We start from the raw sequence: 53875 nt of genomic DNA on the forward strand, positions 1-53875 counted from the left end.
AAATTATGTTACCAATAACGTTTTGGTGTCTGGGAATTCTGTTTCATAGCTTAATATCAAACAGAGCTTTTTGCAGAATACGATTTTAAAAAAATCCAAATGGTGACTGGAATAATGTGCTTGGATCTTTCTTTTGTTCTCGGACCAGGTGAAGGGCAGTACTTCAATTGCACTGTCGCAGAAGCTATCTTGACTTTTTTTAACCATACCCTGAAGACAGTCCTGGCATCAGCAGTTATGAGGTTGGGGGTGTCCAAAATTGACTGGAGAAGGTTTACTAACAAAACTGACGAGAGCTTCCCAACCTGTGATTTAGTCACTGCCTTCAGCATAATTCACAGTAATGGAATTCATTCATTCATTCATTCATTTTAACAGATTTACATGGCTGTTCATTTTAAGTAACTCCAAGCAGCTCACAAAACAATAAAACCAATAAATAAATAAAAATCATATATCCATAAAAACTGCGAAGTGATAAAACACAGAAAATAAAACAGAATGCTGATTCTGTGGAGACTTCCCTATCTTCTTCTCCTCTTTCATACATCACAGATGATTAGACCACCTACACAATATCAGAGAGTTGGTGATGAATCAAACCACTTGATAGGCTTGGCTAGCAATTCCAATTAGATTGGAGAAATAACTACAGTAGGTACAGCATATTGAAATCAAGGAATATGACCCACTAGATCTAAATGAACTTCAACATCCAGCAGGGTCCAACTGTGTCACGGACATGCCAGCTGGGGTGGCAAGACATTGTAACAATATTTAGAGAAGCACTATTCCACATTATTCTAGAGTATATAAGTTTTTTTTTATGCCCAATAAGATTAATTTACATAAAGTGAGCATAGGTTCCTTATGATAAAATACCTTCATTTTAGAAAGCTGCTCTTTAGGTTTATTTTTGAAAATAAATGGATAGACATGGATATTTGAACATAGATCTTTTTAACATTTATATTATATTGTGTTTTACTAATCTAGCTGAAATGTTAATATATATTGCTAGTCCATGTATGATATGCCATATGTCAAATATAGTTTTGAAAAACACACTTTTGCCCTTCATTCATACAAAGGACACCAGTTAGTGTGCAGTCACTCACGTTCATGTGGGAAAAAAACGGAGATGGGATTTTCTTTTTAAAATAAAATTACATATACTGATTGATTTCATACATTTTATTACAATATGCAGTTCTGTAAAGCTCTTCCAAGTTTTCCTCCTGAATTGTCCTTTATAAAGCAAAGTTGTAAGCATAAACATTTTTTAACCTTATGAACCTCTTTCAGCTTTACCCCTTTTTCAGGTCACTGTAATTATATCCAATGAATTCAGTGAAGTAGGAAAAATAGCTTGCTTAAAGTAGCACAATATAAACAAAAGGCTGAGGTGAGGATTTAGTTACAGACTACTGATATCCAAAATCTCTGCATCTTTTTTTCTTTTCTTGAATTACTGAAATGAAGAAAAACAGGAAAGAAAATAGGGTGGTAGGTTTGATTAGTTCATAATTCAGTGCATGATGTGGATCCAGAAAATGAATTCATTCAGTAAGCAAATTATGTTTGATGCAAATTAAGTTAATAATCATTCTGAACTCAAACTGAGAAGTAATTTCAATTCCTCTAGATACACTATTCTTAATTTATTAAAACACAGCATAATCCCTGTAAGGGCAGCATTTAGCTGATTTTAGCTGACCTTAGAAAGCTAAGCAGAATCAGATCTATCTAAAAGTAAATTCCAACTTGAAAGAACTATGGGGCACTATCTAACAAAATGAAACTCGGCGGTGAAAAATGTAAGGTTCTACATTTAGGCAAGAAAAACCAAATGCACAGATGTAGTACAGGAGGCAACTTGCTCAAGAATAGTAACTGTGATCCTGGAATCCCAGTGGACAATCAGTTAAATATGAGCCAGCAGTATGCTGCAGCTGCCAAAAACACCGATACAGTTCTAGACTGCATTAACAGAGGGATGGAATCCAGATCACACGAAATGTTAATACCACTTTTTGCTTTCTGGACTTTGAAAAAACAAAGCTGCGCTCCAAAATATGGAGGGTATTCAATCTGGTTATAGGCAAAAAGAATGATGAAACATAACCTGCAGCCCTAGATCCAAGTGGGTTGCACCAAACCCTTGACGCTCAAGAGACGAAAAGTATCATCAGGTTGTATTTTTAACGCAAAACAATAGGAAAATGAGACATTTTTGCAGTACTTAATCCCTTTAAATTGCAATTAGGTTTGTTTTTAAATGTAATGTAATCTTTGTTCATATTCCACCACTTTTTTGGCTTAACATTTCCACTTCTTAGAGCACATTGTACTGCATTATCCACTCACGGTGTCTGCAGTGAGATCAAAGTAATCAAAATGGAAGCCCCACCACACAAAAAACTTACCTCTTTTTCACATCTTGACTATTTGACCTGCCTGATGCCAAAAGCCAAGTCCAGTGGTGTGTCCCAGGTCTACAGAAACTCTATTGAAAAAGTTATTGTACTGATAAAGGAAAATATTTGTAGCTCAGGGTTGAAATGAGGGATCCTTGATGCTCTCTGAGCTTGGTTGTTTTCTTTCAGATGTTTGGTTGATGGATGTTTAGATAACACCATCAGTGCTCCCATGTCACACGTTATTGTTCCCCCCATAAACTTGAAAGAGATGGTGCTGTGTTTATTAGTGATGTATATTTGGTTGCCAGGGGCTACAAGAGGCTTCTGGCCATTGAAATTCCAAGCAGGAGAATGGGCCAATGCACAAGTCACTCCATGAAGAAAGGAGAGTTGGAAGAATACCAGGTAAGAGGCATTCATTGGTTTTCACCATTATTCATGCCTTGTCAAAGGCAGGCATGTAGAACAGTTACCTTCCAAATGTTTGGGTACCAAGGACTAGTTCTGTAGGGGGGGGAAACATCCATGGATCAGGAAGGCATGGTTTCATGCACTACTTAGATCCCGCATATGCGCAGATGAAGCTTTGTTAGCTTGTGCCACCCAGTTCGTGACAGGCCATTGACTGGTACCAGTCTGAGGCCCAGGAGTTGGTCACCCTTGATGTAGAATACAAAATCATATTCAGGTAAGTGGTGTCATGTCATCTTGACAAAAACCGAGAACCTATTTCATATCCAACCAGTAAGAAGCCACATGTTGATGTGGTTGAAATGGCTGCCTCCCTTGTATGTCCAACTATAGTATATAGGTAGGTTGATTGAAGATTTCTCCAGAATAAACAAAAATGAGGCCCAGACAAGTTAAGGCAGAGATGGATAACCGGTTGGTCCAGTTTTGGGAAGCAGAAGGCCAAAGAGCCAATGATTCAGTAGATTCATCAAGCCAGACAGGTCACAGAGTATCATGTTTTGGGCCTTATCAAATCCTTTATTTTCAACCACAAGGAAAATATATCTTTGTTTTTACTGGTTTGCCCCATAAGTTCAGCAGTCCAGTTTCTGGAAAGACTGGGGAATGAAGGAACATACACAATCCATTGTTTGCAAGTTGCCCATCCTTCCATTGTTGTTAGTTGCAAAGGCGTGCCTGACCCATCGCGACCCCATGGACAACATTCCTCCAGGCCTTTTTGTCCTCTTCTATTACCTGGAGTCCATTTAGACCAGTGACGTGCAGTCAGGTGAGGCAAGTGAGGCACAGCCTAACCTCTCATCATCAGGGCAGCGAGTCATTAGATGGGAAACTTGCCTTTTGGGAGGAATGACCCAGCTTGGCTCCCGCTTTCGATCTGCCACCCAACGACCGAACGGAGAAGCGAAGAGGCAGGAGAGACAAAGCAGGAGCCAAGCCGAGTCATTCCTTCCAAGAGGCAAGTTTCCTATCGAATGACTCGCTGCCCTAGACTCGAGGGGGGGGAGAGGCTTCCTCTGCTCCGTCCGCTCCCCATCTGCACTGCCCTCGCCCGACAAGCGTGCCCCGGATTCCGCACAGCTCTGGCAGGCGGTGCCGTGGCCGAATCCCAGGGCGGAGGGTGGCAGGTCGCAACTGAGCATGCCTGACTGTGGAATTCTGGGAGTTGAAGTCCACAAGTCTAAAAAAATTGCTGCCTCACCAGGTATAAACCTCACCGTATGTCACTGATTTAGACTCACTGATTAAGTGACTGCTTCAGTGACTCCATCCAGCCATCTTATTCTCTGCCATTCCCTTCTTCTTTTGCCCTCAGTCTTTCCCAGCATTAGGCTCTTCTCCAGTGACTCCTTCAGTTAGGAATACACAAATCTTTCATGCAGCCTGCTGAAGAGGATCCTATACCTCCCTTTCAGGAGATCACATGACTCTGAATATGAATAGCTGAGGAGCAACAGGATAAGAAGAATATTGCTCTAATGCTATGCTCCTGGGCTTCCCAGATATTCCCAGATAATGAAACTGGATGCTGCAATAGGTAGGCTTTTTATTAACCCATCTTAAATCTACTGAGATGGCTCTATCCAGAACAGAGAGCTCATGTTCAGGCCCTGCATCTTCATAGCAGGATGCTTGTTTTGTTTCTCTTGACCTACAGGTAAGAGTCTCCTAAAGCCACATGACTGTTCTCTTACCTCTCTGATAAATTCCACACATTTTATGAAAACATTATTTTAACTTTCTTAGGATATCACAAATAAAGGCAAAGGGAGGCGTCTCACATTTATCTTATGTATTCCTATGTTGAAAACCAGGTGATTTGTGCCAACGCTGGCTGATAGGCCAAATGTATGGTTGCATTTACATTTATTTTTTGTGTCTGTGCATGTTTAAAATAAGCAGATAAGTTATCTCTATCCTTCTATCCCATCACACTGGAAATAGAAATAAGGATGGCTCATTTTGTAGTATGACATCTTTGTCATTTCCTGCAGGTGTTGACATTTCTCACCAAAGGAGAAATACTTCGGTAAGTTGATATTTAATTTTATTTCACATAGTCTGAGTTTTGCTATAAGTAAAAAGGCCAAACCAGATCAGAGCAGTTGTGGGCGAAAGAAGCTGACATTAGTATTCTAATCTAAACTGGATGCCCAGTTTTTGTTCTAGAGTTTTAAAAAAGTGGGGAAGTCAGGGATGTTAAGGACATCTTTAAAGTCAAAGCAATTTTGCCCCAGGTTAGTGATTTGAGTCATCAATGAATAAAGTTATATGGTTTAATGAGAAATAAGAAACTCTTGTTCTCACAGTAGGAGCTGGAATCATGTTTTGCTTTTCTGGTTTGCCAGGGGATGGCAAAAATTGCAGCCAATTAGCAATGATGCTACTAGAGGACTATGTGTGTGAAATGTTTGGTCTTTTGTTGTTTGTTTTGAGGTGGGCTTTCAAAGTGTAAAATCAATCCCTTAAACCATTGTAAGACTAGTCATTAATTTTGACCTTCAAGAGCTGAAAACACACAATATTGATATTTTGGCTACATCCCGAGGGAGTGAGGAGGTAGGCAAATACATCTATCATACTTCTTGCATGGTGTAAGTTGCTTGAATTTTAGGAGCTATAATTGCCTTTCATAGTTAGCTGTGAAGAACTAATCCATTAGCCATCTAAGCGTTATTTACATTCTTAAAGGGCTCTATTGATGAAAGCAGGTAGCTCAATTTGAAGCCATATACTAGTTAGCACATAAATTTAGTTTTCAGGCAGAGGATTCACCCAGCTTGAACTAATCTGTGATATACTTTAGGGTTCTGGTGCAGTGGTGGGCTTCCATTTTTTTTTACTACCAGTTCGCTCATGCATGCACGCACATGATGCTTCTGCGCATGTGCAAAAGCATCCGGGCGGGTGGGCAGAGCCTCACACTGCTGCCCGATCCGGGCCAATCCCGGAGCAACCTACCTCTGTTATGGTGTCAGCAGAGAGCTTTCTAACAAGTAGACTGATCCAGTAAATTAGGACCTTGGCGAATTTTTCTTAGTTCAGAATGAAGTCTATCAAAAACAAAAAAGCACTTGATGGAATTTCAGCAAATGAAATCAGGACAGGCTTATTCCAGAGTAAAAACAGTGCTATTAGAAGACACTGTTTCTTAGTAGTATGAAAGCAGAGTTTCTTATTTTATTGGGAGCCTAATTGGTATTTATTTGCCTTTGAATTAATTTGGATTCTTGGTGACAATATATACAAATCTATTAAGTTTTCCAAGCAATGTTCTTGCTTACTACTTTCAAAGTATTCACCATTGCCTTCTTCCTAAAACTGAGAGAACACGTGGCCCAAAATACATTAATTTGATGGCATGTGTTGAGTTTTATGGTTGCAGTGAAATTATTCAGTTAATAAAGTGGAAGTTTGCAAGAACCAGCTTTTCTGATTACCGGTTACTTCCTATTTTCCCTTCTAAAAATACAAAAGAGAAAATATTTTTGAATATGGTTTGAAATATTCATGAGTTAGCGTTAGTAAATGCTCGAGCAAACTGTGAGAGAAACTTATTTGAGTTCAGAGGATTTGGTACTTTTCATGTCTTGCTTCGGGTATTGGATGTACTTCTTCATGTTTCACCAAGACACTTAGATCTTTTTCACAAATGCTGTTGTCCCACATTGGTCTCCTTCATTTCATGCTTTTAATTAGTCCTACCCAAATATGGTACTTGTATTTGTCCTTCTGAAATCCCTGTTGTTGGCCTTTGTCCATTCTTTTAAGTGTTCAAGATCAGTGGTGGGTTGCAGGCGGTACGCCCTGGTACGTGCTCACCGGTGCCTGCCGGAAGCAGCAGCCACCGTACCGGAATGGTGCTTTGGAGGGCCCGCCCATCCCTCGTTTCTTACCTGTATTTGAAGGAAACAGGCCATCTGTGCATGCATGCGCAGCATAAGGCGCCCACGTGACGCTCCACCGAGCAGCTGGAGCATCACAAGCGGTGGGTACGCATGCACACCCGTGGTGCACACCCAGCTCCCGTTGCAGTGCACCGGTTGCAACAGGAGCCGAGACCCATTACTGTTCAAGATTATCCTAACTTTTGATATTGTTCTTTAAGAGGTTTGATAAATTAATAATCAGTTTTTGTAACACTTTATCCAAGTGGCTGATAAATAAGGTGAACATTATAAGTGCTAAAATGGAGTCCCACAGTATGTCACTTGCCACTTCCTTTTATCTTGATGCTGAGTCCTTGATAAAGATGATTAGGGGACTGGAGACTAAAACATATGAAGAACGGTTGCAGGAACTGGGTATGTTTAGCTTAAGAGAAAGAAGGACTAGGGGAGACATGATAGCAGTGTTCCAATATCTCAGGGGTTGCCACAAAGAAGAGGGAGTCAAACTATTCTCCAAGGCACCTGAGGGTAGAACAAGAAGCAATGGGTGGAAACTAATCAAGGAGAGAAGCAACTTAGAACTGAGGAGAAATTCCCTGACAGTTAGAACAATTAATCAGTGGAACAGCTTGCCTCCAGAAGTTGTGAATGCCCCAACACTGGAAGTCTTTAAGAAGATGTTGGATAGCTATTTGTCTGAAACGGTATAGGGTTTCCTGCCTAGGCAGGGGGTTGGACTAGAAGACGTCCAAGGTCCCTTCCAACTCTACTATTGTATTGTATTGTATTATAAACACTCACTGGGTATATATTTGTTAAACCAATTCTGTATCCATTCAGTGGTAGAATAATCCAGCTCACATTATCTGATCCTCTTTACAAGGATCTTAAAAGAGACTTCATTCAATTCTTTGCTGAAGTTAAGGTTATTACAGAATCGAAGCAGTACTTGTAAGAACTATCTTTGCAATAAGTTGTTTGCTTTCGATAGTCTTCCTTCTTTTCCCAGATCCTTCACTAGAAAGAAGTGAATAAAACACTAATTATTCTCCCAACTCCTTCAACTTCCTGGCTTGTTCTTTACAGTATCTTGCAGCATCTTTGGATCTGTGACCATTTATGTTATTTGTTCCCAGGTGGAGGTGTAGATATTTGTCAAAGGGCTTAAATAATCTTTGAGCTTTTCTATTACATCTTGAGTGTGTCCCCAGGAAGGGAACACACTTCTCTAGATCTGAAGGTAATCAATGGACTACACAAAATTGTGTAGCAGCAGTCAAAATTTAGTTGCTACACTATCAATAAAAACAGTATACCAATGCTCTTATTAGCAGAAGCAGTATAAAAAGTATTCTTCATTAGTGACAGAACCAGCAACACACAGCTAGCAGAATTTATTTATTTTTGTGCATGTGTGTGTGTATCAACAACCTATCCCATCCAGAATTAATGTTATGGGGTGGGGTAACAGAAAGGGAGAAAACCTTCCTTAAAAAAAAAAAACAAGAGTAGAGCTCTTTCAAAAGGAGCATTAAGCCCACATATATAAAAATGGCCACATGAATCCAATAAGTACTTTGGTTAAGCATCACAAGGCAAAGTATTACATGGCCAGTAGACACAAACACATTAACAGAAGGCAAGCAGATAACAAGACCTGGCAATGGTTAAGAGCAGGAAAGTTGAAGAAAGAGACAGAGGGTCTAACTGTGGTTGCACAAGACCAAACCTCAAGAACAAATGCACACAAAGATAGCATTTAGAAGACAGCGACAGACAGTAAATGTCCTCTCCACAAAGAAGCTGAAGAAACAGTGGCCTACCTAGTTAGTTGTTGTAAGAAGATCGCACACACTGGTTACAAACAACAGCATGACAAAGTAGTAAGAATAGTGCATTGGAATAGCTACAAGAAATACCACTTGCCTATAAAGAAGGATTGGTGGGAATACAAAATATACAGAGTAATAAAAAATGAAGTGCTTTGGGACAAGCCTTTGCCACATAACTCCCCAGACTTAACAATTGTCAATAAGAGAGACAAAAATGCCTGTATAATGGACATGGCAGTATGTGGAGACAACAGAATGGAATCGAAATCACTAGGGGGGAGGGGGAGGGAATCACAAAATGCAAAGATCTGCAAATAGGACATAAAAATAATACCAATAGTGATAGGCGTCTTGGGTGCAATCCCCAAAGTATTGGAACTTCCCTTTATTAACACTAATAGCATAGATAAAATCATCACCAGTCAATTATAAAAGGCAGCTTTACTGGGAACAACTTATATCCTGCAATGATTCCTTTAACACCATCAAACCTCCCTATTCCAGTTCCTTAGAAAAGACTGTAATTGGATAAAAAGGCCAAATCTGGTATAAATATTTGGACAGGTAAAGGTAAAGGTTCCCCTCGCACATATATGCTAGTCATTCCCAACTCTAGGGGGTGGTGCTCATCTCCGTTTCAAAGCCGAAGAGCCAGCTCTGTCCGAAGACATATCTGTGGTCATGATTAAACACCCAAGGTGTTTCCCATCAGAGGTGGGTTGTTCCCGGTTGGGCCCGGATCGGGTGAACTGGTAGTAGCGGTGGCGGTAGGCTCTGCCCATCCGAATGGACGCTTCTGCACATGCGCAGAACTGCCACGAGTGTGCGAGCACATGCAGAAGTGAAATGATAGATAAAAAAGTTAGAAACCCACCACTGCTTCCCACCAAAGGTGGTTCCTATTTTTCTACTTGCATTTTTTACATGCTTTCGAACTGCTAGGTTGGCAGAAGCTGGGACAAGTAACAGGAGCTCACTCCATTATGCTGCGCTAGGGATTCGAACCACTGAACTGCTGACCTTTCTGATCGACAAGCTGAAGTCTTAGCCACTGCGTCCCTGGATGACTGTACAGTAATTAAACAATAGATCCCCAGTGAGGCACTACCTTGATGTGGTGGAGGACTTGTGTGCTTCAGGATGAGAGCTATGCCAAGGTTCAATCATACTGGACAGGTCCTATCAGAGGATCATAATATAGTAGTGGATTGGAAACCCTAGATAGTGTGGCCAGAAAATGAGTGACAATGAATCATACCCTTCATCCGGCCAGCTATGCCGACCGTTTCTCTTTACCAAGGAGCATAATAGGTATGGAATGTTGCAAGTATCCCAACCAGTTAAAGAAGAAAAAAGGGCATTGGAAGAATATCTGAAGAACAGCGAAGAAGATGCACTGAGGGTAGCAATCCAGGAAGGCTTACTGAATACCATTGAGACCAAACTAGCCTAATGAGAAAGATCAGATGAAAAACAGAAAAGAAACACAACGAGGCAAAGCATTACATGGCACATACACACAAACACAACTAGAAGGCAAAGGTAGGGATTTGAAAAATATTTTCTTTTCTGAAGTCATACCTTCAATTTCTTTGATTCCCAGTTTCTTCTTCTTCTTCTTTTCGTCCTGTGTGTAACTGCTTACTGTCAAAAGTATTACATAATGGGCACGTATGAATGTCTGGATGGTTGACTCTGATTTAGTCCTGTTGCTTTGTGGAGTTTGGATGGCTTCAAATGGTTAGGTAATGTGGTGAATTTTAATATGTTAAATATTCATGTAATTGCTGTTTTAGTGTGATGTTTTCATAAGTAGTGGGGGAGTGGGCTTTGTAAAGCCTTGTGAAAGGAGTCGAGAATTTAAAATCAACATGCAAAATAGGGTTTATGGCAGCCTTGACAGCTAAGGACTGTATCAGCCCACCCATTGCTTTTTTCCATTTGCAGGATCCATGAAACTTTTTGTAGTTCATGCCCCCAAGGAAAAGATTACAGGAAAGAAAAACTCACAGCGGAGCAGGTGTGTAGCTGGCCACAGCTGAAGGTAAGCCTGAACACTTGCTAGCAAAAAAAGAAGAGTTTATGGACAGTATTCTCTGAATGAGAAGTTTAATTGTTTCTCAGTATAGATCGAAGGAGGGACTCGGTGGCTAGGATGCTGAGCTTGTCGATAGAAAGGTTGGCAGTTCAGTGGTTCGAATCCCTAGCGCAGCATAACGGAGTGAGCTCCCGTTACTTGTTCCAGCTTCTGCCAACTTAGCAGTGCAAAAGCATGTAAAAATGCAAGTAGAAAAATAGGAACCACCTTTGGTGGGAAGGTAACAGCACTCCGTGTGCCTTCGGCATTTAGTCTTGCTGGCTATGTGACCAAGAAGACATCTTCAGACAGTGCTGGCTCTTCGGCTTTGAAATGGAAATGAGCACCGCCCCCCAGAGTCGGGAACAACTAGCACATATGTGCAAGGGAACCGTTACCTATAGGGTGAAGGAGAGATATAATAGGGAACTTTTCCTGCTGCCCAGAAAGGCAGAGTCATACCAACCAGATGTTTTGCTAAATTGTTCTTTTCCTTCTGTTGCCTAGATCACTTCTGCCAGTCAGCCCCCTTTTTCTAACAGAAGTATTTCCTTTCCCCACCAAGCCGTGGTGGCGCAATGGTTAGAATGCAGAATTGCAGACAAATTATACCCACAACCAGAAGTTCAATTCTGACCAGCAAAAGATTGACTCAACCTTCCATCATTCTGAAATCAGTAAAATGAGGACCCAGATTGTTGGGGGAGCAATATGCTGATTCTGTAAACCTCTCAGGATATGTTGTAAATCACCATGAAGCAGTATAATGCCATTGCTATTGCTATTTACTGAACTGTACAGTTCATGGAATCAATTTATGAAAGAGGAACATTGTTGTATATTCTTCCTTCATAGCCATGAATGCCGTTCCTGCATGCTAGCATTTGTTACGGTACATGCTATTCTTGGATACCTTTTCACTGTAAAATGAAAAGAAGCCCAGTTTAGCATTATGGAGGCATATACTATATACTGCACAATAATCCAGAACGACACTGTACATAGTCATCTTGATGACACTGTACATAGTCATCTTGATCTATTAACTGTAATAAGCCTGGGCTGTGTGATGACAGATAATAGGACTTGCAGTCCAAAATTAACCTATCAAAATTAACCCATCAGATTTATAGTACAAGAAGAACGAAGACACTCTATTCAGCAATCCAGTTTATGCTACTGGTAACTAATGACCACAACTGAATCCAGAATTTTGGTTGGAAGTTTTGTTCATCAAGTGAGAAGCTAGCCTTGAAGAAGATTGCCTATGCTAGTTTCCTGCCCAGGAAGGCAATTTTCCTCAAGCCTAGAGAAACAATCTTTCTCAAAGCTATTCAGGAATAAGGAAGTCATCCAGCAGAGTTCCAGTTCTGTCAAACTATTCACTAAGTCTGCATTACTATTACTATTAATCTTCTCATAATTCGTATCACCCATTTACTCCCACTTATGACTGTAACTTTGTTGTTTGTATCCTTACAATTTATATCGATTGTTTCCTAGTATGATTTGATAGCTTATTTGTACCCTATGACTTAAGTGTTGTACCTTATTATTCGTGACAAGTGTATCTTTTCTTTTATGTACACTGAGAGCATATGCACCAAAGACAAATTCCTTATGTGTCCAATCACACTTGGCCAATAAAGAATTCTATTCTATTCTATCCTATCCTATCTTATCCTATCTCATATGGGGCCAGTGTGCTGTTAGCAACTGCAGGGAAAGAGAAGAGTAAATGGACTTAGATGCAGTGGGGCAGGGAGGAGGCTCAGACCACTTGGAATTGGTGGGGAGGCAATAGAGGGACAAGGCCATGTTAGGATTGGGGAAGAATTGCAACTGCTTCTACAGTTATTAAGGTAGGTGTGCAGCTAAAAACCCAAATTTTGATCACATGACCACAGAAATATTGCAAAGGTCAGAACTTCTGGCAGGGGTCATAAGCGCCTTTTGTTCAGCAATTGCTGAGTTAACAGTTGTTAAGTCAAGGGCTAGCTGTATTCACAGATTGGGAAGGGATTCTTCTTTCTCTCTTCTTCTTTTTATTATTTTATGAATTCCTTAGATCAGGCAACTTTAAGACTTGTGGACTTCAACTCCCAGAATTCCTCAGCCAGCAAAGCAGAATGAGTATTGAAAGCATGATTGAGATGGCCAAGTAAGGAGAATGTAAAACCGGAGGAGGAGACTATCTATTATACTCTGTATAATTTATATTACATCTGAAGAGTTGACTAACCTCTTGAACAGGGGTCTCCGACCTTGGCAACTTTAAAAACTTTGGACCAGTAAAGCTGGCTGAGGAACTCTGGGAGTTGAAGTCCACAAGTCTTAAAGCTGCCAAGGTTGGAGACCTCTGCCTTAGATGATAGATAACTTCATCTGAAATACAGCTGTAGGAATGAATTGGCCATAGTGGTTCAATACTGAACTTAGTTCTCCAGGGGCAAAGCATGTGCATATTAATTCCATTTACAAAACTACATTCAACTCTACTTCATTTCTATCAGAACATCTGGTCCTTTCCCTTCAACACAACTGCAGAAATTAAAATGGTGCTTCCCCAAGTTCCAAACTACATACAGTATATTATTCCATCCCCACAAACCTATGTCCAGGAAGAATATCTTGTCCCATGTTTCAGATAAAAGACCCATTAATACAACACTTCCTCCACCATTATTGGTTGAACTGAAGTCCAAACCTAGATGTTTTTGTCATTTGATGCATTGTTCTCCTGACAACATTGCAGCCTCAACCTTTGCAGCTTACGCTCCAATTTTAGCAGGAAGAGTCCTGGGTTAATTTATTTTTAAAATGAAAAGTTGTTTGGGGTGCTTTTGGAAATACATTTCTGATTACTTTGTGACGGCGTTGTGTCACCAGTGCACACATACAGCTTAATGAGTCCACGTGAACACCAAAAAGTTCTATGCATTGTTCACACCTTTGCCATTTCACACATCACAGATGCTGAGGGATATTTTGAACTTGATAACACATTGTAGAACGTTTATATTTTTGCAGCAGATTTTTTTTTTTACCAAAGAGCATTAATTTTGTGGGCTTTTAAAAGCACGGATAGAAAGCTTGTATAGCAAAGGAATACAGCAGCAGCTAACGCAACTTTAATATACAGATTCGGATCATACCTCCTATTTAATGCAGGAAAGCTAAAGCTTGATAATCTTAACAAATGGCTGTCTAATCCCTGATAAAAACCTTCAGCAGTGCAAATGGAGATGTCTATATTGGAGATAGACTGGATATGAGACTATAAGCTTGTCATACTTTCATTGGTGAAGTGTTAGAGAGAGATGGCTCATTCCTCAGATACTTGTATCTTTAACAGCCCATAAGCTCTACTGGCCTTAAAAACAGCTTCAAAAAAGTAGGCTGTAATGCAGGGGTGGGTTCCTGCCAGTTCTAACCTCTTCTATAGAAGAGGTTCCACAAATCTGCAGTGCTGTTTAGAACCGGTTCCAGCTCCCTCCCCCCGCCCGTCTGGACATCATCAAGATGAAGAGCGAGAGGAGGAATTCTGGAAGTCCACAAGTCTTAAAGCTATCGAGTTTGAACACCCCTGGGGTTTTTTTCTAAAGGGTTAGGGGTGAAAGGATCTGGTAACTTGACAGCTTTAAGACTTGCACACTTCAATGCCAGAGTTCCTGGAGGAGGAATTCTGGGAGTTGAAGTCCACATGTCTTAAAGCTATCAAGTTTGAACACCCCTGGGGGTTTTTTCTAAGGGGTTAAGGGCGCAAGGATCTTGTAACTTGACAGCTTTAAGACTTCCGTGCTTCAAATGCCAGAGTTTCTGAGCCAACATTTTGGTTGCTAAGCAAGAGCGTTGTTAAGTGAGTTTCACCACATTTGACAAGTTGGCCACGCCCACCCAGTCACATGACTGCCAAGCCATTCCCACTCGGTAACATGGCTGGCAAGCCACTCCCATAAAGCAGGCCACACCTACAGAAGAGGTTCTAATTTTTTTTGAAACCCATCACTGCTGTAATGGAACATTGATTGATTGACTGACTGACTGATTGATTGATTGTCATATAATTGTTGTTGATTCTTAGCAACCACATAGATTTTCTCCATGACGATCTGTTTCTAATCTGGTCTTGTAGTTCTCTTTGCCACCGTAAATGACTCCATCCGCTTTGCCTTTGGATGTCCTCTTTTTCTCTCTACTTTTCCCAGTGTTAGAACTTTCTCCAGAGAGTTAGATCTTCTCACATCATGTTCTAAATAGGATAGTTTGACCTAGGCAATTTGTGCTTGTGTAAGTGAGACTGCTGAATTGACTGATGGAACAATTCAGCAGTTAGACTAAGTTGTAATATTATTTGCTTGACCACAGCTTCATTTGATGTGGGAATTCAATCATTGTGGTTAGTTAACTAGGGTGTAGAGCTTAGAGCAGGGGTGTCCAAACTTGGGAACTTTAAGACTTGTGGACTTCAACTCCCAGAATTCCCCAGCCAGCCATGCTGGCTGGGGAATTCTGGGAGTTGAAGTCCACAAGTCTTAAAGTTCCCAAGTTTGGACACCCCTGGCTTAGAGTCATGTGTGACCCTATATGTGGAGGTGTGCATTGTGCTATATGTGGAGGTGTGCATTGTGCTCTCTTCATCCCCATCTTTCTCCATTTTAAACTCATTTCATGTTTACTTATTGTTTTTATGTTTTAATGTTTTTATTGGCTTTTAATGATGGTGAGCCATTTAGAGTTGCCTCCAGGCATAAGATGAATGAATGAATGAATGAATGAATGAATGAATGAATGAATGAATGAATGAATGAATGAAAGAAAATGAAAATGAAAAACCTACCCATTCTGGATATCATTCCACTACCACTGCCACATTTGGCTGTAAAATCTGGTCCCAATGCTAAATCAGAGGGAACAGAAATCTAATCATAGTCCCAGCTGTCCCGATGAGTTGTTATAGTTTCCTAATATCATCAATAAACAAAACTATTGTGGTCTAATGTATCTAGGAAAGTTGGAGAGGGCAATGTACGGTAGGCAACCACATAAATTCCATTATAGTTTATTACCCTTTTATTTGCTACAGATCTTCTGATGTACATTCAAAAAGAAAATAGTGAGTGGATTACCTATTTTCCTATATCTAAAGGAAAACTAAGATTGTGCAACAATCAAATCCTGATGTCTGCTCAAATCTTGGCAAATATTTCAAAATGTGGATTGGGAATAATTTATATTGGAAACTCTAAAAATGAAAAGAGGAAAGAATAAATTTGGGGTTTTAACCTAATAACCCTCTGTGAAAATACAATAGTTCTTCAAACATCTTTTTTTAAATTGCCTCCTATTCAAGTTTTATTCATGCCATCCTCTACTGAAAACTCATCACTTTCAATTAACTCAAAGCAACCATCCATCTAGGAGCAAGCACAAAAATAAGTTTTTAAAAAAAGTACTGCAGTTTAATGTTTATTTAATTACCTTCTTCATATACAGAACACTGCCAGAGGACAGTTTGGATGGTGGGGAGAGAATTTGTTCTTTATGAGTGTTCCAATTTCTCCATAAATTGGGATCTAAATTAGACTGCATAAGAAGTGCTACCCCAAATCCTAATGGGAGTGGATATGAATTTGCACCTCATGTTGAGATCATTCCTATAGTGTACAAGAGATAGTTGGATTTTATTTATAAGAGGTCATTGGGTTTTATTTATTACAAGCTGATAACCCAGTGTTGCCTGGGTATTTATTTACAGGGGGAACATGTCCAGAGGAAACATAATTTCTAATGTTGGATTTTACCAGATCTTATCAGAGGGAGCCCCCTTGTGAAGTACTGTAAAACCGTTACCATGGCAACTCCACTGCACTGTACAGTAGAAGCCATTTTATGGCAGTACAGTAGAAACCATTTAAGGCACAACAGGCTGTATCTTAACAGAACACACACCCCAAGGGGTGTTAGGGGTGTCTTACCGCACAATATTTTTTTTCCAGAGAGTACGTCATCTGTGTACCAAGTTTGGTTGAAATGGCTCAAGGCGTTCCAAAGTTATGCTGGAACATACACACATATACACACACAGCCATATATATATATACATGTGTGTGTGTGTGTGTGTGTGTGTGTGTGTGTGTGTGTGTGTTACAACCCCTGGTATGCCCAAATATCTAGTCTCCCTTTATTCATTTATCAGCACAAATACAACATATATATATATATATATATATATATATATATATATATATATATATATATATATATATATATATATATATATATATATATATATATATATATATATATATATATATATATATATATATATATATATATATATATATATATATATATATATATATATATATATATATATATATATATATATATATATATAGGCATACCAGGGGTTGTAACACAAACACATACTTATTTCCCTGGCTCAGCTGATAAAGGAGGAGAAGCCTATGGCATAGTGCTAAGACTCCTGCCTAATATGTAATACAGCCCAGGTTCAAATCCCAGTAAGGGTATGGCTAGCTGATGAGAGCTAAATAGCTCGAAATGGATCTATACTAGTCTCCCTTTATTTATTTATCAGCACAAATACAACACAAATATAAAAAGGCAACATTAAAAATAAAAATATGGGTTTCTGCCTGGATGGTTTTCTGTGATGAGCCGAAGGAGAGAAAGAGGGAGGAGTGAGCTCCCTCCCATATTTGGGCATACCAGGGGTTGTAACACAAACACATACTTATTTCCCTGGCTCAGCTGATAAAGGAGGAGAAGCCTGTTGCATAGTGGCTAAGACTCCTGCCTAATATGTAATACAGCCCAGGTTCAAATCCCAGTAAGGGTATGGCTAGCTGATGAGAGCTAAATAGCTCGAAATGGATCTATACTAGTCTCCCTTTATTTATTTATCAGCACAAATACAACATGTGTGTGTGTGTGTGCGCGTGTGTGTGTGTGTGTGTGTGTGTGCGTGTGTGCGTGTGTGCGTTGCATTTGTGCTGATAAATAAATAAAGGGAGACTAGTATAGATCTATTTCAAGCTATTTAGCTCTCACAGTTAGCCATACCCTTACTGGGAATTGAACCTGGGAACCTTATATATATAAGTTAGATTTTATTTATTAAGAAGTTATCTTGTTATCTTGATGCAATGGTTAGAATGCAATGTTGCAGGCTAACTCACTGCTCACTGCCAGGAATTCGATTCTAAACAGCTCAAGGTTGACTCAGCCTTCCACCCTTCCAAGGTTGATAAAATGAGGACTGAGATTGTTGGGAGCAATATGCTGACTCTGTAAACCACTTAGAGTGGGCTGTAGAGCACTATTAAGTGGTATCTAAGTCTAAGTGCTACTGCTATTTATTTAATGTATACTCTGGTTTTCTGGTTATACAATTCCTAAGACAGCTGAATGGAAGATGTTTTGGCCTAGTGGTGATCTCCATGAGATGGAAGTTCCCAGCAGGATCCAGACAAGGGTCTGGGAAGCACAGCAAACTCAGATCTAGTTTCTGGCAGGGGAAGATTCAAATTCTTCCCAAGCAAATTCACCCCAAGGAGCATTTATAGTGCTATGATCCCTGCAAGTTCTGCCCTTGATTAGACATTGGAAAATTTTCTTTCCCTGAAGAATTCATTTGCAGAAAATTGCACACAAACTTGGTGGAGAAAAGGCCTCTTGTGTATAGCCCTTAGCAGCAGAATTTCTTCAAGTGGTAATAGATCCTTTTAGATCATGGTGTGATGGCCTAGTTCATAAAACATGCTAAAGCAATGGTTGGGTTTTTCATAACACATAATACAATCCTGGAGGGATGAGGTGGCTCAGTGGCTAAGACTCTGAGCTTGTGGATCAGAAAGGTCAGCAGTTCGGCAGTCTGAATCCCTAGTGCCGTGTAATGGAGTGAGCTCCTGTTACTTGTCCCAGCTTCTGCCAACCTAGCAGTTCGAAAGCATATAACAATGCAAGTAGAAAAATAGGAGCCATCTTTGGTGGGAAGGTAACAGTGTTCCATGCACCATCGGCGTTTAATCATGCAGGCCACATGACCACAGAGACGTCTTCGGACAGCACTGGCTCTTCAGCTTTGGAACAGAGTTAAACACCACCCCCTAGAGTTGGGAACAACTAGCCCATATGTGCGGGGGGAATCTTTACCTTTACCTAACACAATCCTGTTGTTGTCTTATCCACTATGTTATGCAAACCCAGCCATAGCATTGAATAAAAATCCAGGATTAAACTCAGAAATAGGTACAGGTGGTCCTTGATTTATACCACAGTCCACTTAGTGACTGTGCAAAGTTACAATGGCACTGAAGAAAGTGAACATTTTTCACAGTTATGACCTTTGCAGCATCCCCAGGATCATGTGATCAAAAGTCAGAAGTTTGACAACTGGTTCATACGGATGACCGTTGCTGTGTCCCAAGGTCATTTGATCACCTTTTACGAACTTCTGACAAGCAACGTTAATGGGGAAAACAGATTCACTTAACAACTGGGTTACTAACGTATCAACTGCAGGGACTCACTTAACAACTGAGGCAAGAAAGGTCACAAAATGGAGCAAAACTCAATTAACAAATGTCTCACTTAACAACAGAAATTTACGGCTCAATTGTGATCGTAAATTGAGGGCTACCTGTAATCTAATCTAATCTAATCCAATCTAATCTAAATATATTCACAATCTAGTTCCATCAAGACTCAATATCAGTCCGTGGTCTTTTTGAACCTGCTACTACATCAATATTCCACTTTTTTCTTTTTAATGCTTTCCAGAGCAGTAGCCAAGAATGAGAAAAGTGTGGAGAGCGGGTGATGATTTCCATCTAGCTTGTCTTCTCCTGCAGAAGTTATTCTGGTCAGCCTAAAGGAAGAAAAGCATCAGCAAAAGGGGGCAATAGGTATGGGGATATGGGGCCCTGAAAAGATTTTGCCAAAGACTTCACCAAAGAATTTATGAACCAAGAATGGTTGTTTTGAATTAGTATGATGCATTTATTAGAAGAGTTGCACTAGCTTGTGGGAAGAAGCTGAGAGAAGGACACTGGAAGCATGGAGGCTGATTGGAATGATGGTTTATTGATGAAGCAGAACCATAAGGGTTTGTGGTTCTGAACAGCTGACAAGATGGAGTTGAGGGTGGGGGTGGGTGTTATACCTTCTTTGAGCTTTGCATCTGAGCTTCCTGTTCCTGTGCAAGAACAGGTATTCTATTGGCTGTTGTCAGAATCCTATTGGGTCATGTAGCGGTTATGTAGGGGTCATAATTGGCTCTACAGGCAAAAAAGGAAGTGCAAATCCTAGATCCTTGTCTGAGCTAATCTGGTTTACCTCTGGTTTATTGTTTTTCTGAGGTCCCAGGTGAAATTTGGACAGCTCTGGGATGATGCAATGAAGGGGCTTGTGTTCTGAAACGGTGTTGCACAATTCCTATTGTGGCTTAATGGCTTTCATTCTGTTTTGGATCTTGAGTGAGGGGGGCTGCTTCTGCTTCAAAAAAAATGTTTCTCCATTTCTCCCTTTGGGGAAATATACCATATTTTGGGGGAGTATAAGTCTCCCCTTTTCCTCCCCCCTAAAAGACCATGGAAATGTTGGTGCGTCTTATACATCGAATACAGCCATTTTTTGCCTCCCAAAGCCCCACCCCCACATCCCATTCTTGCAAAAAATGGACTGTTTTTTTCCGCAAAAACAGAGGCTTTTTTTGCCTTCCCTGAGCCTCGAGCAGCCCCCTGCAGGCTTCAGCAGGGCTGGGGCAAGGCAAAAATGCCCCTGTTTATGTGAAAAATGGGCTGTTTTTCAAAAAAACAGAGTCTTTTTTTAATATATAAACAAAGTTTTATTGTTTTTTTTAATTTTTACAAAGGGAAAAGGTAAGGGAAAAGTTACAAATTTTGGCAGCTGCGAAATACGGTAGATGCACACCCCCTCCAAACTCATAGTATACATTTGCATAAAATTCAATATTAAGTAATAACATATAGTCAGTGTGGTAAATTCAATTGGTAGTTTCGATCAATTTATATCAGATGACTTTTCTTACTCATTTGTGTGATCTGAGCTTTCTTGTTGTCGCCCCATCTCGCCCCGCTGGGAGAGCTCCGGCCCCTCCCGTGTCTTGTATGTCTGTTGAAGAATCATCTGGTTTTTCTAGGAGCAGTTTATTTTTCTCCATAAAGGCCTGCACCTCTATGGGTGTATTAATCCTAACTCTTGTCTCCTCCCAGAATATTAACATACCTTCAGGCATCAACCATCTAAACCACACCCCCTTCTGGTATAATTTATTCGCCAATTGCGAATATGTTTTCTTTTTTCCCTCACTTTCTTGGGGATCTGAAAAAAACAGTGTCTTTTTAGCCTTCCCTGAGCCCCCAGCAGCAGTCTGCAGGCTTCAGCAGGGCTGGGGCAAGGCAAAAACGGGGGCATTTTTGTCTTGCACCAGCCCCGCTGAAGACTGCAGAGTGCTGCTGGGGGCTCAGGGAAGGCAAAAACGTGTGTTTTTTTTACTTACCTCTTCGAAATCTCGGTGCGTCTTATACACCGGTGCACCTTATAGTCCAAAAAAGACAGTAATATTCTGCCTTTTTTAGTATTTCCCCAAATATTTCATTCTTCTAGGAGGAGTAGGCACTGACTTTCTACAAGCTTGATATAGTTCTGAATGCAAAGAAAATACATGAGAGTTGCTTAGCAGGCACCAATGGTAGTATATATACAGTATATACTTATAGGTTCCAGATTGAAATACTGCAGTCTTTGTGAGGCTGCCTTTGTATGTAGGCTAAAGACTTCAGTTTGTACAGAATTTAGGAGCTAGTTTAATATCTGGAAAGTTATCTTTGACAAAAAAAGCCTTTAATTCCTAAATAAAAATTCAAGGTGATGCCCATTTCTAGACTCAAGGCCATTCATATAGTCTGAAAATATTTAGATAGGGCACCATCTCATTTAATGCCATATTGCTTGTTGCAATGGAAGAATTAGTTGTACGGCATGCAAGCAAAGCAGGTAGCGTTAATTGCCCAGAAGTGATGGAGATGCTGTTTCTGTGAGAAGATAGAATGAGCATGTGCAAATCACATTTAAAGATTCAACCACTGCAGGGTTTAATTAAAATCCAAGAATAAATATAGTTAGCCACACTGTCAGTTTGGATTACAGTGAGTATGTTTACATTTTTTACACATTTAATGAATGCTATTTGCATAGATGAATGTGTAGGCCAACATTTGGCATTTATGTGATCAACTCATTGCAGGGGGAAAACAGAAACTGGAAATTGCATGAAATACAACTTCTCTCTCTCTCTCTCTCTCTCTCTCTCTCTCTCTCTCTCTCTCTCTCTCTCTCTCTCTCTCTCTCTCTCTCTCTCTTCCTCTCTTCTCTCATATTAAAGACAAATTCAATAAAAAGGAAAAAAGATAGGAAAGAAGAAAAGCAGAAAGGAAAAAAATCAGCCACATTAGTAGAGGAAACATATGTGAAGAGATGACAGGTGCCTAGAATGATAGTTGACCCATGAATTTCAGGGGTGAGCATTGCAGAGTGTAGGTACCCCCAGTCAAAATTGCTCCAGAGACAAGGGCTACGGTACTTAGGTAGGAAATGTTTGTTTGTTGTATTTAGGACACAGCAGGCATATCACTTCATCAAGAATCTCTGAAAAGGTGGAAGAGATATTGCAAAATATATATGCAGTCCCATCCCAGAACCTTTGCATCCTTTAAAAATATTGCCCATTATGAAGAGAAAGCAGTGTGCAGCAGCTTCCCAAAAAGCCAACATAGTTGTAGGCTGCATAAAATCAAGAGAGAATCAAGATCACATGAAGTGTTAATACCACTTTATAATGCCTTGGTAAGGCCATACTTGAAATACTGCATCCAGTTTTGGTTGCCACAGTGTAAAAAAGATGTGGAGACTCTAGAAAGAGTGCAGACAAGAGCAACAAAGATGATAAGGGGACTGGAGACTAAAACATATGAAGAACGGTTGCAGGAACTGGGTATGTCTAGTTTAATGAAAAGAAGGACTAGGGGAGACATGATAGCAATGTTCCAATATCTCAGGGGTTGCGACAAAGAAGAGGGAGTCAAACTATTCTCCAAGGCACCTGAGGGTAGAACAAGAAGCAATGGGTGGAAACTAATCAAGGAGAGAAGCAACTTAGAACTAAGGAGAAATTTCCTGACAGAACAATTACTCAGTGGAACAATTTGCCTCCAAAAGTTGTGGGTGCTCCAAATGGATGTATTTAAGAAAATGTTGGATATCCATTTGTCTGGTGTAGGGTTTCCTGCCTAAGCAGAGGGTTGGACTAGAAGACCTTCAAGGTCCCTTCCAACTCTGTCATTTTATTCTATTCTAAATTGGATTTCTTTTTCTTGTGGCCCTTTGTCCCATCTTTTGGAGATGGTTGCATGACTACATTCTCCGCACTCCAGGCCTCCTATCTAGGTAATTCTCACAAGGAAAGCTGAAACCTTCTTGCAATTAACAGAGCCTTCACACCACCACTGAGAAAGTGAACAACTGCAAGATGGCACACTGCGGTTCTTGGCACATACAGCAAGACTTCTGATAATCTCAGCAAGTAATATGATGTATAATTAGAAAAAGACCCTGGTCCCAAGTTGTTCAGGGCTTTATACATCATAGGAAGAGCATTAAACCTGGCTTGATAATTAAATGAAGTCACTGAAGTTGCTGACTTCTTTGAAATCAAACTTTTGGTCCGTCCAGCTCAACATTGCCTATACAAGAGCTTCCCTAATTGTACATATCATATTTTGAGCCGGGAAAAAACACCACTCAAAGGATAAGAGGCATTGCCTCCCACAAAATAACTATTACTCTACATTACCAATCACAAAATCCAAGTTTACTACAAGAAAAGCTGGATAGCTTGATATCCTTATCATTCTTTAGTTCCTAGGTTTATTTTTATTTATTACATTTTTGACCTTCTTTCTTACAAGAAAGTGTATCTCTTATTCTTGTGTTGCATCCAGTTTCCTTCTTAGTTAAATTCAGACCGTTCAGCACCTAGATACCTGTAGGATAGTCTTTTTACCCTATGTGATCATTGAGAAAATGTGTGTCTTGGCGCCCTGTCCTGTAAGAAATCAAGAGTGAGCGGATGACACACTTTTCTCAGTGGTGGCCCTCACTTTTGGAGTGTCCTGTAATTTAGATTCAGGAATGGCACCAACTGTCAAGTCCTCAAAAAGTCTGTACAATTGATTGTTCCACAGGTAAATATAGGCACTGATCAGGGGTGAAATCCATCAGGTTCTGACAGGTTCTAGAGAACTGGTAGCGGAAATTTTGAGTAGTTCAGAGAACCAGCAAATGCCGCCTCTGGCTGGCCTCAGAGTGGGGTGGGAATGCAGATTTTGCAGTATCCTTCCCCTGCCACACCCACCAAGCCTCGCCCACAGGACCAGTAGTAAAAAAAAAAATTGAATTTCACCACTAGCACTGATGATATAAACACTGCTACTTTGTTTATTTATTAATCACATTTATATTGCTCCCCATCTCACAACAAGTTTGCAAGAGGGGAGAAAGATGCCACCTACCTTAAAACTGAACAGCTCTTTCTCAAAAGGGTGGGAGGGATATGACATCATCTATGGCCTGTTTACAACACAGTCCTTTTAGCCAGGGGTGGGATTCAACCAGTGCCTGGATGCTGGGTGGGCGTGGCCTACTCGGCCTCCTGCACCAAGCTCTTGGGGCTTTTCTTGAGCTTCCGAGAGGATGAAAACAGCCTCCCCCGAGCTCCAGAGGCCAGAAATGGGTGCATTTCCAGACTTCCTGAAGTTTCAGGAGGCCCATTTTTCACCCTCCCACAGCCTCCACACAGGCCCTGCACTTAGGTGGCATCCAAAACGGGCCACGTGGAGACTCCTGAAAGGGGCAGGGTGGGCGGGGCCAACCAGTCCTTGCAACTAACGGTTCGGTAAACCAGATGTAAAATTAGCATCCATTCACCCGAACTGGTCCGAACCGGCTGAATCCCACCCTTGCTTTTAGCAGTTCCAAGAAGGTTCGATATTCACTTGCACTATTCAGGTGACCCTGAATAGGGCACAGATAAACCTTGAAATAGCCTTAATGATACTCAGAAAGAGTGCTAACAACTAGATGACTGCAAGGAATAGAAATCCTTCTATTCTCCACCATTTAGTCAGAACTGAAGAAGCTTCTTGGATGAAAAGAGAAACATTTTCAAGTAAAACAAAGAAAGTGTAGTTGCCTTTTGAAGAAACACCTTTGGGACAACCATGACCTGGATGGCTGAGAATCTCCATAGACATTGGCCACTAAAGGACAAATCGCATGACAATGATGGTGTTTTCCTTTTCTCCTTCCTCCACATTTGAAATCTTTACCCAAGTACTCAGATAATTAACAAGAAGGGAATTAATCTTTATATTAACATTCATTGGAGAGGAAGGGATTACAAGAGAGTAATCAGCCACATGTTGCAAATACATCAGGATGCTTGTTTAGCATATTCAAGGCTGTTAGTGTGACCACATTCCTTGAAGGTGTATTCCTGTTGTGTGCCTGATTACTCTCTTGTAATCCCTACCTCTCCAATCTCTCCATTCTGCAAGTGGACAAAAAAGGAAAGAAAAGCATAACAACAAGTCAGGCACAGGACAACACATACTAACCAAAACTGGCAACTATATGACTGGTTATATGACCATTATAAATGTGGACATTGGTCATAGAGTCATTTTTTGAGTATCGTAATTTCAAAAGTTTCTGAATAAAGCAGTTGGTAAGTGAGGCCTATCTGTAGAGTTCCTCAGAGACACAGTGTGTAACCCAGGAGCAGTTCACAAAGACAGATTGTATAAGGGTGATGTTGTCCAAGACTCTATCCATTCATCCAGCCAGCCAGCCAGCCATCTGAAGCAGCAATCAGGGCTGGGTCATGCAATAGGTTGCAACACTGGATGACACTTTTAGCAAATCAAACAGGAGCTGTGCCACCAAATTAGGACATTAATATATTAGTTTCTCTAACAAATTAGTTTTCTCTACATACTATTGAAAATTGTCATAAACATTAAGGTGATGAAGGCGATAATGAGAGGGATAAAATTTAACAGTTGTTAAATAAACCCCCAGAAGACCTGTGCATCTGATCAAACACCCTAACATTTCTGATAACGCAACTTAGGTTTCTTGACAAGGTTGTACATTACCAAATGGAGTAATATTGAATATCCCCCCCTGAGAGCATATTCAGAGTTCTTTACAAGGCAACTTTTGTAGAATGAAATTAAACATCTTCAGTATCCTGGTACAACATAATTTTCTCACAGAGAGAACTCTTTCTTAACAATGATCAAACCATTGCAGACCTGATTTTTCTTTTTAAAAATCAGCAAACGCAGAACTTGGAAATAGGAGGTCAAAAGGAATCTCCTTTTAATGACAAAAAAAGGAGTCACTCAATTAATTGGGGAAAGTTAAAGTAGCATTAATCTCGTGAAAACTGAACAAATGAATAACTTTATTAAAATACAGAGACCACACTTTTCTTGAAGAATACATTAGAAAGCATCTTCCTTGCTTTTTTGTACAACTTCTTCTCTAATTACCCTACCTTGCTGAAGAGGGATCTCTTCAGAATTGCCTTTTGACATTCATGAGCCATGTCAACACACAAATACATGAGTGGCTTTTGGCTTTAAAATGTTACCTTAAAATATTAGTCTAGGATTAAAGGAAGTAGCAAAAAATAGTAGCCTAAACAGTAGTCTAAACAAAAATAGCATTCTAAACAGTAGCAAAAAAAAAAATAGTATTCTAAATAAAATTGGGATCGAATCATTTTATGTTTTGCCTTTTGATGATTTCAGAATAGTTACCAGAGGCCATATGTCAAGTTGACATATGATCCAATTTTCAGATCTTAAAGAAATGACTCTCAGGATAAGAGGAATTACAATAATGAGATATGGATCAGTAGGAAGCTGACTCATGAATTCCCCACACCTAAGCAAGTTTCACTTGAGGGTGCACTCTATATAAACCAGGGCTGTCAAACAGTGGTGGGATTCAAAAATTTATACAATAATACAATAGTAGAGTTGGAAGGGACCTTGGAGGTCTTCTAGTCCAACCCCCTGCCTAGGCAGGAAACCCTATACCGTTTCAGACAAATGGCTATCCAACATCTTCTTAAAGACTTCCAGTGTTGGGTCATTCACAACTTCTGGAGGCAAGCTGTTCCACTGATTAATTTTTACTACCAGTTGTGTGGGCGTGGTGTGGCTTGGTGGGTATGGCAAGGTGGGCGTGGCAGGAGATGGATACTGTAAAATCTCCATTCCCTTCCCACTCCAGGGGAAGGTTACTGCAAAATCTTACTTATCTAGACCCGCACCAGTCCAGTTTCCGACCCGGCCACAGCACAGAGACGGCTTTGGTCGCGTTGGTGGATGATCTCTGGAGGGCGAAGGATGGGGGTTGTTCCTCCATCCTGGCCTGTTAGATCTCTCAGCGGCTTTCGATACCATCGACCATGGTATCCTATTGCATTGACTGGAGGGGATGGGGGTGAGGGGCACCGTTTTGCGGTGGTTCTCCTCCTTCCTCTCCGGTCAGATGCAATATGTGTTGGCGGGGGAGCAGAGGTCGACCCTGAGGCCGCTCACGTGTGGAGTGCCACAGGGGTCGGTCCTCTCCCCTCTCCTGTTCAACACATACATGAAACCGCTGGGCGAGATCATTCGAAGATTCGGAGTTGAGTGCCATCTGTATGCAGATGACACTCAGTTGTACATCTCTACCCCAACCACCCCAACGAAGCCGTCGAGGTGATGTCCCGGTGTCTGGAAGCCGTGCGGGTCTGGATGGGTGACAACAGACTCAAGCTCAACCCTTCCAAGACGGAGTGGCTGTGGCTACCGGCGCCCCGCTTTAGCCAATGTGTTCCATCTCTGGCCATCGGGGGGGAACAACTGTCCCCAGTGGATAGGGCACGCAATTTGGGCGTCCTCCTAGATTCCCGGCTGTCGCTAGATGATCATGTGACGGCCGTGGCTAGGGGGGCGTTCCACCAGGTTCGCCTGGTGCGCCAATTGCGCCCCTTACTAGAGCGGGATGCCCTTTGCACAGTCACTCATGCCCTAGTGACTTCCCGTCTTGATTACTGTAATGCTCTCTACATGGGGCTCCCCTTGAGATGCACCCGAAGGCTCCAGCTGGTTCAGAATGCAGCCGCGCGGGTTATTATGGGGAGTACTAGGTACTCCCATGTAACACCTTTCCTGCGTGAGCTGCACTGGCTGCCTGTGGCTTTTCGGGTGCTTTTCAAGGTGTTGATTGTCATCTTCAAAGCGCTCCATGGCTCGGGACCTAGTTACCTGCAGGATCGCATTCTACCCCATACATCCCTGTGACCAATCCGCTCTCACAGAGAAAGTCTCCTCCGGGTACCTTCCGCTAAACAATGCGGGCGGGCGGTGCCTAGGAATAGGGCCTTCTCTGTGATGGGCCCAACCCTCTGGAACGACCTCCCCCCCCGATATTAGAACCACCTCGGATCTCCGCTCCTTCCGCAAGAAACTCAAGACCCACCTGTTTCGATTAGCCGGCCTGGCCTAATTGTAATTGTATTTACAGGGAACATCTATTACTAACCTTCCTGGATGGCTTTTTAAATTTTAAATTGGGGTTTTAAACGGGTTTTTAAAATTGTTTTAATTATTTAAATTGGTTTTGGGTTTTATACACAGACGGTATGTGTGCGTTGTTTTGTTTGATGTCCTATGTTATGTTTTGTTGTCTTGAACATGAACTGTCTGTACACCACCCCGAGTCCCTACGGGGAGAGGGGGCGGTCTATAAATTCAATAAACCTTAACCTTAAACCTTAACCATTCCCTTCCCACTCCAGGGGAAGGTTACTGCAAAATCCTTGTTCCCTCCCGATCAGCTGAGACTCAGGAGGCAGAGAATAGATGGGGGCGGGGCCAGTCAGAGGTGGTATTTACTGGTTCTCCGAACTACTCAAAATTTCCGCTACCGGTTCTCCAGAACTGGTCAGAACCTGCTGAATACCACATCTGCTGTCAAACTCCTGGCCCACGCTGCAGATTCATCCCATGCCCGGTTTAGCAAAGGGGGAAATAGTCCCGATACGTCCCGTGATGCCGCCGAGACAGCATGATAAACACCCCTGTTTGACACCCCTGATAAACCATCTTGAAAAGTGAATAACACTCAATTGTGGCTCATGTGGCTGCTCAGTCAAACCATGAGCTCCCCAAACACCTTTGCTGAGGAAACAGGCTACCCACTAATAAATAAAGTAAAACTCTAACCCAGGCCTCTGCCCACTTATATTACTAGCAATTTTTGTCATAGGTCAGGGGGTCAGTGCATCTAATTAGAAATATAATATGCTTAACCAAGCAATGAATGATCTAGTGGTTACAATTCTGTAATCTTCTAATTTTGTTGCTTTATTTTTGCTAGTTTAACATCTGAAAACTCAACTCATTTCATTTGTTTTTAATTAAATGTATTGAGTGAAAACAGGTTAATACAGTAAGCATGTATTCGAATCTAATTATTTGGATTATGGCTGGTGTTAAAGCAACATCTGTCTCCTCAAGGAACTATCCAAAGTGCTGAAGATTATGTTACTGAGAATATGAGTCTTGCTTTCTAGGCTAAATAGTATCCATCCATTCAAAGCATACTGATCAACTTACTAAGCAAGAGAAATAAAATGGATTACAGATTTGTTCCTGGCTTTTAACTTTAGCAAAGCAAATTATCCAGGACAGTGCAAACTGAGGCAAACAAACAAACAAACAAACAAACAAACAAAGTTCTGCCGATTTTGTGAATGACTGATAACTTGGGCAATCCTCTGGCTTGGAATCTTGTGTCCCATCTTGCATCCTGTATTTACACAATGAACTTTCATACCCTTGAGGCAAATATGTCCATTTTTTGCTGAGATTGGACTCAGGGTCTGCAACCTTTGAATATCAAAAAGGGTGTTGGCTCTTACCTGAGACACCTATTCTCATAGGGTGGAGGTAGCATCCAGTCCCCCTCAAAGAAGGCTGTTCCTCACACTTATGACTGCTCTTATTAACTGACTTTATCATTAGACACTACAGTGGGTTTCCCACCAGGAGCACTACATCGGACATAGATGCCAGACACCTACGCGACTATCTCAGAGGATGACACATTGAGTCTGACAGAATTCCTTCACCGAAAGCTGGGTCTGCCTAGCGACAGGGGCATGGATTAACAGTTTCATCAGACTCAGTCCTATCAGTGAGTAGATGATATCAAACTGGATGCTACCTCCACCACTATGGAGAGCTCAGAAGTCTCAAGCTTAACTCAGGGACAATTGAATTAGGAATAGGAAGTATTTATCCTTTTAAAAAGGTAATTCTTAAAACTTTATTGATTTATTTATTTTTATTTATTATTCGTATTTATAGACCGCCCCCTCTCCCAAAAGGGACTTCCCTAAGAACAGAAAGGTTTCAATGTTCTTCCTTTCCAGAACTCCCTTTTTCCTAGTACTTTAGAAACAATCAAAGATTCTGCTGTTCTCACTCTCTCCCACCTAAACTCTCTTGCTCTGAAGTTGACATATTGCTAAGACCTAAGATCTTGATTTTGAATTAAAACTAAGAATTTGCTGTAATTTTCCAGTAGAATTTAAATGATCGGAATGATCAAAAGATGCTGTGCTTGCATTTCACTGCAAGGATTGTTAAGAACTTTATGTCAGTCAAAACTCACTTAGCAAAGCAAGTTTGGAGTCAAAGATTTTTTTAAAAATGCTGCTCCAAAACTCTTGCTGTTATTTTATGCTGAATATTGTCTAGAAGGATGACATCAAATCAGATCTGATGAATAACTAATTGTGGAATAGAATAAAGTAGGCCCAGAATCCTGTGATGCTATGCCACCAAGTCATCTAAGAATAGAGTAACAGAGTTGGAAGGGACCTTGGAGGTCTTCTAGTCTAACCCCCTGCTTAGGCAGGAAACCCTATACTATTTCAGACAAATGGTTATCCAATCTCTTCTTAAAAACTTCCAGTGCTAGAGAATTTACAACTTCTGGAGGCATTTGTTCCACTGGTTAATTGTTCTGTCAGGAAATTTCTTCTTAGTTCTAGGTTGCTTCTCTCCTTGATTAGTTTCCACCCATTGTTTCTTGTTTTGTCCTCAACTTTGGAGTTGACTCCCTCTGCTTTGTGGCAACCCCTGAGATATTGGAACACTGCTGTCATGTCACCCCTAGTCCTTCTTTTCATCAAACTATAAAAACCCAATTTCACCAAACATTCTTTATATGTTTTAGCCTCCCGTCCCCTAATCATCTTTGTTGCTCCTCTGCACTCTTTCTAGAGTCTCAACATCTTTTTTACACCGTGGTGACCAAAACTAGATGCAAGTGTGGCCTTACCAAGGCATTATAAAATGATATTAACACTTCACATGATTTTGATTCTACCTCTCTGTTAATGCAGCCTAAAATTGTGTTGGCTTTTTTGGCAACTGCTGCACACTGCTGGCTCATATTTAAGTGATTGTCTACTAGGACTCTAAGATCTCCCTCTCTCTCTCTCAGTACTACTATTGAGCAAGTTACCACCTATACTCTACTTGTGCATTTGGTTTTTCTTGCCTAAATTTAGAACTTTACTTTTTTTACCATCGAATTTCATTTTGTTAGATAGCGCCCCAATGTTCAAGTCTGTCAAGATCCTTCTGAATCTTAAGCCTATTTTTTGGAGTGTTGGCTATTCCTGACAGCAAATTTAATGAGTCCCCCATCTATCCTTTCATCCCCTCAAGTCAACATATATAGTATCCCAGGCAACTAAAGGTTTTTTTTTTGAGGCTGGCAGTATCCTGCAGCATTTGAGCTCGTCCCAGATGGATTTGACTCTTGATAATCAATGGATAAATAGAAAGGATGTCTTATTATTATGTCTGAATCTATTTACACTGCTGCTGGCTGTTTTCTTCTTCTCTTTCCAGGATTATCCCCTTCCTAAAAGAGTTAGGTGTTCACATAATGCAGGGGTGTCCAAACTTGGGAACTTTAAGACTTGTGGACTTCAACTCCCAGACTTCCCCAGCCAGCTCTGCTGGCTGGGGAATTCTGGGAGTTGAAGTCCACAAGTCTTAAAGTTCCCAAGTTTGGACACCCCTGACATAATGTGTCTGAAGTAGGCAAGTTTGAGCTTGGTCTTTGTGCTCATGGGGAAACTCTGAGCGGATGGATGATCCATTGGTTTGCTTTCTTGGCTGTCCACAGTACTCTCAAGAGTCCTCTCCAACACCAAAGTTCAAAAGCATCATTACTGTTCCTGTTGTACCTCTTCAGAGTCCAACTCTTAGTGATTACCATGACTTGCGTGATTCTTTTTTTTGAGAAAAGTTTTTTTTTTTAATTTGAACATACATATAATATAATCCGAAGCATACCTATACATCTGAACAAACATTTTTTTGAGTATTCAATAGTACATCAATTCTTTTTGCCATTAAGCCTCTTCAATTTTTACTTGCTCTTCTGCTTTCCATACACCATATCATAGCCTATTTCATCCTCAGCTCTCCTCCTCTCCTTCTCTTCTCCTCCCTACCTCCTTCTTCCCTCTACCCTCTCTCTCTTCTCTACTTTCCCTTGCTTTCTCCCTCTCCTCTCCTTCCTTTCCACACCTTCCCTCTCTCCTGCTCTTTCCCTCCCTTCTACTTCCCTCTCTCTCCTGCCTCCTTTCTCCCCCTTTCCCTCTCTTTATTTCCCTTCCATTCTCTATTTTATGTGGTGTATTTCCACCTTTTAGCAAACCCCATTTAATATCAATGACATTGATAATTATATTCCAACAAAAGAAGGAGAAAAAAATGTTTTCCATATTGCTAGTTTTTTCTTTTAAAGGTATACCTTTGTACAAATTCCAATTGTTTCCTCTCCCCCCACCCCCCACCCCCATAACAACCTCTTTTTTGGACGCAGTGCAAGACGGATTCAAACTTCCCACTATCTTCATTGTGCTGTTATATATTTCTACATCATTTAGCGCCCCTATTTTGTTTCATCTTGTAATTTTAACTATACATTATTAGATGTATTTCCACATTTTCCCTCCATTTTCTCCCCCTCTTCTGATAACTTTCCCAATATTTTTCTTATTTGTAACCCGGCATAATCATTTCGCCTTCTATTATTGATATGTATCAGCTGGCCTACTATCTTTATTCACCTTAGTTAATTTACCTTTAATTCTTTTTTGCTTATAGTCTTGCATGATTCTGATTGTTGTAGGTATAAACACATAGCAACCCTTGAATATCTTTTGCAAGACCTTCGTGGTTGCTGTACCAAGTGTTTAACCTGTGATTTATTATTGTTTGACTGTTTATCCCTTTACTGTTGATGGTTGATTCTAAATGGCAAAATCTACCCCCCCCCCACTTCAGTATCAGTTCTAAGGCTGATTATTCTACCTCTTGCCATTAGTTTTCTTTATATTTAATTTTGTCCCATTTTTTTTCATTGTGCTTCTTCATTTTTATCACAAGAGCTTGCAGATCCTTTGCAATTTTTGGCTATCAGAACAGGGAAGCTATTTTTTTTCAAGGGATGCGCGTATTGCTTAATTTAATTCAAAACAAGTAAAAGATTTTCACGATGTGTTTGCATTGGTGGTTTATGTGTACCTTTAATATTAGTCAATGGTAATACTCTCCAAACACCTGAAATACTGTAATATAGAGGAAGATGAAGAGTTGTAATCAGTCAGTTATGGACATGGAATAATAGCAATAGCAATAGCACTTAGACTTATATACAGCTTCAGAGTGCTTTTACAGCCTTCTCTAAGTGGTTTACAGAGTCAGCCTATTGCCCACAACAATCTGGGTCCTCATTTTACAGACCTCGGAAGGTTGGCTGGCTGGGTCAACCTTGAGCCGATAAGATTTGAACTGCTGAACTGCAGCTAGCAGTCGGCTGAAGTAGCCTGCAGTACTGCACTCTAACCACTGCGCCACATCGGTAAGTAAGGTGTAGTAAATCTAAGAAGTAAGTCATAGGAAAGCAGATTACAGTTGAATGTTAGAGAAAAAAAATCCTAAAAGTAATAGCAGTATGACAGTGAAGCCATAATTACTCAGAAGCATTGGGTCCCTTTTTACTGGATAAGTTCAAGTGGAAGATAGACATTAATTGTGGATGCTTTGCTTGGACAATAGACATCAATTATGAATGTTTTAATATGGAATCCTTTATTTAAAAAAGAGGATTCAATTCGATATCTTAAATGCCCCCTTCCAACTGTATGATATGATTCTCATTTTTATTAAAGATGTTTCAAAAAGGAAGATTAAAACCTAATACACCAATATAGATTAAGAAAAAGAAAAGTGAAAACTAAAGGTGCAAGAAAGGGGGGAAAGTAAAAAAGAGGAAAGAAAGAAGATAAAAACAACTTCTTTACAGCAATTACAATTACAATGATAAATTTACCTTTTACCCTGTTACAGCATAACTCTCTTCTTTGTCTCATCTATCTTGTCTAATAATCAAAGCCATAAATCAAAAGTTCATTGTTTTCTATTTCATGCAAAACATCTATTAGGGGTTTCCAATCAATAATAAACATAGATGTTGTCTTTTCTCTGATCAAAGAAATCAATTTAGCCATCTCAGCAAGTTCCATGATCTTCACCAACATTTTTCCATTGTGGGTAATGCTGAGTCTTTCCATCTTTATGCATATTGCAGCTACAGTATGCAAAAACGAAGTTCCGTAATATTCTCCCAATTGTTTATCTCACTATCCCAAAAGAAAAAAACATCTGATTTCAATTGTATAATAATCTTTAAAATCTCTCGAACAGTTGGCTATTTGCATTCTTTTAGCAAGTCATTCAGGCCACCTGGAGGTTTATCTGTTTCCTCAGGATCACCGGAATAGCGCAAATGGGTGTAGAGTCTTCTTGGAATTGCTGAATGGATTTGTTGTAGACTAGAGATAGATGATGTCATATCCCTCCCCCTCTGTTGAGAGAGGGCTGCTTAATTTTGACACGGATGGCCTCTTTGACCCCTCTTTCAAACCAGCGGTCCTTTCTGTCCAAAATGTGGACCTTGCTGTCTTCAAAAGCGTGGCCCTCATCTTTTAAATGCAGATGGACTGCTGAATCTAGTCAGCAGCCTAGATCTACTGTAGATGTGTGTATTTGAATCCAAAATTTTCAAGCCTTTTTAAATGACCACCAAACATGATAAAATGTCCCTTCTTGCAACATAAATATGCAATTTACATTCTGGACAATTTTTCTGGTGACATATTCCAATGGTACAGCATATTAGAGAGGGCTGTGAAACACTGCAAACCAGTATCTAAGTCTAATTGCTATCTTCTGATCCATTGGATCCCTCTGAAGAATCGGGGCCTTAAAGCCTCATATGCCTCACAACCAGTGGTGGGATTCAAAATAATTTACTACCGGTTCTGTGGGCGTGGCTTTCTGGATGTGGCATGGCTTAGTGGGCGTGGCTTGGTAGTCATGGCAGGGGAAGGATAAAATTTCCATTCCCTCTCCACTCCAAGGGAAGGTTACTGCAAAATCCCTATTCCCTCTCAATCAGCACTAATAAGAAGACGCCGAAGGTTTAACATCAGGATATTGGAACGCTGGGTGAGAGCCTGGAATATGAAGTTTTTGGGCTTTTTGGGAGGGAGCCAGGACAGAGTCTGGAGTTACAGGACGATGGCCGGGGGTGGTCTAGAACAGCAGAAGCTACTGGAAGATCGGGCCTAGGGCCATGGAGAGGCCGGAGTGGTGCCTGGATTAAGCAGGCCTAGGCTAAGAACGCCCCCCCACCCACTGAGGACCCTAGACTTCTGTCCATGAGCTCATGCTCACCTGGGACCATCTTATGCCCACTCGGGACCATATAGGGCTTTCACCCACTTTTGTCATCTTTTATCATCGTTTATCATCTTTGCCACCTCCATTATGCCTGCACCATCTGGACATTTGGACTTCTATCTGCCCCCCCCCCCCTATCCTCATCCAAATACGAACAGGATTCTGCCTCTTACCCCCCCTACTGACTTTGTTACCATCTGCAGCACCTTAACCCCACTGGATTTTTATATCAATTTACCTGAGGTCAGACCTGCTCCGCCTGCGGGAGGCCCCTCTCTCGCAGGCATGGCCCTTGGCTCTTTCAAGGGCCTGCCTCGATGACGGGTTTGTCAACCCCGAGAGGTGCAGGAAACGGAAGCTAAGGGGATTTTTAATTAAATGCTTTGCATCTTTTTTAGGGGGTTCCAGGGTGGGGGGGAGGGTCCATCAGACCGGGAGGGAAGCCAGTGCCAGGCAAACAGGTGAGTCCAGGAAGGAAGGGAACGAGGTGGGGGGGGGGAGAAAAGGTCATTTCAACGGAGGGTTGTTTTATTACAACGGTCGGGGGAGAGGGGGATGCGAGGACAGGAGAAGATCCCAAGGTCGGTTGGGAGACCGTGGCTGCTGGTTACGCCCGGTCATTTGTACCAACCCCCGCAGTCTGGGTGGTCAGGAACTACAGAGCCAGGGCCTGCGGCTGATGCTTTGCAATGCAAGGTCTGTGATTAACAAGGCCCCCCTCATCAATGAGTTGATCTCAGAGGGGGAGCTAGACCTTGCAGGGATAACGGAGACCTGGTTGGGCCACGAGGGCGGTTTGCCCCTCGTGGAAATGTGCCCACCGGGTTTCCGGGCATTTCATCAGCCCCGGGCCCTGGGTAAGGGTGGTGGGGTGGCGGTAGTTATTCGGGAATGTTTGGAGCCGAGAGAGTTCACTGTTCCTCAGATACCCGGGTGTGAGTCCCTTGGTGTGAAATGGGGCCCAGGGAGGCAGTGGGGCTTGCTGATTGTATACTTGGCTCCTCGCTATGCATCAGCAGCCCTGCCCGAGCTCCTCGAGCTGATCTCGGAAACGGCAGTTGAGACCCCCAAGCTTCTGGTTATGGGGGATTTCAACTTGCCGTCGACGGGAGAGGCTTCTGAGGTGGCTCGGGAGTTCATGGCTTCCATGACGGCCATGGACCTGACCCAATTAGTTCAGGGCCCCACTCACGAAGGTGGTCACACACTGGACCTTGTTTTCGTATCTGAGCAGTGGACGAGTGATCTGGGAATGGGGGATTTAGTCATCACGCCCCTGTCATGGTCTGATCACTCATCTCTCTGGCTGAACTTCCCTGGCGCTACCTCCCACCGCGAAGAGGCGGAACCAGACTGTCTAAGCTGGTACCGCCCCAGGCACCTGATGGAACCGGATAGATTCCAGACGGAGCTTGGGCCAATACCTATAGCCCTGACCCGCTCCCGGTCGGAGGACCTAGCGGCCGCCTGGAATAGGGCGGCGGCTGGGGCCTTGGACCGGGTTGCGCCTTTGCGACGTCTACTGCGGCAGCGATCCACCCGGGCTCCTTGGTTTACCGAGGAGCTGAGGGTGATGAAACGCCACAGGAGACGTCTAGAGAGCAGGTGGAGGTCCTCACGCTCCGAATCTGATCGAGCACAGGTAAGAGCCTACTTGCGGACTTACCTTGTGGCATTAAGGGCGGCCAAACGTAGACATTGTGCCGCCCTTATTGCGTCCGCCGATAACCGCCCTGCCGCCCTGTTTCGGGTGACCCGCTCCCTCCTATCACAGAGGACACGGGGGCACCCCTGCAGGGAAGAGCAGAGGAGTTTGGGGAATATCTGCAGGACAAAGTCGCTCAGATCCGGAGCGGATGGGCCCCCTTCAGTGGACCGGACGAGCCGTCAACAGCGAGTCTTGTGAGACCACTCTGGGAGGAGTTTGACTCTGTTGCCCCCGAGGATTTGGACAGGTTACGTGGACGGCTGCGACCCACCACATGTTCAATGGACCCGTGTCCCTCCTGGCTGGTACTGGCATCCTGGGAGACGACACGAGGCTGGCTTCTGGGCCTGGTGAACGCTTCATTGGGTGAGGGATCCTTGCCAACCGCCTTAAAAGAGGCGGTGGTGAGGCCCCTGCTCAAGAAGCCTTCACTGGACCCAACGGAACTAGCTAATTACCGTCCAGTCTCCAACCTTCCCTTTTTGGCGAAGGTTGTTGAGAATGTGGTGGCGCAGCAATTTCCGCGACATCTCGACGAATCCGAATATCTAGACTCACGCCAGTCCGGTTTCCGACCCGGGCACAGCACGGAGACAGCCTTGGTCGCGTTGGTTGATGATCTCTGGAGGGCCAGAGATAGAGGTTGTTCCTCTATCCTGGTCCTATTAGACCTCTCAGCGGCTTTTGATACCATCGACCATGGTATCCTATTGCGCCGGCTGGGGGGGATGGGAGTCGGAGGCACCATTCTACGGTGGTTCGGCTCCTACCTCTCTGACCGGACGCAATGTGTGTTGACAGGGGGGCAGAGGTCGACCCTGAGGCCACTCTCTTGTGGGGTGCCGCAGGGGTCGGTCCTCTCGCCCCTCCTGTTCAACGCATATGTGAAGCCGCTGGGGGAGATCATCCGTGGTTTTGGGGTTGAATACCATCTGTACGCTGATGATACGCAGCTGTACATCTCAACCCCAAACCACCCCAACGAGGCTGTCGAAGTGATGTCCCGGTGTTTGGAAGCCGTCGGGGTCTGGATGGGGGACAACAGACTCAAACTCAACCCCTCCAAGACTGAGTGGCTGTGGCTACCGGCACCCCGGTTCAGCCAGCTAACTCCATCGCTGGCCATAGGGGGTAAACAACTCCCCCCTGTGGAGCGGGCGCGCAATTTGGGCGTCCTCCTAGATGCCCGGCTGTCTATGGATGACCATGTGGCAGCCGTGGCAAGGGGGGCGTTCCACCAGGTTTGCCTGGTGCGTCAATTGCGCCCCCTACTGGACCAGGATGCCCTACGCACGGTCACTCATGCGCTGGTGACGTCTCGCCTGGACTACTGCAATGCCCTCTACATGGGGCTTCCCTTGGGATGCATCCGAAGACTACAGCTAGTCCAGAACGCAGCCGCGCGGGTGATTATGGGGAGCTCAAGATACTCCCACGTGACACCTCTCCTGCGCGAGCTGCACTGGCTGCCTGTGGTTTTTCGGGTGCGTTTCAAGGTATTGATTACCATCTTTAAAGCGCTCCATGGCACAGGACCCAGTTACCTGCGGGATCGTATCCTCCCGCACACATCCCTACGACCAATCCGCTCTCACAGGGAGGGACTACTACTGGTGCCGTCCACTAGGCAGTGCCAGCGGGCGACGCCTAGGGGTAGGACCTTCTCTGTGATGGGCCCAACCCTCTGGAATGACCTCCCCCCCGACATTAGAACTACCACTGACTTCCGTTCCTTCCGTCAAAAATTAAAGACTCACCTGTTTCGATTAGCTGGCCTGGCACATTCTTAGTTTTTACCTCCCGGTGGATATATTTTAATGGGTAATTTTGGGTAATATTTTAACTCCTGGGTTATTAGAGCTTTTAATGTACTATATTTATTATTCTATATACAGTCTTGCAACCTCCTCCACCTACGTATTTAATTATTTAACTGTTTTATGTATGTATTTTATAACACATTTTAGTGACTGTACACCGTCCCGAGTCCCTTTCGGGAGAGGGGGCGGTCTATAAATACGAATAATAAATAAATAAATAAATAAATCAGCTGGGACTCGGGAGGCAGAGACTAGATGGGGGCAGGGCCAGTCAGAGGTGGTATTTACCTGTTCTCCAAACTACTCAAAATTTCCGCTACCAGTTCTCCAGAAGTGATCAGAACCTGCTGAATACCACCTCTGCTCTCAACTTAGCTTTCAGCAGTATTTTCCAACAAATGCTAGGCACAGAGTTCATCCCCTTAGCATGAAACACAGGCCAGGTGTGCTGCTTTTCTAACTTAAATAAAATAATGCAAGGCAAACTCCACAGGCAATTTGTCCTGTCCCTCCCTCCGCATTACAGTTGAGACAAAAAAAAAAAAAACCCAACTTGGACGATATTTGTATGTGCACTTAAATGGGAGGAATAGCTACTAAAATAAAAGTTTTATTGCTTGTGGACAGGGCCAGGTGCCAATTGGCTTGGCTAGATACTGAGTTGCTGATCCCTGTTGTTTGGATGGTGATATATGAAGGTTCCTGGCCAGGATCCAGTAAGTGTCATTAAATTTAGGTTTTAACATGAAACGGACCTTTCCTTTTCCTGTAGTCTCTTACCCCAATCTCCGAAGAGTGTTTTTTTAGGGAGGGAGGGGTATTGGAAAAGAAAACAACGGACTACCGTGCCATCTATGTGGCTCTAACGCTTGATGTTTTCTGGATGTTGGCCAGCATCCAGTATCAGCTTACAAACTACTCAAAAGACAAACTTTTTTCCATTTATGCAGACAGAGACAAAATGTACTCTGGGTTTTCTTTCTTCCTCCCTCCCTTCATTTTAAATAACAGCTGTGGGAGGGGGGAAAAGAGTGTTCAGTAAATGGAAAATCGCGAGGGGGAGACTGGGCCTTGATCTGGGCCATATCTAGATTCTTTGAATTCTGTTTTCTAAAGATTTGATGTACAGTCTGTTGGGGCAGAGAAAAACTCTTCGATGATGGACCTCCGCCATCTTCAGGGAAACTAACGCATTGCACCTCTTTGCGTGCAGGCCTTCTTCTTCTTCTTCTTGTGCCATATCTGTCATCGGACGTTGGCGATCATGCTGGCAATCCTATTTTTATTAACAGCCACACACAAAAGTGCGGCTGAGTTTTGTCCAAACCAGGTTTAGAAGCCATGAAGTTCTTCTTCTGCCTGGACCTCATTTGCCTTCAATCTTTGGAGGATTCAGTGAAGTATGCCATATTTTTCTGGGTGTCGCATCAAATGTCCAAAATATTCTAACTTTTGCTTTTTTATGGTTTTGATTGTTTCCCTTGGCTTTCCCGGGCAGCTTATCACCTCCTCATTTCTGATTTTGTCAACCCAACTTATACGTAACAGCCGCCGGTAAATCCACATTTCAAATGTTTCCACTCTCTTTCTGTCAGAGTCCAACTCTCCAGACCATAGAGCAGGATAGAAAAGATGTAGCCAGTGGCGTAGCGTAGGTTGTCAGCACCCGGGGCAAGGCAAGTAATTTGCGCCCCCTAACCCAAGGGCGGCCCGACTGCAGCTGCCCCTGGGTCGGCATCAGTCAAGTGAGGCTCTCCATGCTGGCCTCCTGCCTTCCTCCCGAAAAGGAACTCGAAGGGCAGCGGGAAAAGGCTCGACTGAAGGGAAGCAGGTGCCGCGGGGGTGGGAGGCGCACCGGGGGCTTCAGGAAGGCGCCGGCTCCCCGGGGCGCTCCAGGCGGAGTGGGAGGACGTGGTGGCGTTGCAGCGGTGGGCAGACGGAGCGCAGCGCCGCTCTCCTTCGGCTCCCGCGGGGGCGGGGCGGCGGGTCTTGCCGGCTCCGCTGGGAGGTAGGCGGTGCGCAGGAGGGGCCTGGGCGGGCCGGGGCCGGGGAGCTTAGTTTGCGGGCCGAGCCGGGCGCAGAAAGAGGTGGCCACAGTCCGGCAAAGGGTGGCGCGGGGCGAGTCAGGGCGCCCCCCCAGACGTTGCGCCCGGTGCGGCCGGCCCCCCCTGCACCCCCCACGCTACGCCACTGGATGTAGCATCTGACAAGCCTGATTTTCAATCTTAGGCTTTATGTCATGACTGCAGAAAACCTGTTTCATTTTAAAGAACGTGCAGGCCATAGTTTTTAAATTATGGACTATCTAAATCTTATCTATCCAATTAGATAATAGATTTTAACAATGGTTATATACGCATATATACCTGCACACACATACATATATATATACAGATACACAAAAATGTAGACAGAGATGTGAGCAAGCTGGCTAGAGAAATGGATGGGCAGATGGATGGATGGATGGGTGGATGGATGGATGATGAGTAGATGGATAGAAAGATATAATGTCATTCTTTGTACAGTATTTATATTCCCATTTTCTTTAAGCTCAGAATAACCCTCATTTTTATATTTGCAATAGATTCTGTGGTGTTGAAGATATTTAGTTGATAAATAGACTAAGGCCCCATAATAAACTCTGTCTGTCTGTCTGTCTGTCTGTCTATGCGCATGCGTGCGCGCCTATTGAATCTGGGCTGTTCCAAACAACCATGTTTAAACCATCTTTATTCTTAAGTAACCTGACATAATTTTTTTAGTACTTTTGAAATCTTATTCTCGAGTTGCCGTGTGTTCATCCCACTCTATTTTCCTCTCACAAAAGAACTGCAAACTAGGGAGTTTCAAATCATGCCATGCAATGGGTATCATTCAGTTTCAAATGTTATCAAAATATGAGCACCATAAATCATATTCATGTAGCTAAGCCACAAACACAAAATTATAAGCATATAGTCCTTTCTTCTGCCAAAATATCCCTCGGAAGAGAATAAAGTTTTCCTTCAAAGATATTTTAGAAATGGGTGTTACACAACTATGAAAGCTTTCCCCATGGCTTTCTGATGGGGCAAATCTGTGTTTTAAAATGCAACATAACGTCTAACAGTATGCTTGAGCCTCAGTGGCACAGTGGTTAGAGTGCAGTACTGCAGGCTACTTTTGATGACTACCAGCTGCCTGCAATTTGGCAGTTCAAATCCCACCAGGCTCAAGGTTGACTCAGCCTTCCATCCTTCCAAGGTAGGCAAAATGAGGACCCAGATTGTTGGAGGAAATATGCTGACTCTGTAAACTGCTTAGAGAGGGCTGTAAAACACTGTGAAGTGGTATATAAGTCTAAGTTTTATTGCTAGCGCTACTGAAGCCCAGTTTTGTCTTGATGTGGGACAAAAAGACATTTGCGGGAAGGAGCCTATGAGATCCACAGCATCAGCTGCAGGCTGATTTTAACAGGATCTGGATGACCTCAGATTCCCATTGAAGCTTAAGTCTCTTTGTTTCCATAAAAACTTTAGGGTGAAAAAAATCTCCCTTATTTGGGGCACAATAATAGTTTTCGGAGAAAGCAATATACATGGTGTGCATTTTCAAGACTATTTCAGAAAGCACTTATTTTCCTTTCACAAGGAACAATAGAGAATGAAGATTTCTTTCTCTCTCTCTCTCTTTTCTGATTTGTTTTTCATTAGTGTTCCTGGCCAAGAGTGAGACAGAATCTATTTTAGAGAAAAGGCTAGAAATATCCGCCTCCAATTGCAAACCCTTCAACCAGGGTTATCTGTGAACCTTAATCTTAACACAGAAGAAACCCAAGAACTTGTTTTGCCGAGCTGTATAATTAGACATATGAGTAAAACAATGTAAGGATTGAAAGGATTCTTTGAATATTTAGTAGAGAAACTAAGCCACAAAATTTAGGACTGTAGAAAGAAAGGTGTGGGTATTTGTGGGCATATGCACACTAACAAATGGATGGACAGAATAAGATCTCGAGGGACACAGTGGCTCAGTGACTAAGACACTGAACTTGTCGATCAGGAAGGTCGGCAGTTCGGCAGTTCAAATCCCTAACAGAGTGAGCTCCCGTTATTTGTCCCAGCTTCTGCCAACCTAGCAGTTTTGAAAGCATGTAAAAATGCAAGTAGAAAAATAGGAACCACCTTTGTTGGGAAGGTAACAGAGTTCTATGCACTTTCAGCATTTAGTCATGTCGGCCACATGACCATGGAGATGTCTTCGGACAGCGCTGGCTCTTCAGCTTTGAAACGGAGATGGGTACCACCCCCTAGAGTTGGGAATGACTAGCACATATGTGCGAGAAGAATCTTTACCTTTAACAAGATCTCTGCTAGATCCATTCAAATTTCTAAAATAACCAGCTAGATGCTTCTGACCTCTTCCAGTATTGCTTCGTAACAGTGGTATCTGAATCCTGAATCTGGAAGTTTTATGCACCCATAATACAGTCTCTCTGCTTCATGGCTTTTTATAAAATATTTCATTTTAAGTCCCCTATAGCTAATAATCAATCATGTTTGAACATTTTGTTTTCAGACAGGTGAGTTTATTGCACTATGCCATGATTTATTCATGATTTGTTGAATAGACTGTAGCTAGCTCAGGTCACACACTAAACTAAGATTAAAAACAAACAAACACACTGCTTTAGGGATTAGTGTGATGTGCAAATTTCAACCACTACCTTTGGCATACGATTAAAAGAGTCCCTAGATATCTTCAATCCAAACTTATGTCTGGGCAAAAAACCTCAGGCATCCCAGAAAAATGGCTATCCACTCTTTGTTTGAAAATCTCCAGTGATGAAGCACCCACAATTCTAGAAGATAGATTATTCCATGACTTAATAGCTCTCATGAATAGCATCAAGCTCGACAAGCAGGAAATTATTATTTTTTGTTTTGAGTTTGGATCTCTTTGTACATTTTAAACCCATTGCTTAACCTCATGAACTATGAACTATGGAAAATAAATCCATACTGTCTTCTCTGTGACAGTCCTTCAAGTATCAGAAGAGTACCAATTTGATTTGCCCTTAGAGGTCTCTTATTTAGGGTGAAATATACAAAATTTAGTCATTTTTCATAGATTTAGTGTCCAAGCTCATCAACAGCTTTGTTGCTCTTCTTTGTAATCTTTCCAATTCCTTGGCATCCTTCGTATAGTGTGGCAGTAAACCTGGATGCGGTATTTTAAAAGCAGTCTTACCAATACAATGCTGAGCAGAACAATTACACCTCTGTTGATGTAGGTCAAGATTGCATTTCCTCTCTTTTGGTAGCTGCAGAATGTAACTAACACATGCTTATTCAGTGGTTTATATACCGTATTTTTCGGAATATAAGGCGCACATTTTTCCCGGGCCGGTTTTGCTCATTTTTGCCCCCACCCCCAGCTCCCAGGAGAACTCTACAAGCCTCCCAAAGCTCTGCATGCCCCCCCTTTTTTTGCAATAGTGTGCAGAGGGTTTGGGAGTCCTGCAGAGTCCAAAAACCTTTTTTAATTACCCTCTTCAAAATCATGGTCCGTCTTATACTCCGAAAAATACGCTAGACATCCAGATCCTATACATATTCCTATTCTATACATAGATATCCAGATCCAAAGGGAGAGGGATATGGCATTATCTATCTCCAGTTTACAACACAGTCCTTTCAACAGTTTAAAAAAGGCTCCACATCCATTTTGACCACTCTGGTGGCTCTGATGATACAGATAAACCTCCAGGTAGCCTTAATGACTTGTTAAAAGAATGCAAATGACCAGCTGTCTGCAAGGAGTATAAATCCTTCCATTCCCAAACATCCAGTCAGAGCTGAAGAAGCTTCTTGGATGAGAAGCGAAAGGTCTTAAAAAAACAACAACAACCAGAAAGTCAAGTTTCCTCTTGAAAAAAATATGGTATATCACCATTATGTGTTCACTGGACACCTTGGATGATTTGCAAGGCTGTCATCTAATGGTAAAGGAGATGATGGTGACGATATTATATATTGGATGGGGGTCATACAATGTACTAGATTAGTCTAAAATTGGATTGAGTTATAGTGTTTTAGCAAGTTGTATGAGCTAGGGTTAAGCTCTAATGTGATTGGCAGAGTATCAGAGGTGGTATTCAGCAGGTTCTGACCAGTTTTGGAGAACCAGTAGCGTAAATTTTGAGTAGTTCGGAGAACCAGTAAATACTACTTCTGATTGGCCCCGCCCCCATCTATTCTCTGCCTTCCCAGCTGAGTCCCAGCTGATCAGGAAGCAATGGGGATTTTGCAGTAACCTTCCCCTGGAGTAGAGTGGGAATGGAGGTTTTACAGTATCCTTCTCCTGCCATGCCCACCAAGCCATGCCATGCTCACAGAACCGGTTTCAAAATTCAAATTTCAAGATTTTTGAATTCATGATTTTAAAAAAATTGAATCCCACCACTGCAGAGCATAACATGTTATGTGAATGCAGTTACAGTAACATAGCGTTAGCATTTTACATGTACATATAATCCAGCCATTGTGTATGGTTGCATCTTCCAGAGCTTTATTACAGATAGTGGAACTGTAGATATTTCCTCTATTCTGCTACTTAGAGCAAAGAGGCAGGTGGAGATAGAGTGGACAAGTGTTTTCTTTGAACTAATGCTCTACTGCCACTTGGTGGTGAACAAGAAAAACTGCAGATGGCTTGAAGCAGGAAGACAGGAAATGTGAGGTGGGGTCAAAGATCTTTATTTCAATTTAATCAAAGGAATATTCTTCTTGTATATGAGGATATTCACAGCATGAAAGTATTTCAGTGCAGTCTGTTTATGGTTTTACATACAATATAGTATCAAAGAAAGATTCTATCAAGCCACATTGTGTACATTTATTATTAATATTAATGCAATTTATATAGTTGCCCTTACGTATGCTGGAAAGGCTCTACTAAGAATAATGTGGCTAACGATACTCAAGTTCTTCTGTTTTCACCCAGATGAATCCATTCAGGGACAGGATCTGCAAGGTCTTCTCCACAGATGGCTACTTTACATTTGAGGACATCCTTGGGATGGCATCTGTCTTCAGTTACCTAGCATGTCCCACCCTTAAGATTGAATACGCTTTTCGGATTTATGGTATGTTATTCCCCACTGTAATATCCTCATAACAGTTTCAGTGTAAGAAAAAAACAAATATCCTCAGCAGAGGTGGTATTCAGCAGGTTCTGACCAGTTCTGGAGAACCAGTAGCGGAAATTTTGAGTAGTTCGGAGAACTGGTAACTACCGTATTTTTCAAAGTATAAGACACACCTTTTTCCCCCAAAGAAGAGGGAGAAAATCTGGTTGCATCTTGTACACTCAATACAGCATTTTTTACCTCCCGAAACATTGCTCTCTTCACAAAAATGGACGTGCAGAAGCTTTGGGAGGCCTGCAAAGTGCTCCTGTGGGCTGGGGAGGGCAAAAATGAGGGAAAAATGGACTGTTTTTTTACTCCTTTTTGCTACGCAGACCCCAGGAGGCACTCTACAAGCCTCCTAAAGCCTATGCATACCCTGTTTTTTTGCAAAAACGCTGGCTGTTTTTTCCTCATTTTTGCCCCCACCCCCAGGCCCCAGGAGCACTTTGAAGGCCTCTCTCTTTTTAATTATTATTTTTTTTTTGCTTATGCAAACTTCACATCTTTGCAAAACATTACACTTCTTTTACATATTTGTTGTGATTCTTTTATCTGTACAAATATATATATATATATATATATATATATATATATATATATATATATATATATATATATATATATATATACACATACATGCATACATACATATATATATATATATATATATATATATATATATATATATATATATATATATATATATACACATACATATATACATACATACATACATACATACATACATACATACATACATATATATATATATATATATATATATATGCTGGTTTTGTTGTATTCGGGTCTTTTCCTGTGTAAGGTTGAGATTGTCTTTGCAACGTTTCGGCAGGATCTCACCTGCTATCTTCAAGCGTGGGCTTAAACATACAGGCAGAAAACCATATTTTTATTTTTAATGTTGCCTTTTTATATTTGTGTTGTATTTGTAGAAATAGAAATAGATCTATACTAGTGTCCCTTTATTTATTTATCAGTACAAATACAACATATATGTGTGTATCAGTGACGTGCGGTGAGGTTTATGGCTGGTGAGGCACTGACACAGTGATGGGTTTCAAATATTTTTAGACTTGTGGACTTCAACTCCCAGAATTCCACAGCCAGGCATGCTCAGTTCCGATTTAAAGCGACAGCATTTGTATTTCTCCTTTGCTCCTTCTTTCTTTTTCTTTTTCTTCTCCCTTCCCCTCCTTCCTCCCTCTCTCCCTTCCTCCCCCTCTCTCAAACACACGCACACACACACACACAGAAGTTGGATTGGACTATCTCTCCTACCCCCTTCCCTCTCTCACTCACTCTCAAAGAAACCCACAGACACACAAAAGTTGGATTGGATATCTTTTCCAGTGGCTTGAAAGCAGTTCCTCTGCCATCCCCCTCATTCCCCTGCTGCCTTCCCCAAACACCTCCACCATTGCAAATGCAGCCTGCTGTCTGGGTGGGAAATGCCTAGAACACAATAAAGCCCACCCACTCACCTCCTGCTGGCAGGCTGGGGTGAGAGGAGAGGCAGAGAAGCCGGAGGGGAGCCGATCCAAGCCTTCCAAAAGAAAGAGGCTGGGGGAAAGTGTGTGTACTACAGCATGGCTCTTTGCCTGGCTTCCTGCCTCCTCCTGTGGTCTCCTCAGTGCTCGTTTGTGCTCTCCCTCCCCAAGTGTAGTTTGATTGCAGGCGGAACCACGTTGCCTTTTCAAACTTGTAATCAGTGAAGCTGGGCTAGATTTTTATATAGTTTTATCCAGCTGTGTGTGTGAGAGAGAGAAATGAATGGGGGCCTGGAGAGGAAGTCACTACACTTGGGGAGGGAGAGCACCAGTGAGGAGACCACAGGAGGAGGCAGGAAGCCAGGCAAAGAGCCATGCTGTAGCACACACATCTGCCCCGCAACGTGGCTCTGCCTGCAATCAAACTACACTTGGGGAGGGAGAGCACAAGCTAGCACTGAGGAGACCACAGGAGGAGGCAGGAAGCCAGGCAAAGAGCCATGCTGTAGTACGCATGCAGTTCTCCTGCCTCATAGTAGAGGGTGCTTTTTAAGAGGCTTTTTTAAACAGTTAAGCAGAGTCATCCACGGTGAGGCAGTAACTAGCTCAGCCTGACCTCAGCTCTTTTACATTTTTTTTACATTTTTTTACATTTTTTTTCTTTTCATGATGAGAGTGGTGAGGCTATGCCTCACTTGCCTCACCTGACTGCACGTCACTGGTGTGTATATATATGTGTGTGTCTGTGTGTGTGTGTGCATTTATATTATTTCATACATCTTTTTTCTTCATTCTATATATAACATTCTATATATTCTATGTAGAACAACCTTTATTACATTTGAGTCATTTTGTATCCATTTCCTATTATTTATTTGCTACAGTCTCTTTCGTATTTCTATCTTTTAATCATTTTCCGGTTTTGTAGTTGTTTATTTTTATTTTTATTTTTTTTTCACAAAAAAATGAGGCGTGCACAGGGTTTGGGAGGCCTGCAGAGTGCAAAAACCTTTTTTTTTTAATTTACCTTTTCAAAATCTTGGTGCGCCTTATACTCCGAAAAATACGGTCCCACCTCTGACTGGCCCCACCTCTATCTAGTCTCTGCCTCCTGAGTCCCAGCTGATCAGGAGGGAATGGGGCTTTTGCAGTATCCTTCCCCTGCCATGTCCACCAAGCCACACCCACCAAACCATGCCACGCCCACCAAGCCATGCCCACAGAACCAGTAGTGAAAAAAAATTGAATCCCACCATTGATCTTCAGGTCTGGAGGGACTTTGAGGATGAGATCAGGAATTGGAAGCCCAGGTGAGATTGAAATCATGTTATTTTTCAAAGAGGGAATAGAAACATCTGCAGACCTGGCCCAAGAAAAAAACCGTTGTTTGATTCAAGCCATAATATGGCCAATTTGGTTTTTTACTTTAAAAAATGAGGGGGGGGAGGAAGGGAAAAGAGATTTTTAAAAAAAAACAACAACATACAAAAAAACATTCCGCTGAATTTTAAATTTACTCATTAAAGCTTGAAATGAGATGAAATTATGTGAATCAGTTTTCCCATTGCAGTGATATTCCATTGCACTGTCAATTTAGAAACAGAAAGCATATATCTATAATCCAAGATTTAAATCCAGAGTAATGCGATATTCCCAGTATTGAATAATTACCTTCTTTGTCACTGCATTGACTTTTTAGAATACATTCCTGTCAGAGAAATACATCACAAAATATGTCATCCCCCACCCCCACTCCAAGCCTTGCTCAGGATGTTTTGGGTGGCCTCTTTTAGTTGGGAGTCAGGGCGTTGCATGTTATTCCCTCATATACCTGTTGTTATGTATACCTGTTAAACTAATTTGTTCAAGGTATAATGTTGCAGTCTTTTAACTTGGTGAAGCAACCAAGAATTGTTTTGGAATTGGGTGGCCTGGAAATCTGATGAATAAATAAATAAATAGCCCTACGCAGTGGCTCAGTGGCTAAGACGCTGAGCTTGTTGATCAGAAAGGTTGGCAGTTTGGCGGTTCGAATCCCTAGCACTGCATAACAGAGTGAGCTCCCGTTACTTGTCCCAGCTTCTGCCAACCTAGCAGTTCGAAAGCACATAAAAATGCAAGTAGAAAAATAGGAACCACCTTTGGTGGGAAGGGAACAGCATTCCATGCACCTTCGACATTTAGTCATGCTGGTCACATGACCATGGAGACGTCTTCAGACAGTGCTGGCTCTTCGACTTTGAAACGGAGATGAGCACCGCCCCCTAGAATCAGGAATGACTAGCACATATGTGCGAGGGGAACCCTTACCTTTACCCTTACCACTCTTTTGGTGGATTAATTCTAGTGAATGGCTTGCTCATCAAATCATGATTAAATTGTGGTTCAGCACATATGTGATTCCTGTAATACGGCTGCCTCCCCATTGCACGCTCTTTCCATACATTGTGTACATGTTATGCCCAAGCAGCTTCAGGCCATGTTCAGGTGCAGTGTGGAAGTCAATGGAAAAAAAGGAGAAAAGGAATCAGACTGTCAGAATTGGGACTGCTTATACACCACATCCCAAGGCCAGTTCTTGGCATATTCTGCTGCAAAGAAATCAGGCAGATGGAGACAGAAAACGTATAGGTTTAATCATTAAACACTGCTGGGCTGGATGGACTGACTTTCTGTGGCAGTTTTACGAGTAAAAATAGCATTATTTTTTATGTAACTCTTAAATATTTAACAATAGACTGCATATTAGTCTGTAAATCTTCCAAGTTCCACCTTATTTTTATTTTTCACCATATTTTAATTTCCCAGATTTCAACAACGATGGTTTTATTGATGAGGAAGATCTCCAAAATGTCATCCGCAGATTAATCAATAAGAATAACCTCAGCGAGGAAGAAATTGTGTCTCTGGCGAACCATGTAGGTAATTCCTTTCTGTACCACCTTGAGACTTCAGTGACTGAGGCCTTAGCATAAAATTGTTTTAGATGGTTTAAATATCTTTTCAGTAGAACCTGGGCATGAGACAGAGCTCTTCTGTCTTCTAATGGCCATCTTCAACCTAGTACAGTGTTGGGGGACCTTTTCAGCACCAGGTGCCGAAACGTGAGTGCATGTGCCGGAAACCGGAAGAGCAGCTGCCTGGTTTGCGTGCACGTACCGGGAAGATAATCTTCCGGTTTTGGATGTGCCCATGTGCACTGGTCACCTGATCTTCTGGTTTCTGGAGCGCATGCGTGCACAAAGACCAGCTGTTCAGTGTGCATCCGTGCACTGGAAAGTGGAAGAGCAGCAGCCCAGAGTGCGCATGCACACCAGGCGGCTGATCTTCCGCTTTCCAGCACTCCCACGCATGTGAAGCCTAGCTGGCTGGCATGCCGGGACATGGAAGAGCAACAGGAGTGCCTGGAGAAATGGCTCTGCATGCTACTTCTGGCATGCGTGCCATAGGTTCGCCATCACTGACCTAATACTTTGCAGCTGTGTTGGGAAGGCAATGGCTACCTGGAACATCTGTGAGTTGTAGTCCAAGCATATTTTGTGAATGAGACTGGAAAAAGACATCCATTTTGGAGCACAAAAATGTTGACTTATATGAAACAACAGAAATATTATTTCTTTATAATATATACTTTGTGTTTGAAACAGATGTTGGAGGAAGCTGACTTGGATAATGACAGAATGCTCTCTCAAGCAGAATTTGAACATGCTATGATAAAGTCTCCAGACTTCCTGCAGTAAGAACAATTCCCACCCTGTCCCATCCACAATGTAGTTGCGCTTCTTTGCTCTCACATGATTCAAATCCATCTCTGAAATCTCTCGTTCTGTAATATTTCATGTAATTTCCCCTACCCCAAAAATCTGCCAGGCTATATCAGATATAATGCTACAGAAAGCCTGGCCAAGGCAATTTTGACAGATTTCTAACATGGGGAAGGGAATATAAGAAAAAAAAATAATAACACTGGAGACTACACTAAACGTCAGGCTGCAAGATGGAAAAAGAGGGCTTAGTTTCTAATGTTCACCGCAAGAATTTTTTTTTTGTTAAATATAATTCCATTAGCATTTTTTTCCTGTAAATTGGATGGTGTATGTATGTATGTATGTATGTATGTATGTATGTATGTATGTGTATGTGTATACACACACACACACACACACACACACACACACACACACACATATATATATATATATATGTATTAGTGTTACAACCCCTGGTATCCCAGTAAGGGTATGGCTAGCTGATGAGAGCTAATTAGCTCAAAATAGATCTATACTAGTCTCCCTTTATTTATTTATCAGTACAAATAAAACATATATATATATATATATATATATATATATATATATATATATATATATATATATATATATATATATATATATATATATATATATATATACATATACATATACATACATACATACATACATACATACACACAATAATGTACAATAGTGTATAATATACTCATAAATATATTATACAATAATGCGCCAGAATTGACCCATACATTTGGTGTTATCTTTGGTTAGACCTTAAGCTTTGTTGCATTTCAAACTGTCAACAAAAAGTTAGGCATTTCCTGGGGGGAATTGTGAGTACAGGAAGCAGCGTTGCTATACAATAGGGGTGTCCAAACTTGGGAACTTTAAGACTTGTGGACTTCAACTCCCAGAATTCCCCAGCTGGGGAATTCTGGGAGTTGAAGTCCACAAGTCTTAAAGTTCCCAAGTTTGGACACCCCTGCTATACAAGGTAGATCTGGTTATACACGAGTTTAGTAAGCTGTCCAAAAACAAACTAAGGAAGGCAGAAATAATTTGAAGTCAAGTGAGTCCTAGTGCAGAAAACCAATTAATGTTTTTTCCAGATCCTTCAAGATCTACTTCTGAGAGACAAGAATGTGACAACATGGGAGGTTCAGGACCTTGTAACTGGACGTGCACAAGACAACAAACGTAACACTAAAGACTGCCATGGAAGATCAGATAACAAACCAGTCCATGTATTTTTGCAAAGAATATGCAAATAAACAATGATTCTGAGAACAGGAAGAAAAAAAGTCATTTATCTAAGTTTGTCTTTTCTTCCATCCAGAGCAGTTATAAAGGTAAAGGTGTCTCTCGCACATATGTGCTAGTTGTTCCGAACTCTAGGGTGCAGTGCTCACTTCCATTTCAAAGCTGAAGAGCCAGTGCTGTCCGAAGATGTCTCCGTGGTCATGTGGCTGGCATGACTAAATGCCGAAGGCACACGGAATGCTATTATTTTCCCACCAAATGTGCTTCCTATTTTTCTGCTTGCATTTTTATGTGTTTTTGAACTGCTAGGCAGAAGCTGGGACAAGTAGCAGGAGCTCACTCCATTAGTGAGCACTAGGGATTCAAATTGCCAAACTGCTGACCTTTCTGATCGACAAGCTCAGCGTCTTAGCCACTTTCATAACAATGATAAGCAATTTTTGTACGAGAAGGAGCATTTGACTATACAATGCACTTAACTTTCTTTATAAAAGAGTCCTCCTTACTAAATAGGAAATATTCATTCATTATTGCTTTATTTCTAACCAATATTTAACCATAAAAGCTCTCAGTGCGAATACCATATCAGTTAAGAAACAGTGCCCTTTAAACTTTGAATATAAATAGGCACAATTAAGTAAGCAGAGATGAAATAACCAAGAGGACAGAGAAATTAGAGTAGTCCATGCTATGTAACTATAATGGAGCCTGTTACAACATCACAGTTTTGTTGCAGAAAATGACAGGCTTAGACTTCTCAGGATACAGGAAAAGTTTATTTGGCAGCCAGGTTCAGAAAGCTAGCACATAGCTAGCATTGGAAATTCTGAACAATCTTTATTATCGAAGCACGCATTCTTATACATTCTCAAAGACAGTGTAACACGGAAACACTTAACTCATTTCTTATTGGTTACCTTGGGGAAAAAGCCCTATAA

General features: G+C 41.9%; 1 protein-coding gene across 2 annotated transcripts; it reads left to right on the forward strand.

The window, feature by feature from the left end:
* Positions 1-2771: 2771 nt before the first annotated feature.
* On the forward strand, positions 2772-52957 carry CIB4 (calcium and integrin binding family member 4; the record flags this gene model as incomplete). Of its 2 annotated transcripts, XM_081944319.1 has the most annotated exons (7): positions 2772-2825; positions 4889-4923; positions 10564-10660; positions 46210-46351; positions 50713-50822; positions 51552-51640; positions 52787-52916. In XM_081944319.1, the coding sequence occupies 7 exons, from the start codon at positions 2772-2774 to the stop codon at positions 52806-52808; spliced, it is 549 nt and encodes a 182-aa protein (XP_081800445.1). In that variant the 3' UTR covers positions 52809-52916. The 2 variants fall into 2 exon arrangements, with proteins under 2 accessions (XP_081800445.1, XP_081800444.1); XM_081944318.1 differs by lacking the exon at positions 51552-51640 and having other exon boundaries at positions 2779-2825; positions 52787-52957.
* Positions 52958-53875: the final 918 nt, after the last annotated feature.

Source organism: Natrix helvetica (assembly GCF_964273705.1).
Source record: "Natrix helvetica genome assembly, chromosome: 2".
Taxonomy (NCBI): Eukaryota; Metazoa; Chordata; class Lepidosauria; order Squamata; family Natricidae; genus Natrix; species Natrix helvetica.